The sequence below is a fragment of the Lathyrus oleraceus genome, chromosome 5 (genome assembly GCF_024323335.1).
Source record: "Lathyrus oleraceus cultivar Zhongwan6 chromosome 5, CAAS_Psat_ZW6_1.0, whole genome shotgun sequence".
Lineage (NCBI taxonomy): Eukaryota > Viridiplantae > Streptophyta > Magnoliopsida > Fabales > Fabaceae > Lathyrus > Lathyrus oleraceus.
The window spans coordinates 608,129,634-608,201,722 of record NC_066583.1 but is presented as its reverse complement, the minus strand read 5'-3'; the positions used below and the strand labels follow the sequence as shown (position 1 = coordinate 608,201,722).

The following is a 72,089-nucleotide window of genomic DNA, read 5'->3' as shown; positions in this document are numbered from 1 at the left end:
ATCGGGGGCTTGGACAGATACTCTTTGATACTGTCAAAGGCCTTTTGGCAATCCTCGGTCCAATCATGACGTTGATCTTTTCGGAGGAGCTTGAATATTGGTGCACATTTGGCAGTCATGCGTGATATAAATCTGGAAATATAATTCAAGCGGCCAAGAAAGCCTCGGACTTGCTTCTCAGTTTTGGGCGCAGGCATCTCTTGTATTGTTTTGACCTTGGCGGGATCAACCTCAATACCTCTCTCACTGACAATAAAGCCCAATAACTTGCCAGAACGGACTCCAAATGTACACTTGTTAGGATTCAGACAAAGCTTATACTTCCTCAAACGCTGAAAAAGCTTCAACAAATGCTCTACATGTTCAACTTCCGTTCTCGACTTTGCAATCATAACATCAACATACACCTCAATTTCCTTGTGCATCATATCATGAAACAAGGTAGTCATAGCTCGTTGATACGTGGCTCCGGCGTTCTTCAAACCGAAGGGCATCACTCGATAACAGAATGTTCCCCAAGGTATGATGAATTTTGTCTTCTCCATATCCTCGGGTGCCATCTTAATCTGATTATATCCGGAAAATCCGTCCATAAATGAGAAGACATTGAATTTAGCTGTATTATCTACCAACATATCAATGTGTGGTAGAGGGAAATCATCTTTCGGACTAGCTTTATTCAAGTCTCTATAGTCCACACACATTCGGACTTTTCCATCCTTCTTAGGCACGGGCACAATATTGGCCACCCATTGAGGATATGTAGAAGTCACCAGAAACCCCGCATCAATTTGCTTCTGAACTTCCTCTTTGATCTTCATTGCCATATCGGGATGAGTTCTTCTGAGCTTCTGCTTCACAGGCACACACTCAGGCTTCAAAGGCAGGAAATGTTGCACGATATCGGTATCCAGACCAGGCATGTCTTCATATGACCAGGCAAAGACGTCGACGTATTCTCGTAGCAACTCAATCAACCCCTTCTTAACAGACTCTTCCAGGAGTGCCCTAATCTTCACTTTGCGAACACAATCCTCAGACCCCAAGTTGACTGTTTCTAGATTCTCAAGATGCGACTGAATGATCTTTTCTTCGTGCTCAAGTAGACGGGTAATCTCGTCAGGAATCTCTTCAACATCATCTTCTTCGGCCTCAAATACAGGGAACTCAAAGTTGGGAGATGGTGTTAGATCATTATGTTCAATGGGTTTGATAAACCTGCATAATGATTTTGGATATAAAGAGATTTTAGAATTCAAACAAGGTAAATCATTATGCAGATGAAAAGATTGATTTTATTCTCTTTTATAAGGTTTTATGTGATCACCAATTTCATGCAAAAAAGCAAAAAGTGAAAATAATTTGAAAAAACAAACATTTAACATGAATTTATTGAATGAAAATATCATTGTATTTATGAGCCAACAATGTCATCACTCCTCCTTTTGGCATGGGAGAAGAGTTTTTTAAACAAAATGAACATTACATTGACTTATGGACAACTGTCGGAACATCAACAGCGACCCAGTTATTGCAGACCCCTTCAGGGATGACAAAGTTGCCAGAATCTTCCTCTGCATCCTCTTCCACAATAGCAGCAGCTTCCTCGTCTTCAACCGCGTGGATGAACCCACCACTCTAAAACAGCCCAAACTTGTTGAAGGTGCCTGAAGAATACCCTATGCCAGCCCGGGATTTGTTGTCTTCCATCTTGATCATTTGTCCTAAACCGGTAGTTGTGCCATGCTCAATGGCCAACTTAGCATCATTATAGGACGCAAATGAAGAAGTTCCTTTCTTAGTAGGCTCAACAATAGATAAAGCTTGGAACGGAGTTCCAACTTCATCCTCAACATCTATGTAAGAAAAGGAAGACAGATGGCTAACTAGGAGAGCCTTCTCTCCCCTACCACCACCAGCTTTTTGTTCTTGACAAATTCAATTTCTGGTGTAGGGTGGATGTCACGGCGCCTGCCTCGTGAATCCATGGTCTGCCCAACAGACAGCTATATGATGGGTGGATATCCATGACATGAAAAGTGATCTGGAAATCACTTGGTCCAATCTTGACTGGGAGTTCAACCTCTCCAATCACCATTTTACGGGATCCATCAAAAGCTTTAACGACCACTCCACTCTGCCTCATGGGAGGCCCCTGATATGATAATCTAGCCAAAGTGGACTTTGGCAACACATTCAGTGATGATCCAGTGTCTACCAGCACATTAGACATGGCATCATCCTTGCAGCTCATAGATATGTGAAGCGCCAAATTATGGTCTCTTCCCTCCTCAGGGAGATCAGCATCACAAAAACTCAAATTGTTACAAGCGGTGATGTTTGCAACAATATTATCAAATTGTTCTATTGTGACATCATGGTCTACATACACCACATCCAACACCTTCTGCAGAGCTTCATGGTGTGGTTCCGAGTTCATAAGCAAAGATAGCGCCGAGATCTTTGACGGTGTTTGTAGAAGCTGATCTACAACGTTGTATTCACTGATTTTAATGAGCCTCGGCATCTCATCACAGTCCTCTTTCATGGTGTCATTCTGGCCAGCAGAGACAAAGTTCTTACAACGGTGGCAGGTTTATTAGCAACAAGTGCCAGATTCGGAGCAATAACAGCATTCCCAATCGGGCGCACAGCATAATCAGCAACATCAGCCCTTCAGACGTCAGCCTGGTGTTTCAGCGGAGCCGAGAAAACACGACCGCTGCGGGTCAGGCCGCTGACATCGACAATATTAACAACAGAAGTAGAGGGCAGGGGCACCTCCTTCCCATCCTCTAATGCCACAACATTGTAGTGATAGGGGACATCTTTATCAGAAGAATATGGCACATGGCCAGCTGGTTTAATTATCAAAGAGGGAGAAGCCTTCTGTTTGCTGCCATCATATCGGATGACAACATGCTCTGGGATCCGAAATATCGGAGATATCACATTGACTTTATCATCAGCATTGCGATTCTGAAGTATTTCAATTACACCTTCATCCAGCATTTCTTGGATGTCTTTACGGACTTGGCGATATCCCCTCTGATTGACAGTGCAAACTCGGTATCTGTCATGGTCGTGCTCATAGTGATTGTATTCACACAACACTATGTGCATCTCGACCAAGGATTGTCGAATATGGCTGACATATTTGACCTTATATTTACCAGGGCAACCCTGGACCATGTTGACAGAGGATTTCCCATGCTCGGGCAATGGGTTCTTCTTCACATTGGGACCTACGTCCTCGAAACATAAGATACCACTTCTCACAAGGTCTTGAACCTTGGTCTTCAGCGGGTAACAGTTTTCCACGTCATGTCCGGGGGCACCGGAATGATAAACACAATGTAGCTCGGGCTTATACCACCACTGAGGGTTGGTAGGTATAGCCGGTGGGTCGCGTGGAGTAATAAGCTTCCTCTCTATCAAAGAGGGATATAGCTCTGCATAGGTCATATGAATAGGATCAAAGGTGACCCTCTTCCTCTCATAGCTCGTACTAGTCTGATTGTTGTTTCGAGGCTGGTAGGCCTACTGTTGAGGACGGTGTTGTTGCTGTTGATATTGTTGATGTTGATGGTGCTGATTTTCTCTGAAAATAGGTGTTATGTGAGCCACCTGATGTTGATTACCGGCAGGACACATGGTCTTCCTCCTTACTGAGGGTCTTCTAGGTTTAGCATGGGAGGTCACAGCATGTGCCTCACTATCTTTCTTCTTTCCAAATGCCCCATATCGTTTGGCAGAAGAGCCTTCTTCTCTAGTCAGACGCCCTTCCCTGACTCCTTCCTCCAAACGCATCCCCATGTTCACCATTTCGGTGAAGTCAGAAGGAGCGCTGGCAATCATCCGCTCATAATAAAATGAGCTCAAGGTATTTAGGAAGATCTTGGTCATTTCTTTCTCCTCCAGCGGAGGCACAATCTGTGCTGCTAGTTCTCGCCACCTCTGGGCGTACTCTTTGAAAGTTTCCTTATCCTTCTGTGACATGGCTCTCAATTGATCCCTATCGAGAGCCATATCCATATTATACTTGTATTGCTTGACGAAAGCTTCGCCAAGGTCATTGAAGGATCAGATGTTCGCGCTGTCCAAGCCCATATACCATCTTAGGGCAGCACCAGACAAACTGTCTTGGAAATAGTGAATAAGAAGTTGATCTTTGTCGATCTGAGTCGACATCTTCCTTGCATACATAACCAGGTGGCTGAGAGGGCAAATATTTCCCTTGTACTTTTCAAAGTCAGGCACTTTGAATTTTACAGGGATTTTAACATTTGGAACTAGGCAGAGTTCAGCAACAGACTTGCCAAAGAGGTCCTTTTATCTGAGAGTTTTGAGTTCCTTGCGGAGCTCAAGAAACTGATCGTTCATTGCATCCATCTTTTCATAAACATCTGGGCCCTCAGATGACTTAGAGTGGTAGATGGTGTCGTCTACTCTTGGCATAGTATGCACGATAGGAGGTGGAACGGCGAGGACCGGGCTAGATGCCGACAGAGAAGCAAACATGGGGGCAAGACCCTCAAGAACAAAGTTTGCGGGCACCCCCCAGGGAAACCCGGCTGGCATAGAAGTTGGTGCAAAGTGGGCGCTGGCCGCAGACACTATTGAAGAGGCAATCTCAGAGATGATTGTCCTCTGGGGAGGAGTTGAAGGCGTCGGAGACGACTGGCTCTGGGCGGCCATGAAAGACTCCATCAGGGCAGTCAATCTGACCACTTCCTCCTTGAGTTCACGGTTCTCTTGCTCTAGGTGATCCATCAGTCTTGAAGTGTTGGCTCGAGTGTAGTACCGGTGAGTCAGCTTGTCTTCAAAATAAATGAAGATTACAGAGTTAGACCATTGAACAAGAAGCCTGGAGCAAAACCTGCTTATACACATGATGCATGCAATGCTTGTGCATATGATTTATTTTATTTATCAGAGGAACTTTAGAGCTCTATTTGCAAAATATTGAAAATATTAATTATTTAGACATATATGGAAATATCATATCAATCATATTTGGAAAATATTTTTACACCAAAGAAGTACAGTCTTGGTAACCAAATACAATACAAGAAAGAAGGAAAATGAACATCCTATGGAACCCTAGAAACAATCATCTAAAGCTCTGGAGACTGGAAGATAAGCTGCACGAAGCCTCTTCACCTCCTTCTCATAGGCTGCCTCCATATCTGCCTTCTCTTTGGCGAGTCGATCGTACTTCCTCTTCCAGAACTTGGAGGACTGAGGAAGAAGAGAAGTCACCACATCATTAGGCTCATCAATAACCTGGTGCTCAAGAAACTTTATCGAAGCATCCTTCTCTCTAAGCTGCTGAAGTAGCTCTTCTCGTTCACGGATCCAGGCACGTGAACGGTCTTCGTCTCTCAACTCCTCTACTCCTTGGTCAGGGAGGGTTGAAGACCTAGCCACAACCAAAGGTGTAGGTCTCGGATACTCATAAGGCATAAGGTACTCGGAAGCTCTCCTCCTAACCCACGAGATATAGGGTTCCAAAGCAATACAGTTCTTCGGACCAAGCTCTCTCCTTCCCTTCCTATGGATCTTGCTCCAAGCGCGAACCGTCCTTCCCTTCAAGCCTTGGGGATCTTTACCCTCCTGAAAGAACACACCTTATAATATAATGTTATTAGGTTTATCCTTTAAGGGGAACCCAAGCTGACGACGTGCCAAAATAGGGTTGTAGTTAATCCCACCACATGTACCAAGAAGAGGCACATTGGAGAATTCACCACAAGAGTCAATAATCTGCACACCATCATATACACGGTTGTACCAAAAGATATCATCATTAGTGAGAGACATGAGTCTCGTGGACCACCGTAGACATCCTTTGTTCTCCTTGAAGGCGACCGTCTGCGGCAAGTGCGAAATAAACTAATTGTACAGCAGAGGCAAACAACACACAATGGTACCTCCACCCTTTGCATTTCTCATATGCAAAGAGAATTAAGTGTCACCCAACAAAGTCGGAACGGGATTAAGAGTAGAGAAAATCCTAATAGCATTCACATCCACAAACGTGTCGATGTTTGGGAATAACATTAGCCCATAAATGAGAAGTACAAATATGGCTTCAAAGGCGTCCTCACTCATGGCCTTCCCATACATAGTAGCTTGAGCAATGAGGAAATCAGAAGGGAGACCTTGAATTCCACCTTTGGTAGTCATATGAGTACCAACCAGAGATTCATCTATATGCAACATATCAACAATCTCTTGAGAAGTAGGAACCCTCTCTAAGCCACTGAACGACAACTGGTCTAGGATAGGTATACCCACAAGATAGGCATACTCCTCAAGCGTAGGCAAAAGCTGGAAATCCGGAAATGTGAAGCAACGGTACAAGGGATCATAGAACTGCACCAATACACTAATCAAACCTTCGCCCACTTGAGTAGCCAGAATAGATAGAAGCTTCCCATGACGAGCCTTGAAGCCCAAGGGATCTAATGCATAGGATGTCAAATTCCTTAGCTCTTTCAAGTCGGGTTGTCTGAAACTGTACTTCTTCATATTCCTACTTTGTTTATCCATGTCTGAAAATTTGCAAATAGACCTCTTAAGTTTCCTTGAAAATTTTCTCATTATTTGATGATATGGATGCAAATGGGTGCATGAATGCATGGATGCAACAATCACACTCAAGGATCAAGCAAAGCACACCACACAAAGGTCATGGGAGGGATCAATTCATCCTTAATATCAATCATCAATTTTGGTGGATTATGGTTTACACCTTATCAACACCCAAGTTCCATTGATATTAAGGATACAAGAACAGATCAACCATGAATCAAGGGTTTGTTGCGAGTCACGAGCATGGAGTCTCGGTTAAGAACCACCCAAAGGGAGTGTACTAGGGTTTAAACCTGTCAAACATGTTCTACAAGAGGTTCCCATAGTCATCATCCCATCTTTCAGATATTATCGGATAAACGACTACTTGTATTCCAAAAATATTCTCAAGAGAGACTCTTATTAGTGTAGTATCGCGTAACATTCGTATCAAATCTTACACTTGAACGACTTTCGCACTACGTCCTAGAAATACGCCAAGTTGGGCTTGGTAAACTAAGGTCCTTGGCTTCTAAGGTCTATATTGGAAAGAGTAATGCCTAACCACGACTACTCGTGTGACATTATTGATCCCGACATGACCCCCACCAAGTGAATGGGCTTGCAAGTCAACTTGCTAAGGAATAACTCCACACAAGTCAACAAGACTATGCCATTCTCCTATCCTAAGTGCACTCGAGTTCGGGTATAGAACTCATCTCACAAAGATCACCAAGCATACAAGCAATTAATATATCAAGCAATTCAATCATTACATACAATACAATAATCCCAAATTGCACAAAAAATATGTCACAAAATAATATACAATACAATACAACAAATATGAAAAGTAGGCAAAACCCACTAGGAAAATGTTTCCCCAGCAGAGTCGCCACTTTTCTGTAGCGGAGTATTCGTTACCTTTAGATTTATCGACTAAATCAAAAGTAAACCATACAAGTCGAGTCGCCACCGCACTTCTATTTATCCAAAGGAAAGGTTAGAAAGTGAACAAAAACCGAGAAGTTTTATCGAATCAAAAACTAATAAAAATGTCAGAGATCAGGGTAAGGGGGTTGGTTATGCAATGGGAAAGTGTTAAGCACCCAAAACCTCATAGGTACTCCTAGGGAGCCCTTTTCACACTTGTTGTAAGGTTGGTGTTTTTGTGAAAATTTGTTTGTGCAAACATGATTGGAGAGATGAGAAGAGAATATACAAGTTATTTACAATTTTGTGTTTGAATGGATAAACCCATTGCCTTCGTACCATCTTAAAAAAGATTAGGATCAAAACCTCGTAGTTCGGGGTAAAAATCTCAAAATAAGTTGGTGATTTGATTGGTCCAAAAGCTTTAAAGTCTTTTGTTATCCAAGGGATAAAACTCAACCTAAAACCACAAATCCACCATGTGAGGATAGCTTCAACATGCTAGTGAGGGGTTAACCCTATAATAAGCATGGAAGACTCATTGTCCATCACTAAGGATATAGGTGAGCATTATATCTACCTCAAGGATAACTCAAACCTAATAGCTAAAGGTTATGAAAAAGTTTTTGATAAGAGGTGGCCATTGAAACCACAAAAAAAGCATTTGAATGGGTTATATTTACCAATGAAAAGTATTTACAAAATATGGTCAAAGTTGACTTAAAGGTTCAATTCCAAATAAGTATTATGAAAAGAAAGTTTGAAAATCAAAAGCATAATGCTTAGGTTTCTAATGTTTGAAAAGAAGTGTAAATGTTTGCACAAAAGTTTTGACTTGGGTTAGAGTGAAGGGAAGAAGAAGAATGGCTAAGTCCTAATCATACAAGAGATGAAGGAGAAGAAATAAGACCACAAATGGAGTTCCCTTCTTGAGATCATATTGATGATCCAAGTAGCTCTCATCCTTTGGAATAAGCAAGCAAATAAGTGTATACTCAAGCAATCAATCAAGCAAGCAAGCTCTTAGAAGATCCTCCAATGGCTCTTAGATCTCTCTCTTTAGAAGCTCATGATAATGGTTCTTCACTTAGGTTCAATGTTGGAATCCCTAGCACAAGAACACACACATCAAAAAGTTCTATAAAGCAAACAAAGAATGGACAAGAAGGAGTTTAGAAATTGGTCCTTTCAAAGTTCTCTTCAACATTAAGCATTCTAAAGGCAGGAGGCTTAGTTGCTCTTTGACTTTTATAGCACTCTAAAGGCCTAAAGCCTAGTTGCTCTTTGACTCCATTTTTGCATAGGGGATGTCCTAAAGTCTAAGTCATTTTGTCCATTTTGTAATTGGTTCACAACAATCAAAACAAAACACAAGCACAATAGTATATCACAATTATGTGCTCAAGTGAGCAAAAGGAAAATTGCATTAACATAAACATGTGCTCAAGTGAGCAAAGGAAAAAGCAAATGAATAATATGTACAAGAATAGTAAATTGCACAAATGTAAATTGCAAGAATTAAATGTTAATGGTTAATGGTTAGTATTAGTGTGCCATAAGGCAATTTAGCGCTATGTTAAGCAATCGTAATTGGACTTATGTAGAAGTCACAACTATCTGAGGCCGATCAATAATAATGTAGGCAACAACACAAGTTAGAGATCTTGATTAGGTAATCAAGCTCCTACAACTTTCCATGCCAAAAGAAGAAGAGAAATGATCTTGGATTGATTTAGGTTCTTTGCTTGATTAGGAAGCAACTTATCCTTAATGCAAAGCCATTCACTTGATCCATGATCAAGATGAATTAGATTTGAATCAAGGAAGGTTAAACCTCCCATACATCAAGGCTAACCACCAATCTTTAACTCGTTGATCAAAAAAGAAAAAGAAGAAGAAGAAGAAGATGAATAATAAAGTGCATTAATGGAGATGAATGAGGTAATCAACAAGCATTGACCAAAGATAGAGAAGATCAAGGTTAAACAATAGTAAACATAAGCAAAATGAAGATTAGAAGTCAAGAAACAAATAAAATATTTTTGGTATTTTTCAAAATTAAAATAATACTTGAATTAAAATAATAAAGAAAGGTCAAACTTCAAATTCACTTCAAGTCAACTTTGAAAAGTCCAAGTGAATTATCCTAAGTTCAACAAGGTCAAACAAAGTTTGACAAAAAAATTCAGCATTTTTAGAAGTCAGAAACTATTTTTAATCAATTAAAATGCATAAAAAATAACCTAATTGAATTAAAATTTCAAATAAATCTCAAATCAATTAGTAAATTGATGAGAATATTTTTCATAGATCTATCATCATTCAAAGAGGTTGGAAAAATACTTTTGTATTTTTTGAATATCAAAAACTATTTAAAATGAATTAAAAATAAGCAGAAAAGAGAAAATTCATAAAAAATATCAAATGATAAAATAAAAAATATTAAAAATCATTTTTAGAAACTAGAAATTAAAAGAAGAAAAATGCAATTGGTCTCACATTTTTTGGACCAATAATGAAGGAGATATGAATTTTTTAAATGAAATGGAATTAAAAGAGATAAAAGAAAATGAAATCAGAAAATAAAAAAATACGAAAAAATGAGAAGCGTTGGATGGAAAGCTCATTAATTGAGCTGGAAAATCGCTTGGTCCACACATGAGCGCCTACCAAACGCTTCAGTCAATGCATCACACATAGCCATTAAATAAGTCATAACCTGGGACGGCTATGATTAAAATGGAAAAACAAAATGCATGGCCAAGATTTAATCTGGAGACCAGACGGTGGTGTACACCACCGTCTTCTCCGGCCAACTTCCGGCGACGGTCAAAATTTGCAGAGATAAAAAACTCCACCAAAAGACACGATCCAGTTATCAAATGAAAGCTGGGGTGATGTACATCACCCCTGTACCAACCAAATTCGCTCTAGGTTTCCATAGAAGGAGGAATCAGAGCTTGAATTTTGTGGTGTTCAACTGGAACTTGTTGGATTTCAACATTTCAAAGCTCAAAATGATTGCCTCTATGTAAAGGACTTCAGACAACCCAACAACAACAAGAAATATGCAATATATAAGTAGATTCGAAGAAAACAAATTCAGAAGTAAACCTCTGCAATGGAGAGCTTGAGAGCACAATCTCTTGATGCTAATGCTTGCAGTATCTTCTATGGATCAAGGTGAGCAAGGCTTAAGAACTGTAGATCTAAAAATCAATCAAGGAAATTGAAGTTTAGATCTGAAATTTTTTGAAAGAAAATGGTGAGTTCCTTTGAGTATGGTTGAGGAATAATTCGTGCAGCATGTAAGGCGCCCTTAGGTTGTGTAAATGAGAAGCATGAGGCACTTATTTATAGCAAGGGAATGGCTGATATGCATGAACAAAGCATTGCATGGATGGAAAGGGCCTCCATGCATGGGCCTGTACAGGCGCATGGAGGGCCCAATTCCACTTGGATTTGCAAGCTTATCATCAGCAGATATAATTTGGACGTGCAGGTGGTGTGTAATCAACTCATTCAATGCAATTTCAATTGATTTCCAAAAATGCACCAATATGTTCATCTCTTCGAAAATGGCAATTCCGTAACTAAAACATAGCCTTATGGGTAATGGTTGGAAAGCTTTTTGCATGAGGATCATTTGTTATGTTGACCAAAACTTCATTTGAAACTTGGAAATTGGTGAAAATTGATCATGAAGTGTAGGGTGCAAAACATGTACATGTGAAAATTTCAAAAATGGCCAAACTTCAAGCCCTTCTATTTCAATGATTCAAGATCCAAATGTCAAACCCTTAAACATTAAAGTTATAGGTATTTTTAAGACAATAAATTTGGACTTAAATTTTGAATCACTTGGATTTTTGATGAAGAAGTTACGGGCACTTGAAGTTGGACTTTTTCATATTTCAATGCTTTTGGTCCAAAGTGACCTATAATGTTTTGCATTATCACATGTATTTATTTTAGGATTTTGAAATTTTTCTCAACATAAAAATTGAAGTAGACACCTTAAACCTTCCAATTAATTTGATCCCACCTCAAAATCATGAAAAATGTATGTTCTTGGGAAGTTGACCCAAAATTAGGGTTTCAGTCAAAATGACCTATAATGTCTTGAAATGGATGATGACCTTCCAAGCTTCAAATAAATTTTTGATGAACATGAAAGTTGTTCATAAGGTTCTTAAGAACATTTGTTCTCTTGGGGTTATCTCCATTTGACAAACACATTAAAAGTTAGGTCTCAGTGTACTTCAAAATAGTCAGATGAATTGACTGATCAACTTCTCAAGTCCAAACCTCATATCTTGATGAATTAATGATTGAGGACACTCAAATATACTCAAATATTCATGAAATGATGAATGGAAGAACTTCCCTTGATTGTATTTGATCATGAGTTGAGGTTGCTTCATGAGCAAGGCATAGTTGACGAGCAGATGAATTAGGGTTTCCTTGGGAAACAAGCCTCAAACCCTTTGGTTTGCTTTGATCAAAATGATGAATTGAGATACTTGGGAGGCATATTTGATGGATGATAACTTTGGAAACCATTGTCATGCTTGCTTTCATCTTCACCTAGCCATATCAATGATCATAGGACTTCTATGAGCCTTGAATCTTGTGACTGCTCATGCTACAAACAAAAGATGTTAGTGACATATTTTTGTGCTTTTGGTTAGTAAATAAAATGAGAAAAGCAATAATATACAATTCAAGCATGCTTGGTGATCTCAGACCAACTCACAAGAGATCCCACCTAAAGGTAAGGAGTCAAGATGCTATGATCCTTGAGGCAAGATGCAAATGCAATGTTATGATGCCATGAGGGATCTTAGGGTCAAAATTAGGGTCCTACACATGGTACTCTGCTAATTTCTGAAATCGTCCCAAGGTTGTCTCTATCAGGTTCAAGGGGAGCGGTATCTATCTTAGCTACTAGTTTGTCATAGGTGAAGTCATCATTTATAGGTAAATGATCTGGCTTTAAATGCTCTAATCTGGAAAGATGGTCAGCAACTACGTTTTCTGTTCCTTTTTTGTCTCTAATGTCTAAGTCGAATTCTTTTAGCAAAAGGATCCACCTGAGTAATCTAGGTTTTGTATCCTTTTTGCTCAGAAGGTAACGGATAGTTGCATGGTCTGTATAGACTATAATCTTAGATCCTACAAGATAAGACCTAAATTTATCGATTGTGAAAACTACAGCTAGGAGTTCCTTCTCTGTTGTTGTATAATTTAATTGAGCGGCATCTAGGGTTCTACTAGCGTAATATATTACGTGTAGTTTCTTATCTTTTCTTTGCCCTAAAACAACTCCTATAGCAAAATCGCTAGCATCACATATTATTTCGAAGGGTTTAGTCCAATCCGGGGTTTGTAGAATGGGTGCTGAAATTAATGCTTGTTTTAAACGGTTAAAGGCTTCGATGCATTTTTCATCGAAAATGAATTCGATGTCTTTCATCAGAAGGTCGGTCAGGGGTTTTGTTATTTTAGAGAAGTCTTTTATGAAGCGTCGGTAGAAACCGGCGTGTCCAAGGAAACTACGGACTTCTCTAACTGTCTAAGGAGGGTTAAGGTTTTCTATAACTTCTATTTTTGCTTTATCGGCCTCAATGCCTCTTTCAGATATTATATGTCCTAACACTATGCCTTCTTTAACCATAAAGTGGAACTTCTCCCAGTTTAACACAAGGTTAACTTCTACGCATCTCTCTAGGATTTTCTCAAGGTTAATAAGGCAGTCTTCAAAGTCTAATCCACACACCGAGAAGTCGTCCATAAATACTTCCATGATTTCGTTGAGATAATCTGCGAAGCTTGACATCATACAACATTGGAAAGTAGTTGGCGCATTACAAAGTCCAAACGGCATTCGTCTGTAAGCAAACATTCCGTAAGGACAGGTAAAGGTCGTTTTCTCTTGATCCTCGGGGTGAATGGGTATTTGGAAAAATCCAGAATATCCATCAAGATAACAAAAGTAAGAGTGTATGGCAAGACGCTCCAGCATTTGATCTATGAATGGAAGGGGGAAATAGTCTTTCCTAGTTGCCTTATTGAGCTTCCTATAATATATGCACATACGCCATCCGCCTTCTATGCGTTTAGAGACATGCTCTCCCTTTTCGTTCTGCACGACTTTGATGCCTCCCTTCTTGAGTACTACATGTACAGGACTTACCCACTTACTATCAGAAATCTGATAGATTATACCAGCTTCCAGTAGTTTAAGGACTTCCTTCTTCACTACCTCGCTCATCACAGGGTTGATCCTTCTCTGATGTTCTCTAGAAGGTTTTGAATCCTCCTCTAGTGAGATCCTATGCATACACACGGATGGGCTTATACCTTTTAGATCAGAGATGTTGTACCCTAGGGCAGATGGGTATCTTCTTAAAACGTTCAAGAGTCGATTCGTTTCTTCTTTGTTTAAGGTGGCACTAACTATTACTGGGCGGTCCATCTCTTCATCTAAGAACTCATATCTTAGGTTTTTGGGTAGTTCCTTAAGTTCTTGGGCTGGTTTTTGACAATTAGGTGAAGGGTCTGGAGTAAGATCCAAACATTCGTTAGTGCGAGGTTCCGTTTCCTCTAACTCGTCATCCTTTTCATTCGGGCTTGAAAATGGTTCGATCTTAGGTTCTCCCTGATCAAATTCTCTTATGCACTCATCTATGATATCAATCGCATAACATGCGTCTCCTAGAATTAGTGCCATCAGGAATTTCGAAAGAACGAAGTCGATCTTTTCATCCCCTACTTCGAAGGTTAATTTCCCTCTTTTGACATCTATTATAGCTCCAACTATTGATAAGAATGGTCTACCTAAAAGAATAGGGATATCTTCGCCTTCTTTGATATCCATGACCACAAAGTCTGTTGGGATATAAAGTTGACCGATCCTAACTGGGATGTCTTCTAAAATGCCTACAGGATACTTAATAGACCTATCGGCTAATTGAAGGGACATCTTAGTTGGTTGCAATTCTCCTAGGTTTAACCTTTTACATACAGCTAAGGGCATTAAACTTACACTAGAGCCTAAGTCTAGGAAAGCTTTATCGATCACATGACTTCCTAAAATGCAAGGTATAGAAAAACTACCAGGGTCTTTCTCCTTCTTAGCAAGTTTATCCTCAGAAATAAAGTTGCATTCCAAGGGTTTTGGATCATCGAGCCTACGCTTGTTAGTTAAGATGTCTTTGAGAAATTTGGTGTAAGACGGAATTTGGGTGATAGCTTTGGTGAAAGGAATCTCTAAATGAAGCTTTTCTATCACTTTTATAAATTTTTGGTATTGGTTATTGACTTTGGTTTGTTTAAGTTTTTACAGATATGGGATTGGTGGTTTTTACGAGGGTGGTGGTTTGTAAGTTTTATCCTTGGCTTCACCTTCTTGGTTGGTTTGTTTCTCAGGTTCCTCTGGTTCCTCTTCTTGGTTGGTAGGCATATTTTCTTTAGAATTTTTGGACTCGCTCATTGCTGGGTTCTGAGGCCCTTCGTAAGCGGTCCCACTTCTTAATGAGATAGCGTTAGCTTGCCCTCGAGGGTTTGGTTGAGGTTGTCCAGGAAATTGGCCTCCAAGTGAAGTTTGTGGGGCTTGGTTTTGTGTTACCTGTGAGATATGGGTTTCAAGCATCTTGTTGTGAGTGATTATCTGATCAACCTTGGTTCCTAATTGCGTTATAAGTTCGTTTACGTGAATGTTCTGGTTTAGGAATTCTTTATTTTGCTGAGTCTGGCCCGATATAAAGCTCTCCATGATCTTCTCAAGGTTAGACTTCTGGGGCACAACTTGCATAGGTTGGTTTCGTTTTTGGGCTTGATAACCTTGCGGTCTCTGAGGTGCATGATTTTGGATAGGGTTCTGGTTTTTATAGGAGAAATTCGGATGATTCTTCCATCCAGGGTTGTAAGTGTTTGAAAATGGGTTACCTTGGGCGTAATTCACTTGGTCAATATTCAATTCGTTCAAAAGGTTACACTCTGCCGATTCGTGTCCTTTAGATCCACAAAGTTCGCACTCTGTGTGGACTACTGCTACGGTGTTAGTGTTTGTAGACATATGTTCGATCCTAAGGGCTAAAGCGTCCATTTTCGCCTGCATCATGTCTAGAGAGCTTACCTCATGTATTCTACCTTGGGTCTCGTTTTTCTCTATTGATGCTCGTTCAGTTCCCCATTGGTAATGGTTTTGGGCCATATCCTCAATTAGGTCATAAGCTTCTGGATAAGGTTTGTTCATCAGCGCGCCACCTGCGGCAGCGTCGATGCTCATCTTGGTGTTATAATGGAGTCCATTGTAGAAGGTATGAACGATCAGCCATTGTTCTAGGCCATGGTGTGGGCAGACTCTTAATAGATCTTTATATCTATCCCAAGCTTCGAAAAGCGATTCTCCTTGGTTTTGAGCAAATCTAGTTATTTGGTTTCGAAGAACAACAGTCTTACTAGGGGGAAATATCTAGCAAGGAATACTCTCCTAAGGTCTTCCCAGGTAGTTATTGAATTAGCTGGAAGTGAATCTAACCATGAACGTGCTCTATCCCTGAGGGAGAAAGGAAATAATCTTAAACAGATCGCATCGGGTGAAGCGCCGTTAGATTTAAAGGTGTCGGCTAGTTAGATAAAAACTTTTAAATGTTGATTCGGGTTCTCAGTAGCGAGACCCACGTATTGGTTTTGTTGCACTAATTGCAACAAAGACGGTTTTAGTTCAAAATTGTTAGCAGGTATAAGGGGGTTTACTATACTCGAACTAGGTTCCTCATCAGGGGTTGGGCAAATTTCTTAAGAGGTCTCCTATCGCGATTCTCGGCCATAGCTTTCTTAATTCAGATGAGTAAGAGGCGTGTACGAGTATAACGTTCGGGTTCCGCTAAAGGATCTACTAAATTTCCGGTACTACGGGTTCTTCGCATTTACCGGCTAATAATGCCTTAGTCTATACGGTGTAACAACAAGGTACGAAATTTGACGAAGTTGGTCCCCGATAACGACGCCAAAAACTTGGTCGTGTTGATTCGCAAGTGCATGAATTACGTCAAAGTAATATAAAAGAATATTGATCCCACAGAGACCAATCGTCAATCTATCGATTACTATCGTTACGATGTTTATCTAAGGTGGTATAAAAGAGATATTGGGTTTGCAAAATAACGGTAAATAATAAATGCAGGTAAAGACAGGTTGAATGTAATTCACGTCAGTTAAGTGATGTTTCGATTGTCTAAATAGAACTACTTATGAGGCAATATTTTCTACTCTTGAAAAGAATCCATTTAACAGGAACTGTCGCTTTCGCGTATTCAGAACCGAGTTTACCCTTAAATTAAGGCCTTTTATTGTCACTTATAAAAGGTGCACAGAACGCTAAAGTAGTAAACTTATTTTTTAAGAAATGAGACTCGTAAACTTAGTTGAAAAGTGATTTTGATTTGGAAAGTTTACCCAAGGAGTTTCCTGATTTTAAATCTATCAACGCGTCAGTTTCAAAAATAGTTTTTCCTTAAAGTGATAAAAATTCCTAGTTACAAAGCCAGGGTGCTTTCGCACTCCTCGAATAATTAAAACTAACCAAGTTTGTTTTAGAAAACTCAAGTTAAAAATCAAAACATCCTTGAAGTATTTCTACAGATTCAATATGTGAAACATTACTTTAACCGCGATCCTTACATTCTAACCTTTAAAAGATTTAACCAGACATGGTAACACAAACCAACACAACGGCGCTAATCATGATGAAAAGCTTGTTTTAAAATGTGAGGCGTGGAGAGCGAGTAAAGTGCGTAAAGTAAATAAAGTAAAGCGAGTGCGGAAAATAAATAAAGTAAAGCGAGTGCGGAAAATAAATAAAGTAAAACGAGTGCGGAAAATAAATAAAGTAAAGCGAGTGCAGGAAATAGATAAAATAAAGGCGTAGACAGAAAGTAAATAAAATAAAAGCGATGCGGGAAATAAATAAATAAATTGATAAATGAGAACCTACTCCAAATGGAGGGTTTTAAATCTGGTACAAAAATAAACCTCCGACTCTTGAAGCTAAAGACGACAGCAACTCGAAGTGACCTAACTCAATCTCACAAAGGTGCGATAACCCCTCGATGTGACGGATTACCGCTATTACAAATGATAAATATATGCTTAGTGTTGTAAAACTAAGTTGGATGATTAGAAAACGAAATGGAATGAACTATTTATAGAGGATTTCAGCAGCTTGCAAAGACCATGGTGCCCTCCAACTTCCCCTTAGTGGGAACGTGACTTCCAAAGGTGGCGCCTGCCATCCCTTTATGGCGCCCGCCATGTGTGTAAATGGGGTGGATCATGGGAACATGGATGTTACCTCCTAGTTGAGGGCTGATGACTCAGGGTTTCCCCTATAGCAGCCGCCATGTGCAACGCCATGTGTGTAATTTCACCGAAAAACCCTAATTTTAGGTCTTTTTGCTTCGTTTCTTCCAAAAGAGTCCGAGAGTGCTAAATATCTGAAAACAAGAGAAAAGAGAGCATAATACAAACAAAATTATAATAAAGTCCTAATAAACATGTGAAATCCGAGTCAAAAACACGGTGTAATTCGGTGTGATCAATGTTGCTTTGAACAATGAAGTTCTAGACAAATTTGGTTTGGAAAGAATGTCAAGTATGATCATTTGAGATTATTTGGTTGTAAGGATTTTGTGTATATTCCAAATGATGAAAGATCCAAGTTGGATGCAAAGTAAGAAACATGTATCTTCATCAGCTATGGGCAAGATGAGTTTGGTTACGGGTTGTATGATCCTGTAGGGAAGAAGCTTATTCAAATCCGTGCTGTGGTATTTATGAAAGACCAAACTATTGAAGATATTGATAAGGTAGAGAATGCTACACCCAAGAAAGATATCAGTTTGTCTAATGTTGATCAAGTTCGGTTACCTAGTCATAATCTGGATGCTATTGGTGGTGATGATCATGATGGTGAGCCATATGATTATATTGATGATCAACAACTTGGAGATGAGGTAAATATTCCAACTAATTATGGTGAAGGGGAGAGTGATGTATCACAAGATGAGAATCTTAGTGAAGCTCTAGAATCATCTCAAGTTCAACTTAGGAGGTCTAACAAGCAGAGATGACCTTCTACAAGGTATAATTCTGATGAGTATGTGAATTGACTGATGGGGGTGAACTCAAGTGTTTTCAAGAGGCCATAGAAAGTGATGAAAATCAAAAGTGGATGGATGCAATGCATGGTGAGATGAAATCATTGCATGATAATCACACTTATGATTTAGTAAAGTTGCCTAAACGCATAAGGGATTTGGAAAACAGATGGACTTATAGAGTTAAACATGAGAGCAACTCTAAGTCTCTAAGATATAAAGCCAGATTAGTAGTGAAAGGTTTTTTCAAAGAAAAGGTGTTGGTTTTAATGATATTTTCTCACCTGCTGTAAAGATGTCATCAGTTAGAATTGTGTTAAGTTTGGTTGCTACTCTTGATTTAGAGGTTGAGCAAATGGATGTGAAAATGATTTTCCTTCACGTTGATTTGGAGGAAGAGATCTACATGAAACAACCAAATGGTTTTAAAGTTAAAGTTATAGAGGATCATGTGTGTAGATTGAGAAAGAGTTTATATGGGTTAGAGCAAGTTCCAAGGCAGTGGTACAAGAAGTTTGAGTCTATTATGTGTGAACGAGGATACTGAAAGACTACTTTAGATCATTGCGTATCTGTTAGCAAATTTTCTAACGACGACTTCATTATTCAGTTGTTATATGTTGATGATATGCTTATTGTAGGGAAAAGTATTTCTAACATTAACATGTCAAAGAAGCAATTGAGTGATGAAAGACATGGGAGCATCTAAATAGATTACTGGCATTAGAATCACGCGTGATATAAAAGAGAAGAAACTTTGGATGTCACAAGAACACTATATTGAAAGAGTGCTACAAAGATTCAAAATGAAAAGTTCTAAGGCGATAAACACTCCTCTTGCTACTCATTTCAAGTTGAGTTCTAATCAAATTCCTTCAAGTGAAGATGAAGCGTTTGATATGAAATGTGTTCCTTATGCGTTTGTTGTGGGTAGTTTGATGTATGCAATGGTATGTACAAGACCAGATATAACACACACTATTAGTACAGTTAGTAGATTTTTATCAAATCTAGGTAGAGAGAATTGGAATGTTGAAAATTGGATTTTAAGGTATCTTCGCGGTACTATTTCAGCGAGACTTTGTTTTAGAGGAGATAAGCCAACTCTTGTGGGGTACTCTAACTTTGATATGACTAGAGACGTTGATTCCATAAATTCCATTTTAGGCTACATGATTAAATTTGTAGGGGGAGATATGGCTTGGCAGTCCATATTGAAAAAATGTATAGCACTATCTACTATAGAGGATGAGTTCATTGCAATTACCAAAGCATGCGAAAAGTTACTATGGTTGAAGAAATTTTTGCAGGAGCTTGGTTTTGTTCAAGACAAATATGTGTTATTTGTTGATAGTTAAAGTGCTATTCATCTTGGTAAAAATACGACTTTTCATAATAGTTCCAAACACATTGATGTGAGATATCATTGGATACATGATGTTTTGGATGCTAAGTTGTTGGAATTAGATAAAGTTCATACAAATGATAATGGTTCTGATATGATGACTAAAGCATTACCAAGAGGGAAATTTTAAGCTTGTTGTGATATCGCCAGTTTGTCGATTTCCTCCACATAGTTGTGATTGGGAGATTTGTTGGGTTTGGGCTTCCTTCCTATGTGGAGAAATGCCCAAATATTATTAGCCCATTTGTATCACTTATTTAAGTGGAATGGATCTGTAGGTGTTTAATTGGCTGCATTATATGGTAAAACACTAATGTCTTGACTGATGTCATAACATGTATGTGTGACTACATTGTAGTTACTGCAGGACTAGCTAACACAGGATTTATTGAATGTAAAACTGGATGTTGTGACACTCATACCTGTTAACAGATACTAAGGAATAGAACAGCAGGAGTTCTGTTAGAACTTAGTATTTACTTGCAGTCTGGTTATCAAGGAAGAACCAGACCTGGCATAAGGCCTACTGACTGAATGTCAAACTGGATGTTATGACATTCATCATTGAAAGCAGCTGCTGAAGATTAGACAGAGTGGTGTTCTGTTATACTTCAGCATGTAACTTAGTTTGTTCTTCAAGAGAATAACAGAACTAACTTAAGGCCAAATGTGTAAATGTTAAGTTGGACACTTTGACATTTATTAATGTAAGCTGTTACTGTAGTATGGTCATATTGATCATGTACAGGTCAGCAAAATTGTACAGTCTGTTTTCTGGAAAAACAGACTCAGCATATGGACCTTGATGTCAAGCTGAATGTCGTGACATTCATGCCTGACAGCATATGCTAAATTGTAGGTTGTTCAGTTTTCTGTTTCAGCTTTTTCTCAGGCTATTCTTCAGGGATTCAACAGCTGAGAGAAAATCCAGGAAATCAACAACCAAGCTACATTCAATGAACCTAACAAATAGCCTATTTGTTAGTAACCTAAATGTTGAATTTATGGGAACTTGAGTGACCTTAAATTCAGGAGAATACAGGTGCAAAAGCCCAGGTGCTGCAATATAAAAAGGAAGGCATTCCTTCATTCAGTTTCGGGGATTTTGAGGCGTGAAGATTTTGTGTGTCCATCATACTTCACTGTTGTATTTTTGTGAGTCTAGTATTAGACGTATCTTGTAAGCCAAGCCATTATCAAGTAGATGATAGCTTTGGCATAGGGTGTTCATTGAGTTGTAAGTGTTGTGTCACTCAAAGCTTTTAAGCGTGAGTGCTGTGTATCTTGATTTAAGCTGTGAAGCATAATCAAGAGTTGTGTTTGAAGTTTGACTTCAAAGTGTCTTTAATATCACTGAGGTGATTGAGGGAGAGTGAGTAGGAACTCTGATCTTAGGTTAAGATTGAAATTGCATTGGGTAGGGATTAAGTGATAAGTTGTAAACGGGTGAGTTTAGCTTTGAATTGATACTACTAATAGTGGATTTCCTCCCTGGCTTGGTAGCCCCCAGATGTAGGTCATGTTGGACTGAACTGGGTGAACAATTACTTGTGTTATTTACTGCACTTACTGTATTGGATGTCATAACAACCAGTGTGACATCCAAAGTCTGATAACTAGCATTTCAATTGGCATCAGAGCAGGCACCCTGCCTGTGAATTTCTGGGTGAGATCTAGGGAAGTTACTTTCTAGTACCATGGACAAGGATTTAGGACACTCAAACAGACCACCCATGTTGGATGAATCTAATTTTGATGACTCGAAGCCTCGTATGATAGCCTTCTTAAGGTCTCTAGACAGCAAAGTCTGGAGAGCTGTCAACAAAGGATGGGAACATCCAATGAGGACAGGTGAAGATGGAGTCAGTGTGCAGATTCCTGAAGAAGAGTGGGACAAGGAGCAAGAGGCGTTAGCTCTTGGAAATTCCAAGGCCTTGAATGCATTGTTCAATGGAATCAGCAAGAACATCTTCAGGCTGGTACACCACTGTGGACTAGCTAAGGAAGTTTGGGATACCCTCAAGGTAACTCATGAAGGTACCTCCAAGGTGAAGATGTCCAAACTTCAGATGCTGACCACCAAGTTTGAAAATCTGAGGATGAAAGAGGATGAGACTATTCATGACTTTCACATGAATATTCTTGAAATTGCAAACACCTCTGGTGGACTAGGTGAGAAAATGGCTGAAGAGAAACTTGTAAGAAAGATTCTCAGGTCCTTGCCTAAGAGATTTGCTATGAAGGTCACAGCCATAGAGGAGGCGCAGGACATATGCAACATGAAGGTGGATGAGCTCATTGGTTCCCTCCAAACCTTTGAAATGGGCTTAGGTGAGTATGCTTTTGTATCTAACGCTGAAGAGGAGTCAGAAGCAGGATGTACTAGAGGTGATGAAAGTTTATCAGAAGCCTTAGCCATGCTTGGGAGACAGTTCAACAAGCTCATAAAGAAATTTGATCAACAGGGTAGAACTAATGTCAAGAACGTCCCGTCTGACATAAATAAAAGATCAACTTATGAAGAAAAGGCCAACCAAGGCAAGGGAATCCAGTGCCATGGATGTGAAGGATATGGTCATACTAAGGCTGATTGCCCTACCCTTCTCATGAGGCAAAGGAAAGGGCTATCTGTCACCTGGTCAGAAGAAGACACTGAGAGTGAATCTGAAGGAGAATCAGCTAAACATGTCACTGCTCTGACCAGTGTTTGTTCCTCAGAGGATAACTCAAGTGGAGATGAACTCACCTTGGATGAGCTTGCTGTCTCATATAAAGAATTATGTGTTAAAAGTGCAGAAGTTTGCATCCAAGGAGAAAAGCATAAGAAACTCATCAAAGAGCTAGAAGCTGAGAAACTCGAGCAGCTGAAAGTCATAGAGGGTCTGAAGGGTGAGATTTCTTTGCTGATCTCTAAGCTAGACCAAATGACCAAATCCATTAAAATGTTGAATAAGGGATCTGACACCTTGGAAGAAATCCTGAAGACAGGACAGAAGTCTGGAACCACATCTGGTTTAGGCTTTCGGAAAAGATCCTCAGCTGAACGCAAACGCCCAAAGGCTAAAGTTCAGAAATCCAAAGGGAAGTCACATCCAAAGTCACAACATCGAGGAACCAGAATGAACAATCATCAGAAGAAGAAATTCAAGAGATGGAAATGTCATTACTGTGGTAGATTCGGTCACATAAAACCATTCTGCTATAGGCTGCATGGTTACCCAAACCAGACCCCTCAAGGTAGGCCTAAGAAAAAGGTGTCCACGCATAATGTCCCCATTAAGAAACTAACATAGGCGGCTAAGCAGACACCTCAGGTCAATCCTAAGCAGCTGGCATCTAAGATTCACTTCTCGCCTGAGAATCAACAGTGTGTTGCTAACCTTGCTCACACTTCTCCAAGGGGACATATCAGACAAGATTGGTACCTTGATAGTGGCTGCTCAAGGCATATGACTGGGATGAACAACCTAGTGGTGAATCTACATCCCTCTAACACCAAGTCTGTGACATTAGGTGATGGAACTAAAAGAGAAGTCATGGGTGTTGGGAAGCTGGATTGTCCAGAAACTCCAAAATTGAGTGATGTATTGTTAGTAAAAGGACTAACTGTGAACCTCATAAGCATAAGCCAGCTGTGTGACCAAGGATACAAGGTGGAATTTACCAAGGGAGGATGTGTGGTGTTGAATGGGTGCAATCAAGAAGTGATGAGAGGAGATAAATCCAAAGATAATTGCTATCTATGGAAATCTAAAGACTCTATCAACATTCCCAACTGTCCTTTGGCCAAGGGAGATCGGGAAGGGAAGCTGGGACATGGAAGACTTGATCCCCTTCAGGTAAAAGGAGTGAAGAAGAGCATTTCCAAGGGAGCTATGAGAAGAGTCTCATATCTGTCTTTAGATAAAAAGACAGACTATGGAAAGTGTCTGCTCAAAAGTAATGAGCCCGTGGTTCCCATTGGTCATCATACAACTGAGATGACAGCAAGGGATAGACAGAGGTGTGTGTTATTGACGTCGGCAGAAACTCAGTACCTAGCTTGTGGTGGCAAGTGGTCATCTCTAGTTTGGAGGAACCTGGTGCAGACAGAGTACAATGTCACCCGGAATGTCATGACATTGTACACTACTATGTGTGAAAATAGTAAGGGCAAAAAGGGAATGCGTGCGTCTGAAAAGTTATAGCAACTAATGAAGTTAGTTAGCTACTGTTTAATAAGTCAAATTATTAAACAAATAGTGAGCGCTGAGTGGTCAAAATCTAATAGACCTTACTCTTGCATAAAGCGTTTCACATTCAGTCGTTTCATTCTCCACTCGTGCAAACCCTCGTCCAAAGAAACGATTCATCTTCCCTCTCAGATTTTCAGCATGGCTCGTCAATCCGATACCTCCTCGTACACCACCATGTCTGATTCTCTCAGCACCGAGTCTTACCACCCTACCCGGGAGGATCCAGTTGTTGACGCAGCAACTTCGTCCCATGCAAGAAGACCTAAGGAAACGGTCACCGGGTTTTCATCAGAAATCGCTCTTGATGAACACACAAGGGAAGGGTCAAGGTATGTACATAACTCCATTGCAACTATCGTCACTCAGATACTATCTGGCAATAGAAATGTTCCTGGGGTTTCTGTTCCCTTGAACACAATCATTCCTGATATTGCTGCATGTCAAGATAAAGCTGTAGTGTTGAGAAAAAATGTCACTGACAATGTTGAGCAACCAGATGCTCATGAGGGATCAAAGATTGAAAAACCCTTAGGCAAAGTGAGAGGTGAGAAGGCCAATGTTACTCAAGGTGTTGAGGACAACCCTAGGGCTGAAACGATTAACGTGGAAGAGCTCTCAGACAATGAACTTCTGGCTACCGTTGTCCCTAGGATAGCCAAGAGAGTTAGGTCTAGAAGGGAGAAAAAGGTTGTGGAGCAGAAGTACCCCTCCAAGGAAGTTGGTGAAACAAATCCTCATAGACAACCAAGGACAGAGAGTACTCGCAAAAGGAAAGGCTATGGACCTGCCAAATCTTGGAGCAAAGAGGTGCCCAAGAAGTTGAAGACCAAGGCAGTGGTGGTAGAGTCAGAATCTGATGTCCCATGTGATGTCACAACTTCCATGTCCAGGAAGAAGCCCTCTTCAAGCAAGTTGGCTGCTAGTGTCCCAGAAGTCCCGATTGACAATGTGTCCTTCCACTTTCCCTCCAGTGTTAACAGATGGAAGTATGTCTACCACAAGAGGCTGGCCCTGGAGAGAGAACTGGCACAGAATACACTGGACTGTAAGGAGATTGTGGATCTCATCAAAGAGGCAGGATTGATGAGAACTGTGTCTCAACTCCCTAAGTGCTATGAGACCTTAGTGAAAGAGTTCATTGTAAATCTGTCAGAGGAGTGTGCTGATGGTAAATCCACAGAGTTTAGAAAGGTCTATGTGCGTGGGAAGTGTGTGACCTTTTCCCCTTCTGTGATAAATCAGTATCTGGGAAGAGCGGATGAAGAGCAACCAGAGCTTGAAGTGACTGACAATACAGTCTGTCAAGTCATCACAGCCAAGCAAGTCCGAAAATGGCCTCTCAAAGGGAAGCTGGTGGCCAGCCAACTAAGTGTAAAGTATGCAATGCTACACAAAGTGGGAGCAGCAAACTGGATACCCACTAATCACAAGTCAACTGTGTCTGTGGCGTTAGGGTAGTTCATCTATGCAGTGGGAACCAAGACAAAGGTGGACTATGGTTCTTACATATTTGATCAGACAATGAAACATGCAGGGAGCTTTAGCGTGAAGGGACCCATTGCCTTTCCATCTATCATATGTGGAATTGTGCTGAACCAATTTCCACACATCCTGACAGAACATGACTTCGTGAAAAGAAGAGAGAGTCCATTGGCTTTCAGCTACAAACTGTTCCTGGGCAAGCATGTCCCTGACATTGTCTTGACATCGGGAGAAACATCCAAAGCTGGCAACCAACCAGACAAGGCTGATGTTATTGCAGTTCTCAAAGAGACCTGCAAAGAGCTGGAGGCTAGAAAGCATGCACTGGAAAAGCTCATCTTGCAACTAGAGACTGCTGTTGAAGACACAGATGGACCTGACAGGCAAAGCTCTGAGGAGGAGGAGGAGGCCAACTCTGAAGAGGAGGCTGATGATGAGGCTCAGGATTAAATATTTCTTTTGTGTTTTCTGTCTTTTGTGTAATTCTTATTACTAATTGTGGATCTGTAACTTAAAGTGTTGCTTTGGCAACATTTTTGACAAAAAGGGGGAGTGACAAGTTGATACCCCAGGACAACAGAAGTTTACTTTGTTAAACTTTGTTAAAACAGGTTCTCATTCATGACAGATTGAAGTTTTCCTCTACTGCAGCTGATGTGTGATGAAGTGTGCATTTACCTTCTGTGTGTATGTTGTTGTGTGCCTCTGTATGCATGATGTCATATGTGTGAAGTTTTTATTTAACTTCCCTCCCCTGCAGCAGCTGTGTGTTGAAGTTTATATTTAACTTCTGTTTTTGTGCTGCTATATGAAGTTTTTATTTAACTTCCATGTGTGTGAGTGTGCTGCCACTATGAGTGTATTAGCTAGTATTTTTTCCTGCTAGGTGTGTGATTCCGCTGCTATGAACTCTGTTATGGGGATCAAAGTGTTTTAGCCAAAAATTTGCCAAAGGGGGAGTTTGTAGGTGTTTAATTGGCTGCATTATATGGTAAAACACTAATGTCTTTACTGATGTCATAACATGTATGTGTGACTACATTGTAGTTACTGCAGGACTAGCTAACACAGGATTTATTGAATGTCAAACTGGATGTTGTGACACTCATACCTGTTAACAGATACTAAGGAATAGAACAGCAGGAGTTCTGTTAGAACTTAGTATTTACTTGCAGTCTGGTTATCAAGGAAGAACCAGACCTGGCATAAGGCCTACTGACTGAATGTCAAACTGGATGTTATGACATTCATCATTGAAAGCAGCTGCTGAAGATTAGACAGAGTGGTGTTCTATTATACTTCAGCATGTAACTTAGTTTGTTCTTCAAGAGAATAACAGAACTAACTTAAGGCCAAATGTGTAAATGTTAAGTTGGACACTTTGACATTTATTAATGTAAGCTGTTACTGTAGTATGGTCATATTGATCATGTACAGGTCAGCAAAATTGTACAGTCTGTTTTCTGGAAAAACAGACTCAGCATATGGACCTTGATGTCAAGCTGAATGTCGTGACATTCATGCCTGACAGCATATGCTAAATTGTAGGTTGTTCAGTTTTCTGTTTCAGCTTTTTCTCAGGCTATTCTTCAGGGATTCAACAGCTGAGAGAAAATCCAGGAAATCAACAACCAAGCTACATTCAATGAACCTAACAAATAGCCTATTTGTTAGTAACCTAAATGTTGAATTTATGGGAACTTGAGTGACCTTAAATTCAGGAGAATACAGGTGCAAAAGCCCAGGTGCTGCAATATAAAAAGGAAGGCGTTCCTTCATTCAGTTTCGGGGATTTTGAGGCGTGAAGATTTTGTGTGTCCATCATACTTCACTGCTGTATTTTTGTGAGTCTAGTATTAGACGTATCTTGTAAGCCAAGCCATTATCAAGTAGATGATAGCTTTGGCATAGGGTGTTCATTGAGTTGTAAGTGTTGTGTCACTCAAAGCTTTTAAGCGTGAGTGCTGTGTATCTTGATTTAAGCTGTGAAGCATAATCAAGAGTTGTGTTTGAAGTGTGACTTCAAAGTGTCTTTAATATCACTGAGGTGATTGAGGGGGGGTGAGTAGGAACTCTGATCTTAGGTTAAGATTGAAATTGCATTGGGTAGGGATTAAGTGATAAGTTGTAAACGGGTGAGTTTAGCTTTGAATTGATACTACTAATAGTGGATTTCCTCCCTGGCTTGGTAGCCCCCAGATGTAGGTCATGTTGGACTGAACTGGGTGAACAATTACTTGTGTTATTTACTGCACTTACTGTTAAGTTTTGTATAATCCCTGTCTGTGCAGAATTGGATGTCATAACAACCAGTGTGACATCCAAAGTCTGATAACTAGAATTTCAGGATCAATTTAGGGTTGAGAGAGATAAAGTGAAAATATGGATTCAAAAGAGGTAAAAGAGGAGAGAAACTCATTACCGTTTTTCTGCAACCAGACTCACTAAATCAATAATTCCCAACTAGTTAACCATTAGAGCAAGCTCAAATTTGGAGGGTAGGTGCATATCACATATATCTAACTTTTTACTGTTCATAATTTCAAAACAACATCTGAGGTGAGAGTTATTTTCTTCACACTGAAGCTACGGATTTGAGAAATCTTTCAGCTTTTTGATTCTTATTTGTAAGATAGTTTTATTTGTGATTTACGGTTGGTAACACTAGTTTGTGAATCACTCAAAGACTCACTTGTACCCTTAATTAATTATAGTGGAGTTATTTCTTTGGTCTGGACGACTCGTAATATTTACTCTCATATTGAGGGGTTTTCCACGTTAAACATATCAGTGTTCTTTTGTATCTTTATTTGTTCTATTTGCCAGCTTATATTTGTTGTTGAACCTCAAGGTTCCTACAAGTCTAGGGAATTTTATATCCGCTGCATATTGGTCTATTATCGTGTCTTAATTTCCCATCATAAATTGACTCGAATCATGAATTTAACTTGACTCGAATCACAACACCTTGTGACTCGAATTATGGTTTCTTCTTGACTCGGATCATCGCTCACAAATCCAATTTTCCATCTTAGATTTAAATAGTTTATTTCTTGTGTGAAACTATATGGGTGAAACTCATAGAGAAAAAATATCAATTTATCTTCTCTTCTTTAGCTTGTCTATTCCTAGGACCTTCACCCTTTTTATTTTTTTCTAGAACAACTTCTTGAATGTTAATTCATGTCAAATTCACTTATTTGTGTTGCACATTGTTCTTGTGTAATTTATCGTTGAAGAAATTAGAGAATGTGAGTTGATCAATCTTGTAGTGATTTCATGGTTGATTAAGCTCATGATATACATCAAGATCCAAGACCTATTTACCCAAAAATTTGAGAGAACCTTATGTGTGTGTTCTTCATTCACCTATATCTAATTACTTCACTAACACCTTGTAGATTAGAGTGTTTGTGAGATTCCTTTCGCATTGTTCATCATCTTCATCCTTAGTATTTTTCCATTGTTGTGGGCCTTCATCTCTAAAGATTGAGTGTTAAGGAAGACTAGTGGTACATTAGGGTATCTAATGTTTTTTGTGTGAAATTTTCTATTTATAATAGGTGGGTATCATTTATTGAATGCAATTTGGACCTTATTGGTATCTATCAAGAAGAGAGTTTCATTATGCTCCATGGAAGAATTTGGCGAAGCCTAATACTGATTGTTATAAGGATGCGTTGGAATACGTCCAACTTTAATGATATGGACCTATGTGCTTGCAGGTGATGAAGATCCACATCTGAAGTTTTGATGATGATAATGCATATCAATATCTTTCAACCTTAATTATGATAGTATAACCGAAGAAAGTATCTTATGAATCATCATCAAAGGGACTCATGATCAAAGTGTCCGTACAAATATAAACTATATATCAAAAGTATTGAAGTTGTTTGGAGAAAGGTGTGAAAGCTCGCCAGGTCATGTTTGTCGGTTTGTCTGAGTGAATTGAGTATTGTAAAAGTAAAGTAGTAGATTAAGATTACTAAGAAAAATCACACACACTGAAAATGATTTTCTAAGCCGAAACTAAATGATTAAAAAGTTGTCCAAAGTTTTTTGTCAAAGTATTTTTAACTATATAATCGATTGGAAAGATGTGTCAATTGTTTGGCAAAACTTTTCTAACCAGCCAATCAATTGGAGCACTTTGATAATCTATTAGAAGAGTGTCAATCGATTACAAAATTAATAAGGACAATACATTAATAACTTGTAAGGACTCTATATCGCAACCTTACTATTTGAGAATGTCAATTGACTATATTTGAGTTGTCTAATTGATTGGAATGTTTTGCCAATCAATTAGATATTTAAGAGAGGCACACCCACACTTCAAACCATGCCACTTTCTAATTTTTTCATTTTTCTTTAAAATTTATCTCTCTCCATATCTTTAGAAAATATTTATATTCACTTTAAATTACCTTAGTGCTACTAAGTGAAACTCTACTTGTGAGAAAGATTTTTTTTGTAAGTGGTCGTGTTGGTCGTTTATATTCTTAAGGTTGCGATACCTTTATGAGAATGAGTTTGATTCTTAAGATAAACCTGTTATAAAATCTCCACCATTGGTTTATTAAGCTTTATTGAAAAAAGTTTTATTTTGGTTATTGAGATTAGTCATAAATTCGTAAATGGTTCCATAGTTTAATGTAACACCCTAAACTTTTTATTAAAATAATTGGAATTTTATTAGAATTTTAATTGAATTTTTAATGTGCCTTGTGATTTAATTTGTGTTATTATTAAGGGTTTAATTTAATAAAGTATAAGTATATTATTAAAATAAAAAAATAGAAATAAGGAGAAATTTAATTATTTAGAGATATTGTGCTAAATAACTAGAATGAAGAAAATAAGGGAATTAGTGTGAATAATTAAAAATAAAATAAAGAACTAATTTTATTAAAGGGTGAGGGAAGGTTAGAACGTATAAGTAGAGCAAAAACAAGGAGAAAGTTTGAGAAAACCATAGGAGATGAATTCTCAAGAACTTGCATCACCAAGAGCTTGAAGATTTCGGCTTAATTTGGTAGATTATTTCATAATGGTGTTAAGCTTAAGGGATAAGCGGGGAACCCCTTCCAACAACTCCTTTATTTTATAATGGTGTTAAGCTTAAGGGATAGCGGGGAAATTATGCTTTGATGAAGAAAGCATTAAAATTGATGTGATATATGTTACATCAGTGTTCTTGATGTGATAAATTGTTGTTGATTTATATAAATCAAATTCTGGTGTTTAATCTGATGAAGAATTGAAGAAAATCGAGTTTTGGATGCTATTTCCATGGCCGGAATGTAGAAAATGCAATTCTGCAGCGTTGATGGGCATCATCCTAGATGACAGTCAGACAGTCATTGTGTTGGGGAAGAAGATGCACCATCTCTTGATGACGGTCGTCAACGAGCCCGACGGTCAGACCGTAAGCGCTAGGCACCAAGCACCACTCCCTTATGGCGAGTGTCAGCGAAGAAGGGATGGCCTTTCAAGGGTAATTTCCGTCAAGGGTTATTGGACTTCAGTATAATGTTGAAGATCACTCAGTAAAATAACTCTGATATCCAGGGCTTTGGTCCAGTATCGTAGGACTTTGGCCAAATGTCGTAGGATTGTACCACATGCAGGGGAGTAGAAGAATTATGCATTACATAATGATTTTGTATATCGTAAATCTGTGTTGACCGAATATGTTTGATATTAACTATCCTTGCTGTTTATACACTATTTAAATTGTGGAATATATTCTCACCCCTTTCTTGTCTTTATGTTTATAATTCTGTACCTTATACAGGTGATTCTCAGGTTGAGACTAAGGAGTGATAAGTATGTGTTTGCAGAGGATGACGTAATTGGCCTCTTTAGTAGTTTTATTTCTACTTAATGTCATTGTACCTTTTGTCAGCTTTGTAGTATTCATTCCATTTTTGCTCTAATATTGTAACTGTTAGACGATAGCACCAATCTAGAAGGGGGGTTGAATAGATCAGTATTTAAAATTTAGCGCTTTTTAAAAATGTTTTCAAAGGTTGCGAAAGCTCCCTAGACCACAATCATCTAAACGATCCGTTAATGGAAAGATCAGATATGTGTGAAACCAAATGGAATAACTAAGATAGAGATAATCAACCACTATCTAAATCAATCAATTAATTACTCTAATCCTTGATATAGTTACCACTAATGATGAGTTAGCACAATAAGAGAACAAGTAAAATATTGATAGACTTGTGTGAGGTTAATTTTATCAAACACTTGGTGTGCACTTCACACCAAGTCTCAATTTCACTCAAATTGAATGTGCAGAATTTTACTTAGTTGCAATCAAAGTGATTGCACCAATTTATCAAACAACTTCTATGCACAACAATTAAGCGAGATTAATTATACTATTAAATTCACACAAGACTCAATTAATGCAGAATTTAAAGAGTTAAGAGAAAGAGAGAACAACGCCATATTTTTTTAGGCAGTTCCCCTTTCGTCCTCACTTAGGGTACGTCTACCCCCAATTCCAAAACTAGAATTGAGATATTTATTATCAAGTTGCAAAGTTAATACAAGAGAAGAAATGATCACCACCAACCAACCCCAAGTGTTGTTACAGATCCTATTCATTCTCTCCCCTTGATTCGAGTTGAACCAAGTCCTTCAAGTGTTTTGAACAAACCTCCGGTTGTAGCTACCTTATTGCAAGAACTCCATGTTCTCCAAAACTCTAGCTCGGCTTATTTCGATCGAATCTGCGTGAAACCTCCGGTTGTAGCTACCTTATTGCAAGAACTCCACGCTCTCCGAAATTCTAGCTTGGATGACTTCAATCGCAAGACGCTTGAACCCTAACCTTCCTTCACAATCCTCTGGTTACCGTTACTTGTTTGAACGAACCCACCGTTCTTCAAACCTTTCACTCGGCTGAATCTATGAAGCAAAGATTAGTGAAAAAACCCCAATTCTTGGAGGACAAAACCCCAATGGTTTTATTCAATAAAAACCCACTCAAAGCCTCTACCCAAACTAAGATTACACAATCCTATTTGGACGTTATCACCATAATAATGCACAATGATCAACAAACATTGTTATGTGTAGTTGTTGAGAAATGCAATGAAGAATGAAGATGAAGAGCACTTTAGTGTATATCTTTCACTTTTCTTGTTATTTGTTGAAGAAGATACTCTAGAATATTTATATGATGCATGGAAAAAGTAACATACATAACAGAATAATTTTGCAAAAATATACAACAGAAAATTGAGTACCAACAGCGATCACTCGACCTGTTCACACATGTCATTCGACCTGTTCAGACCCGAGGCAAAACTACTCAAGTGAAACAGGTGATGAGTTGAATCAAACATGGGATGAGTCGACTCAAACAGGGTTTTTCCAGAGTTAAGTCGACCTATGACTCGACCTGTTCAGATCCGTGACAACATGGTTCAAATGAAACAGGAAATGAGTCGACTCAAACAGGGGATGAGTCGACTCAAACAGGTTTTTCCAGAGTTGAGTCGACCTATGACTCGACCTGTTCAAACCCGAGAGTTAGCTCCAAGTCATGAGTCGACTCACAGACTCGACCTGTTCAGACCCGAAAGCTATGCTCCATGTCATGAGTCGACTCACAATTCTACCGCTCCAAGTCATGAGTCAACTCAAAGTTCTTAAGCTGTCAAAAATGAGTTTTTGAGATGTATTTTGATCATTTGAAACCATTCTTTTATGAACATAAGGTACTAACAATGATCAAGTTCATTATTCAAGTCAATGAGATGCTCCTATATGCATGGACACATTTCACTTGTACTTTGAGCATGTTGGAGAATGAATGCATTTTATGATATGATGACACCATTCAAAGCATACGTTATGAGCAACTAGAAAGGTTTGACATCATTAAAATAAGGACTAGGAATCTTTGCCCTCACATACTCCCCCTTTTTGATGATGGCAAATTATGGCACAATCACGTACTTTGATAGATATCCTCCCCCTGATTTTATGCATGCCTTCAAACATTCTGCTATTATATACTGCTATGCCTTCAAACATTCTGCTATTATAAATCTGCTATTGTGTTTCCATTTCTTCTCCCCCTTTGACAACATAAAAAAGAAACAATGATACGGTCAACGGGAAACAAAGATATTCATAAGCACTTAGTCAACTACTTTGCAACAGATAAACATTAACAACCATGCACATAACATGAAGTCAATGTAAGAATTATAGGCATAAATATTGCACGGAGCAAAATAAAATAAGTAAATAACACTGTCACATTTGTTTAGCATAAAATTTAAGACAAATAACTAAATACAGTAACATGCATGTTAAATTTGATACCTAAGCAAGTTCAAGTATAATTCAAACATAGAAATGGATCAAACTTAGATCAAACCATAAAAAGAACATCAAGTATTACATTACATAGAACACACACACACACACACACACACACACACACACACACACACACACATATATATATATATATATATATATATATATATATATATATATATATATATATATATATATATATATATATATATATAATTGATCAGGATAGCTCAAATAGATAGGAACGATATTACCTCCAATGATGATAGACAATGAGTGTCCTCACATACCCCACACTTATAAATCAAGGAATAGACATGCATAGATATAGAGCAAGCTTTATATATAAATTTAAAAGCGGTCAGAGATATCGAAAACACCAAGTTCCCTACGAATATGGAAGAAAAGCTCTATCGCAAGTGGTTTTGTGAAAATATCGACAAATTGATTTTTGCTATCAACGTGCTCGGAGATAACATCACATTTCTCGACATGGTCCCTAAGGAAGTGATGCCGAATTTCAATATGTTTAGTGCGTGAATGTTGTATAAGATTTTTGGTTAAATTGATGGCACTTGTGTTGTCACAAAAAATGGGAACACGTTCAAGTTGAACATTGAAGTCGAGTAATTGTTGTTTGAGCCACAAAATTTGAGCACAACAATTACCGGCTGCAACGTATTCCGCCTCGCCCGTTGACAAAGTAACTGAAACTTGCTTTTTACTGTGCCAACTCACTAAGGAATTTGAATGAAAATGACAAGTGCCACTAGTGCTTTTCCTATCCGATTTGCAACCGGCAGAGTCGAAATTAGAGTAGCCAACCAAAGAGAAATTACTTCCCTTAGAAAACCAAAGCCCATACTTTGAAGTACCACAGAGGTATCTAAATATGCGCTTGACGACCTTTAAATGTGATTCTTTGGGACATGATTGATACCTAGCACACATACATACACTAAACATAATATCTGTTCGAGATGCGGTAAGATAGAGGAGGGAACCGATCATACCTCTATACTTTTTTTATCTCTACGGCCTTACCATTTTCATCCCGATCCATATTAACCACAGTAGGCATTGGAGTGTCGATTACTTTGGAGTTTGCCATATCGAAGCGCTTGAGTAACTCATTGCAATACTTCGTTTGGCTCATAAAAGTTCCTTCTTCAAGTTGTTTGATTTGAAGTCTGAGGAAGTAATTTAGCTCCCCCATCATGCTCATTTCAAATTCTCCCTACATCAACTTAGAGAATTCCTTGACCAAATTTATATTCGTAGATCCAAAAATAGTGTCATATACATAGACTTGAACTAAAATAGAGTGTTTCCCTTGATGCTTAATAAAAAGGGTTGTTTCAACCTTCCCTTTTGAGAATCCTTGTTCTAGTAGAAATTTGCTAAGACGCTCATACCATGCCTTAGAGACTTGTTTGAGACCGTACAAAGCACGTTTAAGGTTATAAACATAGTTAGGATGCTCATAGTTTTCAAAACCGGGAGGTTGAGATACATAGACCTCTTCATTAATGTAACTGTTTAGGAAAGCTCTCTTAACATCCATTTGAAAAAATTTGAAATTTTGAGAACAAGAATAGGCAAGCAAAAGGCGTATAGCCTCGAGTCGGGCGACTGAAGCATAAGTTTCCTCATAGTCAATGCCTTCCTCTTGGTTATACCCTTGAGCAACAAGGCGAGCCTTGTTGCGAGTTATAACTCCGTTTTCGTCTAACTTGTTCCTAAACACTCATTTAGTACCGATTACTAGATGGTCTCATGGAGGGGGAACAAGATCCAACACCTTATTTCTTTTGAACTGATTAAGTTCCTCTTGCATTGCTAAAAACCAATGTTCATCGAGTAATGCGTCTTTGGAGTTTTTAGGCTCAATTTGAGAGAAGAAAGCGAAATGATAACAAAAGTTACTTACCTTTGACCGTGTGGTAACTCCCTTTGAGATATCTCCTAGAATATTATCGATGGGATGATCCTTAGAAGATTTCCATTCCAAAGGAAGATCATAGTTATTAATCGAATGATCCTCCTCTTTCTTTTCAGATATGTGATCCGGCTCCTCCTCAGCTTTTTTTGGATGAGGTTCAACACTCTTTTCTTCTTGATCTTTATTTATGTCTTCCGAAGGAACACTTGCACCATCAATAATAATACCTTCTCCGACAATTTTAGGATAAGGTTCATCAAAGGAAACATGCATGGATTCTTTAATGATAAGTATCCTTTTGTTGTATACACTATATGCTTTACTAGATTGAGAGTATCCGAGAAAGATACCTTCGTCGGCTTTTGAGTCAAATTTACCAAGGTTTTCTTTACCATTATTTAATACAAAGCATTTACATCCGAAGACATGAAGATGTGAAACATTAGGCTTCGTTCCCTTTAGAAATTCATAAGGAGTTTTGTTTAGAATAGGACAAATGAGTATCCTATTCAATACATAACCAGCTGTATTTATGGCATCGACCCAAAAATATTTAGGAAGGCCATTTTCTTTGATCATAGTCCTCCCAAGCTCTTCTAAAACTCGGGTTTTACGTTCCACTACTCCATTTTGTTATGGAGTTCTTGGAGCAGAAAAATTATGATCAATTCCGTTTGTTTCACAAAATTCCTCAAAGAGGTGGTTTTCAAATTCGCCTCCATGATTACTTCGGATAGTAACTATGCTAGTGTTCAATTTGTTTTGAGAAATCTTGGCAAACTTTTCAAAAGCTGAAAAAGTGTTACGTTTACTTGCTAAGAAGATGGTCCAACAAAATCTAGAGTAGTCATCTACTATAACAAAACATAGTAGTTTCCACCTAGACTTTTAATTCTAGATGGCCCAAAAAGGTCCATATGGAGAAGTTCAAGGGGTCTCGTTGTGGAAATAATATTTTTAGATTTAAAAGAGATCCTTGTTTGCTTTCCCATTTGGCATGCATCACATAAGTGATTTTTTTGAAAATTTGATTTTGGGAAGACCAACTACTAGATCTTTTGCAATAACTTTATTTAGCAAGTCAAAGTTGACATGCGCTAATCGCCTATGCCAAAGCCACGAGTCTCCACTCATGGAGACAAGACATTTAGCGCTAGTCAAAGATACTTCATTCAAGTCAAGCATGTATACATTATTTACCCTCAAGCCCTTAAGCGCATCATTCTTTTTATCATTATGTTCAATCATGTAGCAATATTTTGAAACGATACTTTATATCCTTTGTCACATAATCGGTTAATATTAATGAGATTGTGCTTAAGGCCTTCAACTAAAAGGATGTCTGAGATAGTAGTAGATGAGGCATTACCTACACTACCTTTTCCAAGTATAGCTCTCTTGTTATTATCACCGTAGGTTACAAACCCTTTCTTCTTAGCCACAAAGTCAAAAGATAAGGAAATGTCACCCATCATGTATCTTGAGCATCCACTATCGAGAACCCATGTTCTCTCCGTATCCTCAAGACATTCCACCTACAATTTAAACAAGGGAATGAGGTACCCAATTTTCATTGGGTCCTAGAGTGTGAGTGAAACTTTGGTTGCATTTGGGCAACCATTGAAAAATGCCTTTAGGAACCAAAAATCTCTTAAATCGGCATTTAGCAATATTTTGTCCCCTCTTGTAACAATATAGACAATTTAAGTTTGGATGAGAGTTGCTTTTGCTAACTTGATCCTTTACCATATAAGTGTAATTTTGATAAGGATTATTCATGTTACTTCTAAAATATGATTGATCAATAGAAAAGGTAACTTTAGGTTGTAAAGCCTTGTCTAATTTAGCTTGAAGAGTTCTAACCTCTCTTTGCCAAATGTGACAAGTTTCATATCCAGACCATTTAAACCAAAATCCCTTATCATCTTTAGTTTTGCCTTTAATAGCCTCTATCATGGATTTCTTAAGAGTTTCTAATTCCTTTTCGGAATCAGAAATCTTCTTTTCTAAATAACATAATTTTTTTTATTTGAGGCTAAGCGTTTAAAAGCTTCGTTGACCTCATTGTGTAAAGTACTAAAGGCTTTTTGCAAATCAATATAAGACATTTTATCAACATAATCATACTTAGAATGACTTACATTCTTTTTCTTCTTTTTATGAGCCGTAAGACAAATATTGACATTTTCTTCTTCATCACTTGAGTTATCATCGCTTGAGGACTCACTATCGCTCTCCCGTGTAATGTATGCTCTTCTAGCTTTGCTCGATTTCTTGTGACGTTTGTCTCTTCCGTTGTCTTTCTTCAACAAGGGACAATCCGACTTATAGTGATCGACCTTTCCGTAATTATAGCATGATCCTTTTGACTTAGTTGTCTTACCTTCCTCTTGATTCAGTAATTTTGATTGTCTTCTATAGTTGACAAGATTTTTATCCAAATGTTGAACTCCATTCTTTCTAAGGTATCGGTTATACCTCCTTACGAACAACTCCGTGTCTTCATTCGAATCTTTATCATCATCACTTGATTCACTCTCATACGTATCATTTGTGGATGACTTGGATCTTGAAGCCTTTGAAGCGAAAAACTTCCTTTCAGTGTCCTTAGTTTTCTCCTTCTTTCCCTTCTTTTGACTCTTCTCATGTTTCTCAAAGTTCATGAGCTCTTGCTCATGCTCTTGAAGCTTACCAAATAATTTTGTTATGTCCAATGTTCTTAGATCATTGGCTTCCTTAATTGCGGTGACCTTTGGTAGCCAATCCCTGTTAAGACATCTTAAGATTTCGTTAGTAGCAACATCATTAGGGGTAGTTCTATCAAGACCATTTAACCGATTGATTAGATGAGAAAATCTCTTTTGCATATCGGCAATGGTTTCACCATCCTTCAGATGAAAAATGTCAAATTCTTGAGTTAAAGTGTTGATTCTAGCTAGTTTGACATCATTGGTTCCCTCATGGGTAATTTGCAATGCGTCCCACATAGCTTTAGCACTAGTACAATGGGAAACCCTATAATACTCATCAACACCTAAGGCGGCGATGAGCATATTTCTGGCTTTCCAATCATAGATATACTTTTTCTCATCTTCTTCATTCCATTGTGCTTCAGGTTTAGGTATAACAACACCATCCATATTGGTCATGGTTATTTCCATAGAACCATCTTGGATGACTTTCTGTACCTTCCTATCAATAGAGTTGATATGGATACGTATACAATCTTTCCAATAACTGTAGTTTTCATTGGTAAAAATAGGCGCTCTATTGTCTGCCCCTTTAGGATCGTTACTCATTTTCTAAAAAGTTATATGCGAAGCACTAGATAAATCGGCACTCTGATACCACTTGTTAGACGATAGTACCTATCTAGAAGGGGGGTTGAATAGATAAGTATTTAAAATTTAGCGCCTTTTAAAAATGTTTTCAAAGGTTGCGAAAGCTCCCTAGACCACAATCGTCTAAACGATCCGTTAATGGAAAATCGGATATGCGTGAAACCAAATGGAATAACTAAGATATAGATAATCAACCACTATCTAAATCAATAAATTAATTACTCCAATCCTTGATATAGTTACCACTAATGATGAGTTAACACAATAAAAGAACAAGAAAAGTATTGATAGACTTGTGTGAGGTTAATTTTATCAAACACTTGGTGTGCACTTCACACCAAGTCTCAATTTTACTCAAATTGAATGCGCAAAATTTTACTTAGTTGCAATCAAAGTGATTGCACCAATTTATCGAACAACTTCTATGCACAACAATTAAGCGAGATTAATTTTACTATTAAATTTACACAAGACTCAATTAATGCATAATTTAAAGAGTTAAGAGAAAGAGAGAACAACACCAGATTTGTTTAGGCAGTTCTCTTTTTGTCCTCGCTTAGGGTACGTCTGCCCCCAATTCCAAAACTAGAATTGAGATATTTATTATCAAGTTGCAAAGTTAATACAAGAGAAGAAATGATCACCACCAACCAACCCCAAGTGTTGTTGCAGATCCTATTCACTTATCTCCCCTTGATTCGAGTTGAACCAAGTCCTTCAAGTGTTCCGAACAAACCTCCGGTTGTAGCTACCTTATTGCAAGAACTCCATGTTCTTCAAAACTCTAGCTCGACTAATTTCGATCGGATTTGCATGAAACCTCCAGTCATAACTACCTTATTGCAAGAACTCCATGTTCTCCAAAATCTAGCTCGGATGACTTCAATCGCAAGATGCCTGAACCCTAACCTTCCTTCACAATCATCCGGTTACAGTTACTTGTTTGAACGAACCCACCGTTCTTCAAACATTTCACTCGGCTGAATCTATGAAGCAAAGATTAGTGCAAACCCCCCCCCCCCCCCCCAATTCTTGGAGGACAAAACCCCAATGGTTTTATTCAAGAAAACCCACTCAAATCCTCTACCCAAACTAAGATTACACAATCCTATTTGGACGTTATCACCACAACAATGCACAATGATCAACAAAAATTGTTATGCGTAGTTGTTGAGAAATGCAATGAAGAATGAAGATGAAGAGCCCTTTAGTGTATATCTTTCACTTTTCTTGTTATTTGTTGAAGAAGAGACTCTAGAATATTTATATGATGCATGGACAAAGTAACAGACATAACAAAATAATTTTGCAAAAATACACAGCAGAAAATTGAGTACTAACAACGACCACTCGACATGTTCACACAGGTCACTCGACCTGTTCAGATCCGAGGCAAAACTACTCAAGTGAAGCAGACGATGAGTCGACTAAAACAGGGGATGAGTCGACTCAAATAGGGTTTTCCAGAGTTGAGTCGACCTATGACTCGACCTATTCAGACCCGTGGCAACATGCTTCAAATGAAACAGGCAATGAGTGGACTCAAACAGGGGATGAGTTGACTCAAACGGGTTTTTCCAGAGTTGAGTCGACCTATGACTCGACCTGTTCAGACTCGATAATTATGCTTCAAGTCATGAGTCAACTCAAAGACTCGACCTGTTCAGACCCGAGTGTTACGCTCGAAGTCATGAGTCGACTTACAGTTCTACCGCTCTAAGTCATGAGTCAACTCAAAGTTCTTAAACTGTCAAAAATGAGTTTTTTAGATGTATTTTGATCATTTGGAACCATTCTTTTATGAACCTAAGGTACTAACGATGATCAAGTGCATTATTCAAGTCAATGAGATGCTCCTATATGCATGGACACATTTCACTTGTACTTTGAGCATGTTGGAGGATGAATGCATTTTATGATATGATGACACCTTCGAAAGCACACGTTATGAGCAACTAGAAAGGTTTGACATCATTAAAATAAGGGCTAGGAATCTTTTCCCTCACAGTAACATCGGAATGTGATACTTTTTCTACGTCTTTGAGTTTCTTTTTGAACTGATTACTTGCGTTTTGAACTAAATTTTAAATTGGAATATGAAAGATAAAGTTGTCAATGTAACACCCATGTTGTTTATCTTCATATTTTCCGCAACACTATATAAATTATATTTGGGGTTTAGGGTGTTAGATAGTTGGTATATCAAAGTTGGGTGTCCATTTGACCTTAGGCGTTGAGAACTTATTGTACCCTTGTGCACGACATGTGTGTTAACCCTGTTGGTGTTGTTTTCCCTGTAACCATTATTTGCTTTAATATTGCATCTGGTTAACTTGTTTATGGCTAGTTATGCAAGAAGAAATGTATGACAGAAATGATCGTACAATTTGTGATGCTCTCGAGGCAGTGGCTCATGTGATGGCTCAAGTTAATGAAGCTTTACATGCTAATTAGAATCAGAATGGAGAAGTTAATGAGTTTCATGGGTTGGGAATATTCTAGAAGAATAACCCACCTACATTCAAGGGAAGGTATAATCCTGAAGGTGCCCAGACTTGGATTCAGAAGATTGAGAAGATATTCAGAGTCATGGCATCTACAAATGCTTATAAGGTGTTGTTTGAACCTCATATGTTGTATGAGGAAACTAAGTACTAGAGTGATCATACCCGCCTAAGATTGGAAGCTGTTGGCACTGCTATTACTTGGAATAATTTAAAGAGTGAGTTTTTGGACAAGTATTTTCCAGCTGATGTTCGTAGCCATAAGGAGATCGAGTTCTTGGAGCTGAAGCAGAGCAACATTTATGTGATTGACTATGCATCCAAGTTCGAGGAGCTACCCAAATATTGTCTGCACTATAATGGTGTAAATGTTGAAGGTTCCAAGTCTGTGAAGTTTGAGAATGCGTTGCATCAGAAGATCAAACAGTTTATTGATTACTAAGAGATTCGTCGCTTCTTAGTGCTGGTCAACAAGTGGAGGATTTATGATGAAGTCATCAGATAAAGATCTACTCACTATAAGAGTGAGAATGAGAAAAAGTTTTCTAATCAAAATCGTGGTAATCCGTATGCAAACCCAGGTGCTAAAGGAATTCAGAAAGATGCAACCGAGAATGGAATTAGTGAGGGAGGTGTTCCATTTCCTCCGATATGTTTTAGGCATGGAAAGCCAGGTCATTGTGTCTCTGAGTGCAAGAGTACCGCTCTAACTTGTTTCAAATGTAGAGAGTAGGGTCACATCAACATCTATTTTCAGAAACCAAAGAGAGAACCAGGTGTAGGTTAGAATGATCAAACCAAGGGGAAAGTATTTTCTCTTAGTGGTGTTGAAGTCTCAAGATCAAATAAATTGATTCGAGGTATGTGCTTCATAAATGGTGTCTCTTTGATTGCTATCATCGATATCAGTGCGACATTTTCATTCATATCACATGACTGCATTATCAAGAAAAATCTAGTAGTGTTTTCTATTAAGGGTAATATGGTCATTGATACTACAACCAACGGTTCAGTGACCACTTCATTGGTTTGTATAAATTGTCCTATATCCATTTATGGTAAAAAATTTGGAGTTGACTTAATTTGCTTACCCCTAAGTCAACTAGATGTTATTCCGGGAATGAACTGGTTAGAGTTCAATAATGTTCACATACATTGTTTTGATAAGACCGTGTTGTTTCCTGAGCTAGAGGAGAGAAAATATTTGAGGTTTATATCTGTAACACCCTATTTCCCCAACACAAAAATATAATTAAATCAGATTTTTTTAACGATATTCACACATAGGATGTTACACATCTCGAAACACACACCTACTGATCTTGTAACACTTAATTTAAATAAACATGCAACACCTGTGATTGAATGCTCACCTTCACTTAGAGTATCATCGAAGCAAAAATACTCAATTAAAACATACCAATTTAAATATAATAACAAATCCCATATCATATTAAAATCATCAACTTGTAAGTCTTCTCCAAATGCTTATCACACCAAACCATAAAATAAGAGAACATGCGCTAATTCTCAGAAATCGCAACATAAAATAAAGAAATTGCTCCCCAATGTTACATATCAGAGCATAACCAAATCTAAAATAAAGGAATTAAAGGAAAACGCTCCAAGAACAAGCTTCCACTCACAACAACGACTCCACTCTCGAGTATCTGCACGATGCCCATGCAAAGACAACATTGAAACATAAGGCGTGAGAAATCACATTCAATAATAACAGACATATACTACAAGGTAGGATATCCACACATAACATAATATACACAATCTCAAATCACACTATATCAATTACATTCTCACACCAACTCATAAATCACAACTCATTCACATACAAATCACACACCAATTACACACAACATAAATATCATATGCATTTATTGAAGGAGAATAACGATTCAAAACGTAGCGGAATTTAAAATTTTCTCCTTTAGTGATCCTTACGAATGGGCATGATCAGTGATAGAAATAATTACCTCTTGTGGCAATTGAAACCTTTGATGCAGATCTACGGAGTGATCACGAATGTTGAATGGTGACAACACCTCTACTGAGTCCACATGAACGGATTCCTTTAGTCTCAGTGCTAGGTGCTACGAATGAAGGCTTTAAGTGAGAGAGAGAGAGAGAGAAACAAAATTTTCATCTGAACAAATGCTTTTAAATAAGGGTTCTATTTATAGAACCACTTGTGTGAGCTATAAGCTAAAAAGCCAACTTAAGTGTATGTGGCTCATATATTATGATATACCAAAATCACATAAGTGCGTGGTACCTTACCATATTTCATATTCTACTTAAGTGCACCGTACCTTACGATGCTCTACAATTCACTTAAGTGCACTGTACCTTACGGTGTTCCTTATTTACTTTATCTCTCATCAATCCGTCCTTTTGTGTGTGACCCTGTAGGTTTTTGCGACATTGACAATTATACTAAATCACGTATTTAACATAATAAATAGTAAGCGGTATCTAGCAACACATCACTTCTACCCAAGACACGAAAATTTCATGTGATCTGACAAATCCTTTTGTGATAATACTTGTGTGTACAATTACCCTTTTACCCTTTTACCCTTTTGTCTAGTATCTAGCAACACATCACTTCTACCCAAGACACGAAAATTTCATGTGATCTGACAAATCCTTTTGTGATAATACTTGTGTGTACAATTACCCTTTTACCCTTTTACCCTTTTGTCTATATTGAACACAAGACATATACTGTGTCGTCCTTGTCAAGTTTAATATTGGGCCCTTAGACATTTATCCTGTTACGCAGGATGGGAAAATTCCATCTAGGTCACTCATGTCCCTCAGCATGCTTCATGTTGTACCCATCAACTATCTTAATGGTCATCCAGTTACGGACAATGTTTGATCAGCAATAAGGCACTCGACTCTACATCTAGGGTCCATAGTGGTTTCAGATCGAATGGTGGTATACACCATTATCACCATGAGAATAAGTTATGACACTTTACATAACATTATATATAGTATTCTCATAGCGGGTCAATCCAGTATAAATATTACTCTTAATATTCATACTTATGTTTAAGACTTGATAACTCCTTATCCATGATCCATGAGATGTGATCATCAGTCTATATACATACTAGTCTTAATGCTTTAATGATATCCCACTTCACAACAAAGCTCGATCCTACCAAATGCCATACTATCTGGTGGCATCCGTATCACCTAATTCGTATCAGCAATGCAATATTAACAACATTATGCTCCTCAACGACCTATTGCTTCACAACAGCAGAACTACTATCAGCATGGTAGACAGGGACCAAGGAGGCCTCCCAGAAGGTTTGATCCAGTTCCTATTCCATTTAATCATCTGCTAGCTTATCTGCTCAAGAATTTATTGGTTCAACTAAGAGAAGCTAAGGCTCCTCCAGTACCTCTCCCGCCCGGGTATGACATGAACGTTAGTTGTGAGTATCACTCTGGGACGCCAGGGCACTCGATCGAGAATTGCAATGTCTTCAAACAGAAAGTGCAAGACTTGATTGACTCGAAAGCTATATCATTCGCGCCAGCTATTCCAAATGTCATGAACAACCCCGCACAAGCCAGTACATATGAAATGCCGTAGTCAAAGCAGTGGTAGATCTGAAGAAGTTGTATATGTATGATTACTCCATCAACTTCTGCCAGAACCAAGACCTGAAGTTGTGGGAGGAATAAGGCTAATCACTCCAACAATCATTTGTTTGTTCAATCATTTTTCATGTGTAATTTTTCTTGTTTGTCATTTGTAACATTCGCTTGTAATAAACTCATTTGTTTTGGAATAATAATAACATTGAAATAAATAGGCATGTAGTCTAATAAATCCATTCGTTTCCACTCATATTTTCCATCGATATCAAACTTTTGTTAAGCAAAATCAAAAGGAGAATGACGAAATTGAAAACACAATATCACTGCACGTACACTTTTGAATAGAACCTTACTGATGATGTAGGCCTTTGTTTCAAATCCTAAACACCGGAGTTATAAGGAAGATAATCCATAGTTAACCCCTTCGAGCCAAGGAGTATAAGTTTCTTTCTGAATATAAGACCCTTAATCTCAACCCGGGGCATGGTAGTCGTCAGTTAGCTTGACCAAGCATTCAAACTTCAAAGGAGGAGTTCCTATCTGAGGATCAACCATATCTTATCCCTCACAAGAGGTCGGAATCAACAAATCCACATTGGTTATCCCTCACCCACAGAGGCACGAGGCAGTCACAACCCATTCCAATCAATCGAACAAATGTCATACGATTTGTTCAAAAAAAAATCAAAAAAATCAAAAAAATCAAAATCAAAAGAAAGAAAGCCCGCTAAGTCGAAAACTTGAGAACAAGTGACTTGGGCAAAAAAAATTAGGGCATCCCTGTGGATCGCAAATCAGAGTCAATCCAGCAAAAGTAGGGAAATGAAAGAATGAATCAAACAAAGAGGAGTCATGAGAAAACCCTCAGCGAGAACAAATCGTGTGGCTACAAACCAAACAGGAGGTGCATGACTGCCACTCTAAAAACCTCATGGAATTCTTCTCATCCCAAATCCCTTTTGGAAGAAGAACGCTTGTTCCGAACTAGCTAGACGTAGGACTGGAGAACATCAGGGAGAATGGGTGGGTTAGAATAGGTTTCGAGCCTCAAACCCTTTCTTTCTGAAAACTGTGAACCAGGCCACGTTACAACCCTCAAATGACCTAATTGAAGCAGGGTTTAGTTCGAAAGCGTACCTTAGTTAGTAAAATCGTGTTTAAACTGACTCCTTAATGATTTTCTTATCATTCGTTTTGGTATCGATATGACATTCTCATTAGTGATCTATTCACTATATGTCATAATTCCAGTGAACATAATGGGATTTCAAAACTAGCATAAACATGACATTAGCATTATCATTTCCAAAATGAGCTTGTCTTACTCGTGAGTAAGCATCTGACATCCAGAAATCTTCCACAATGAACATGAATTGAGGAACTTAATGAATAAAAAGTTCAGAATGCCTGAGACCTCCATTGAGTAGGGGAAAGTCACTTCATTTTATCACACCAGAGCAAAATGTTTAAAGACTCTGTTGAGCGAAAAGACAAGACTGATTCAAGATTCAATCAATCAGAGGCAGTCACGTCAAGTAATCTCTACAATATCCAGTCGATCAGAAACAATCACGTCGAGAAATCTCTATAAGATCCCGTCTATCAAAAGTAGTCACGTCGAGATTCGATCAATCTCTCTAAAGACTAGTTAGTCAAGGGCACTCCCTTAAAGATCAGTCAGCTGGAGGCAAGGTTACTTCAAGGCTCACACTAGGGCAGGTCACCCCAAGAGCACAAGAAGTCAACCTCCGCTGAGATGGTTAATCAGAGGAATGCAGTTCCAAGACATTGGGGAACTTCGGATTTAGATGATCCACGACAAGGTCGCTTCATAACTATTTACTGGGGAAATCCGTGCAGATACTCAATAGACTGGGGCAAAACGAGCCCAAAGAGAGGAAGGTTCTCTCCCTGCCTGAGAAAGCTTTGCATACCCATCCTGGGGCATCAGAAGGTCCATGTCATATCCTTCCTCCAACAATATCGAGAAGTTAGGTGTCGGGAAGTCATGCGAGACGCAACCCATACCCTATAAATCAGAAGCCTTGCAACCTAAGCTAATTTTTCTCAGCATTCATTACACTGTATCCAAGATTGAGGCATTCGTAAACCCCCATATCATTGTATAAACCTGAGATGCATAATTCATATCATTCCATTCATGCATATCATCTGACATAGCACGAATCTCTCTAACAAGAAAGAAGCAAATCCAAAACTCCCCTGGCACTATTCAACAACTCATTTCCGTCACGAATCTTTCTAACAAGAAAGAAGCAAATCATGAATCTCTCTAACAAGAAAGAAGCAAATCCAAAACTCCCCTGGCACTATTCAACAGCTCATTTCCGTTGGCATCTTTCTATAATCCACCCCGTTGGCATTGATATCCCTTTTCTCCAACCGTAGAGTTGTAGATAATCACATTTTTTCAGTTTCAAATGTTATGATGTTGTTACCTCTAACCCCAGAGTTGAGAGACCATTCTATACTCAGCCTCAGAGTTGATGTTAGTTCCCACTCCAACCTCAGAGTTGTCTCCCCTTCCTTATTTCCAGCCTCAGAGTTGTTGTCTATTTTTCTTATTTCCAACCTCAGAGTTGTTGCCTTTCCCTTATATTTGACCTCAGAGTCGTATGTTTCTCATTCCCAACCCCAGAGTTGATGATAACTTTTCTTATTTGCAACCTCAGAGTTGTTGCCCCTTTTCCAACCTCAGTATTGATGCCCCTTCTCCAGCCTCAGAGTTGTTGTTTACCGTTTACCTTCCAACCTCAAAGTTGAATATCTGTTTGTTTCCAACTTCGAAGTTGACGTTTACCATTTTTTGGTCCCAGCCTCAGAGTTGAGCAGCTAAATTTTTTCAACTTCAGAGTTGATGTATCTCCTTTTCTAGCCTCAGAGTTGAGTACCTACCTTTTCCCAACCTCAGAGTTTCCTCTTATCCTTCTATACCCCTAGTCTCAGAGTTGAAGGTCTATCTTTTTTTCAGCTTCAGAGTTGAACGTCTACCTTTTTCCAACCGTGGAGTTGATGAACCTTTTATCCCCAACCTCAGAGTTGAACGTCTACCTTTTTCCCAACTTTCGAGTTGTTGAATCCTTTCTTATCACCCGGCCTCGAAGCTGATGTATACAAATCCAACCTCAGAGTTGACGCATACCTTTGTTCCCGGCCTTAGAGTCGATGTTCATCCTATTATAGCCAACCCCAGAGTTGATGTTTTTCCCTTTTCCAGCCTCAGAGACGATGTTGATCATAATTTGTTTCCAACCACAGAGTTGAGAATATCCAGTTTTACCCCAGTCGCAGTATTGAGGCCAAAATATTTCAATCCCCAGCAATCGATGTTGGTCATGTTCTTGTCCCCAACCTCAGAGTTGACGACCAACTATCTACTTTCAAATTCCCATATTTTCTTTCCCTGAGGAGTCATCTTTCACCCTTTTCTCCCCAATGGAAAATTGTCCTCAGCGCTTGCCAGGGAGTTTTGAAAAAACAAAAATAGAAAGAAAAGCTTGTTAATAAAAAATAGAGAGCTTGTTGAAAAAAAAGAGATCAATTATATTGGATTAGCATATTGCATGCGTCATACATATCTAACTATCCATAGCTATCCATTTGATCAGATAAAATTTAAATCCCCTACAGCTGCCTTGCGCAAAAGATACTTTGTTCATCCTATACCTCAGTGGAGAATTTCTTTATGACCTATCTTCACATTTCATTTGTTCTTGGTGGGCAAATTTTCTGATTTTTTAGTATTTAATCCCCTCCTACCTTGAATGTCTGGAAGTTGTTACTATCCATACATTCAGGTTCGAGAATATTAAATAAGGGCAGTTGTCATACCCCAAAATTCACCCTACCTTTCACAAGTTCATCTAGGTCACTAACCCTAAGCATTTGCATATCCTGATAAGCATTCATCTCATCTACATATTCATTGTATCATAACACATTCCACTTGCATTCAAAAAACATAAAATCATGGGTTCAAGGGTAATCACCAGGGAGCATAGTGCAAACCCTAATCTAGGGAGGTTGCATCTGATTCGTTTGGTTCATCATAAATGATTGGTTCATTGGCTTAAGTAATATTCATTGGCTTGGTTGGTGTTCTTTGGTTCGATATCAGTCAATAGCATGACATATCTCGTTTGGTTCAAAGGCATTGTGGTCCACATCCATTTATCCATAAGAAAATATACATTTTTACCTAAGTTGACTTTTGGTCAACTGTTCACTTTTTGGTCAACCAGTTGACCAAAGTCAACCATCTCACCAAAATCCATTTTTAATCATCTTCATATTTTTTTAATCCACTTTCAATCATCTTCATATCTTTAAATCCACTTTTAATCATCTTCACATTTTAAAACCATTCTTAATCATTTTAATAAACCCCTTTTAACTCAAAGTCATCTTTCACCTTTTAAATCATGTTCATGTTAACCGATTTTGACCATTTTCCATTTTCCATTTACAAACTCATTTAATCATTCAATCAATTCCAATCACATTAATCTCCATTATTTCATTACGAACATAAGCCAAATTCATGTATACTATTCTAATAGCATTTAACCATTTCTTACCAACTTCCAGTTACATCTCCAATCCATTCTGTCGCACCTCGAAAAAATGGGGATACGACTTTAAAGCGAAGCGCGATCGCACGCTCGCAATGATGGACTGAACAGAGTCGCCACTGAACTTTATTTATCCCTAAAAAGGAAAGGGGAAATATCGATAAAACCCAAGAAAGAACGACAATGATTATGGTCGTCGCAACCAATATCAGGGTTCGGGAGTCGGTTACACAAGGGAAAGGTATTAGCACCCCTCACGTCCGTTGTATTCAACGGGAACCGTTTAGTTAGTTTCGTTTTGAATGTTAGCTTATGTTAGTCTTCTCAAGTTATAATGAGGGAGAGAAAGAATAGAAGAGAGAAGAAATGTTTTTGGATTTTTAACGAAGGACTAAACCTAAGTTTTTTATTAATGGGCCTGACAAGATTTACAAATCCTGCTCCTACGTATCTCAAAAGAGAAATCAAGGCTTACGTAGTTCTGGGTAGAAAAATGTTTGTTTGTTGGTCCATTTTAGCGAAAGCTATACTGTATTAACCGATGAAAACATTGTTTTACCCAAAACAGATGAGGAGTGGACGCATACCACACATCGAACGAATTTATAAATCTACATTCGGAAAAGCGTCACTTATCTCGACTCAACAATCGTGGCCGAAACATTGTTTTACATCACCTTAAGAGAATATATTTATCGTTTATGAAAAAGGTTCTTTGATTAGTCGCACGGCGGCGAGAAAAGAGTTTGATTGGTTTGATGTATTTTAAGTGATGGCGAGAACTTGGATGAGCGAGATATACATCTCGAATCCTAGCCTCAGGAGTGCACGGTATACACCATGTTCCATTTCCATCTTTATTGAAAGAGGTTAAGATAGGAATTAAGTATTTTGGAATTTGATTGAGAAAGGGTTTGAAGAGACCGCATTGACAATTTTAGACGATGGCGAGAGCCAAGATAGGCGAGGCATACGTCTCGAATCTTAATCTCAGGAGTGCACGGTATACACCATGTTCCATTTCCACCTTTATTGAAAAAGTGTTAAATAAGAATTAGGTATTTTGGAGTTTTGTTGTGAAAATGACCTGACCCTAGATCAAGTATTGATGGACGTTCAAGAGAAATTTGAATGAGTGTTTGAGAGAAAACAAAGTGGATAAATTTGGATGATGGCGAGAGCTAAGATAGGCGAGGCATACGTCTCGAATCTTAATCTCAGGAGTGCACGGTATACACCACGTTCCACTTCCATCTTATTGAAAAGGTCTTAACTATGAATTAATATTTTTTGAATTTTTATTAAGAAAATTGGCTTGACGTTGAATCAAGCGTTTGATGAAAGTTTGAAAGAAATGGAATAGAATAGGAGGGAGAAATGAATTGATTTATTTATTGAGAAAATACTCGACGTTGGATCGAGTCATTATTTTTGATCTTTTGGAAATGGTTGATTTTATTCTTGTGTTAGTATCTAACTAAACAGTCAAACAAATAAAGAAATAAAATAGTACAAAATTATTACACATCGGGGGAGTGGGGTACATTTTGTCAAATGGGGATTCAAAATCATGAAATAATTAAATCGGGCTCAAACAACAAATAATGCAATGTATGAGTGTAAGTGCAAGAGAACTGGCTCATTGTAAGAAAGCCCAAGAGTAAGCTATGTGAGGTTGATGGCGATGCTTAAAAAGCAGTCGACTTACAAGGGTATGGAAATGGGTAATAATAACCTAAAATTAAAATAAATAGCAAGGTACTATATAGAAAAAGAAATTAAATAAAATAATAAACATAACAAATATAAACACAAAAATTGGCTATCTCCAAGTACCGAACCCGCTCCACTAAAGACCATGAAACCACCCTCTCTCCACTAGGCCACTCATGGTTAGTTATTATTTTAAATAACAACTTGGGTATATAAGTCAGAAAAGATTGGAACAAAAAATTAAAAAAATTAAAAACTAAAATAATAATAAAAAAAGATTTGTTGGATTACCCAAAAAAACCCAGCCGCCTGGTTGTTGGGTTCTAGAGGTTAATGAATTGGGAATACCAAAAATGATATGTTAATGTACAGTATTAACTAAAAACACCATTAACTAAGCATGGGAAGATTAAACGTAAAAGTTTTAAAGGTTTCAATGTTTATTTTATTAACAAATATAAAGAAACAAATAAAAAGAAAAAAATGGGAACAGAAACTATTCATCGTCTTTGAGCTCTCTCCATCTCACTCAATCGCTCTCTCCTTCTCACCACTCTCGACCGCTCTCCAACTCGCCTTTCTCTCAAACTTCACTATTCACTCTCAGTTGTCCCTCACAATCTCTCCCTCTCAATCGCGTCCTTAACCTTCCTCAAACTTCACTCTACATGCAAACAGAGACAAAGGTGTTAACGAGATTTAAACAGGATAAAACTCACCTTCGACGAGGATTCCTGCGGTGGCGGTGAGCTTGCAAGCTTCTGATTTTTCGTCTCTCTTCTGGGTTTTTGATTTTGGGATTAGGGTTTCTTCTTCTCTTGAAATCGCGGCCGCCTCCGAATTTTAGGGTCCTTTTCCGTCTTTCCTTCGCCTCTATTTATCTCCACGGCTTTAGGGTTTCGGATGGGTATCCAGAGATTCAAAAAAGGAACTTCCTGGAAGTGCTTTTAGGTGCTCAGAATTGGATTGCCTTCTTTGATGCTTGGACTTGGAAAAGGTAATCTGAACCTATGTTTTCCCTTTGAATTTTGTCTCCATGCCATTTTGGGATTTTTTGAAATTTTAACTGACTTGGTAATTACTCGTGTTTTACTGCAGTGAAATTTGGAGCATTCATGAGAAACTCTCAGTTCTTTCAACGGCGATTTCGGCTTCAACGGTATCGAGTTTCAAAAAACCCTTTCTTTCACGAACTGATTCCAGCATTGACATCCCCCTTTCTGGACCGCACCACCACTTACTGGTCTGGCCATGACGATACACCTTCCGGCTCATCTACTGTTGAGTTGCTCATTGGCGATGAATCAGAACACAAGCATTACTTGAATGTTTAGAAATGCAGAAGATATGAATTGCCACTCTGTTTTTTCTTTCTGCACGTTCTTACAGATTCCATTCACAGTGCAGGTTTGATATTGGCATCCTGGTTATTGTCCATCGGGGTTGAGAATGCAGAAGTGTCGTGTTTGGGGCTCGTTTCCGTTGCAGCTTCCTTTGTAGCTATGGGATTAAACAAACTCCTGGTTATTAAATAATGGCCATTGCTTCTTCGGTGTTACCGGTTCATTTTTTATTAGCATTCTCTTTTTAATAACTGAATTTCACTTAGCAATGCTTCTTTGTCAAAAGTCTGAGAAAACATATCGCACAAAGTTTCTGGCTTGATTGTTGTGGTTTGATTTGATTTTTGCAGGACATATTTGCATATCAGTATCCTTGAAGCAGTCTACAAACTTCTATTGGATAATTAAAAGACTGTTTTTTTTGTGCAAATTCCTGAGTCAGTGTAGTCTTAGGTGAAGCATCCTTAAAGTCGCATTTGATGGCCTCGCTTGTGCGTTTGCAAAGTGTGCTTGTTTCTTGCTCTCATCTCTAAGAGCAGTCAAAGCAGGTATGTCTTCAAACCCCTTGTCATTTGCCTTCAACATTGTGTCTAAACCAATGAGTTGCTTATAAATAAAATCACCCTGAGAAATAATGAATTCCTTTAGTGATGCAGTTCCAGAAAAGTACTTGCTACCACTCATTGACCGTGCCATGCCAGCAAGTAACTCATCATTACCGGCATATCCACGTTTACCTTTTCATGAAAATCCCTGATGTCTTTTGGTCCGGAACAATGGAGAGGAATTTATTATGCAAATAGGCTGAAAAAATTGGGTCCACTAACATATCAGCCACTGTTTAGGCTTGTTTGTTGCAGGTTGTGCCTTGCCCTTTATTGTTTGTTGCAGGTTGTGGACGAGGTTGCAAGCATGTTGATTGCAGGTTGCACTGGTTTATTGCAGCAAGATTATTGATGTTGCATGTTGCAAGGTCTGTTGTGGCATTGATGATGGTCCAATGCAGGATAGTTTTATGGGGAACTTCCATACAGATTGAGCAGGTAACAACTTTCTAGTCTTTCTTTTCGTCCTTCTTTAGAAAAGCACTTAACATTTTTCATATTTCCTCTTGCACCAAATGAAAGATATTGGGTTTCCCTGTGACCTCGAGTCCGGGACTTGCACCGCATCTTACCAACTTAGCTGTTTTAAAATTGAACCTGGAACTTCTCTAGAGCAACGAATTTGATGGTCCTCATTGCGCTCTCGATTTAGAATTCTTGCAGAATTTGGTATCTTGTGAAGTATATCATGATATGCTGCCCTCATTCTATACCAACAAGAGCCATTCACATTAAATGTTGATACGGTTTTGCGGTCTTCTGCTACCAAAAGTCCAAGCAAGAACAAGAATCATGCTTAAAGTGATGAAAGCGATGGCGGTCCCTCACGACAATCTCATGATCAAAGGCTTTGGAGATTAGCTTTACTACGGTATGACAATAATTACATATATGCAAATTCCTTATTATTCTGAATCTTCCTCTGCTGATTCTTTGGTAATCGGAACTTCAATTTCTTCCTCTCCGAAGAGAGTTTCCGAATCAACAGTTACAATCCCATGAAGATTCAAACAAATTTTCACTTTAATCTTTTCTTTTCCACCATTTTCAGGTTTTTTACTTGGAATGTGAGTTTGACAATTTCTCATGGCAAGCTGTACGTGAGGCAGGTATCTGTCATGCTGGTGTTATTTATTCTTGTCATGTGGTTCGATATCCCGTGGTAATCTTGTAGGTATACTCACAATTCTTGCTCCGGTTTTGCAGGGTGCGCACATGGCTGGAGAATGGTGAGCCAAAATTTTCCTTTGCTGACTGCATGATGTATGGTTTGTTGTTGATTTCTGAATGCCATGGAAGTTTGAGTAGGTTTGATGGTGATTATGGTTCATTGGTGGCTTACTGTAATATCATTTTGCAGGTTGTTGATGCCAATAAGCTCAACACTTTCTACTCCAAGAATACGGTCAAATTCCCTCTCGTCGTGTGTAACACCTCAAAATTTGCCCTCCTCTCTTGGGACTAGCATAACATATTGCATATCATTTGTAGGTCTTTAGGCATTGCATATTGCATATCATGTGGTTACATTGTGCAAGTTATCCTCCCAAGTCTTGATCAGGAGATGAAGAGGTTATGTGCAAGTTAGGGTTTCATTGGACTGGATCACTGACTGTCTGAGGGTGGTTCAAATTAGGGTTTCATGGTTCTCAAGGAGATTGGTCTACATCTTGATTGAAATAATACATCATCATCATCATGGTCTTGATATTATCCAAGAGGTGCAAGAGATTGATCATATACCTTGAGATTAGGGTTTTGACCACTGGTCAACCCTAATGAGTTGCATTGGGCCAATCAGGGTTTGTGCAGGAGATGGGGTCTATGATGGATATGGGGATCATTTCATGATTGTATTGAGCTTATGGAGGCTAGGGTTTCACCATTGAGCCATTTCATCAGAAGATTGGGGCTCAGATTGATCAGTGCATTGCCAAATTCATCTATCAGTTGAAAAAGTCAATTGTGGTCAACTGTGCTTGATTTTATGGATTTGGGGGTGGGAGAGAGTTGGATACACTTCATTCATGTTGAATAAGTTTCATTTGACATTTAAAACATCAAGAAGGAAGAAAATAAAGTCAGGACAAAAATTGCCAAAAATAGAAAGTGACTTGTAGTGGAAGTTTCCAAAAATGGAAAGTTTTTCACCATAAAATTAAATGTCCAAAAAAGCTTCAAATGAAAATTTGTTCAACATGAAAGTTGTAGATCTTGTTCTCACCTTTCCAAAAAGTCCAAGAACTTAAAATTCCCAAGTATGGTTGACAAGTTATGGTCCATTCATTTTCCAAAAATGCCTATAATCAAAGTGGCATAACTTTCACATGGAATGTCCAAAATGAGTGATATTTTTATGAGAAAACTCCATTTCACATGTACTTTCATGGTGCATAATCAAAATTCATCAAAAATGGTCAATGCAAAAGGTCAATTTTCAAGTGCAACAATTAAAATCCAAGGGCAAAATGGTCCAATTTGAGAAATACATGGAATTTTGGAATGGGACTTTTTGCAACACTCTCCAAATGCAAAATGTTACTTGTTCCAACTGTCATGAGCTGTCATGGTGCAATATTTGGCAAGGCTATTTTTGACCTTTCACTTAAAGTGCATTAACATTAATCCAACTCATTTTTGTTAATTTGAGATTAAGAAGTGATTAAGGCATTGGTATAAATGATTAATTGTAACAGAATGCTAAACACAATTGCACATTCCAAGAGCTGTAACCACTTTTCCCTCCATTTTCTCTCAATTTCTCAAGAACTTCATCAAGCTTTTTTGATCCAAACTCCATCAGATCTCAATCAATTTGCACGATTCTTTGTGGATTCATCTTCTACAAGCTTCAATCTCCAACTGTTTTGACAAATCAAGGCCAAGAACCTCAAGATCAAGGACTGTCCAAAGCTTATGCATTAATGGAGTTTTGAGATTTCTTCCGCTTGGAGCAACATTGAGCTTAGCTAGGCATTGCGTTCATCTTCCTCAACCTTGATCTCAATCTGTTTTGGAAAATTACATCCAGAAACATCGAATTCAACAGCTGCTTCTTTCTTAAGGTGCAAATTTGAATCTCACTATAGTGTAAATTATCATATGCGTTTGAAAGTTCTTTGAATGTATAACATCATGATATGATTAGTTTGTGAATTGATTGAGTGAGGTGAGAGAAATCTGGATTTGAACCTTTGATGAGCAAACTTATTTCGTTCGATTCTTGCTGTACATGAATTTCTGGACAATTTCGTTTGCATATCTGGAATGTACATGCTTAGACCTTTCTATCCATATAAGATTTGTGCATTTTGGTGGAGAATTGATCGAAACCGAATTGGGAGGTGATGAACTCATGAGCGCGAGGAAGAACGTGATTTTCTGGAAACTTACTGCGTTTGATCCGCTGCAGCGCCTTGCCAATTCGAAAAGCTGTTTCCCGCTTGGATCGTCCAATCAGAACGCGCCATCACATTAAGTGATGCGCTGCGTTTTGGACCAGGGATGCGCTAATTACAGCAATGCCATTGCCTATTTAATTAATTATATTACTTCATTTGTTTTTTCATTTCAATTTCATTTTTGTTACATGATCTTTAGAAAATCATAGAGACTTCATTTTTTATCCAATTTTGGTGAGATTTTTTGCACCATGCTCATGATGATGTGAAGAATTTAATGATGATTTTTGTGAAATTTTTGCATGTGTGGAAAATTAATTGACCTAGGGTTGGTTTCAATGTATGCATTTTATGTATGTTTTGCCAAATCCTTCATGAAATGATGATACTTTTAAAGAAATTCATGGAAAGTTTTGTGCTTGTTCTGGACTCATTGCTGGTGATTTTAATGTAGAGTTTGTGATTTTTGGATACCTGGTTGATTAGATATGATTTTTTGAATCTAGGTGTGACAATTTGTGTCACACCTAGCTAGGTCAACTTTCTGATTTTATTTGCCTGGCTTAGGGATGTTTGATTGAGCTGAAATTTTGTGTGGATGAACATTGATATGTCAAGATTACATGTGATTTTTGCTGGAATTTTTGGTGGAGTTTTCTAATTGATTGATAATTTTCTTCCCTGTGTGCTCATTTGGTAACCTTGTGTGACACATGTTGGTAATTCATTTGTGAAATGCTCATATTATATTGGATGAAGATGAAATTTGACATGTGCATTGTAGACACATTATAGGACATTGTGGTTTTGATCCCATGCATTTCTTAATTGTTGTCACTGTTTTATGATTTATGGAAGTTAATGCTTGTGTTGGCTTGTTTGAATGTGTCTGGACTTCTTGATTTTCATTGACCTACTTTCTTTTGTCCAATTGAGCTGAAAATTGACATGCTATACATTGAATGTGTCCTGTTTAGAGGTGAATTTTTGTGGAATTAATTGAATTGTTTTGGTATGCTTTTGATTGATATAGTTCTGTTTGGTCATTTGAAGTTGCAAATTGCATGTTTGATACTAAATTGTGCATGAAATGATAATGGTGATTGATATGAGCATGGGACCAATTGAATTTGCTTCTAATTTGTTTGAATGTGATTTTGGATAAATTTCACTTGTTGTTTTGATTTTTTCATTCCCTTTGGACCCTAGGCTTGGCCTAGTGGTCTAGTTTCTCACATTTGGTTTGGATTTTCAGGTTGAAATGCAAAAGGCTTAAGGGAAAAAGTGCAAGTTGATTAAATTGAGTTTTGTTTGATGTTGTAAACTAACATTGATTTTGTGATGTAGGGTTTGATGCTTGAGCTTGAGCTCATGGCTTGCACTTGTGTGCATTAACTTGTGTTGTCTGTATAGATTGACTTTTGCTGTTTATTGTTGGTTTGTCTGAGTACTGATGATACTTGATTGATTTCAGGTACATTTAGTCGCTTACATTTCTTTAAGAACTTACTTGCTGCTGCTTGGTTTTTAAACCAGTTGAGGTAGACTCTCTTGTCTTCATGTAGTCTGGAAGACCTGGCCTGCTACTTGGCCAGGCAACTGTCTGAAGTCCTCCTTAAGAGGCGATGTTTGTGATTGTTTACTTTTGTGCCAAGCAGGTAAAGACCTCTATGAGGCAATTGGTGGAACCCAAGGGATATGAAATCTATCCCCCGCTATTCTGTTGAGTCGTCCCTCTGCTCGCACCACTGTGTTGACGCATTGGGACACAAACCCAAGATCTTGTACTTTGTACAGTTGTGTCAGAGTCTTGAGCGTAGAAGGGTCCCTCCATTCTGGACCCACGCTCCTTTGTCTGAAGCTCTCCCTGGACAGGGATAAGAGTTGTGAAGTCTAATCTTCACTCACCTCTCATCAGCTTCACCTTAGCCTCTCAATGGCAAGGTTAAGAGCTAACTCTACCTTGTACAGATGACTTGCCTCGGCAGTCCACCCTTGTTTGAGCCTCACTTCTGACTGGATATAGTGTGTGCTTTGTGAATATTTGTTTGAAATGTTTGTTTTGTTTGTTGATGCTTGCATGCTTGCTTTCTTCCTGGATAGGATTAGCTTGCTGTTGTGCAAGTAGGTAGAAACCACAACATAGGGCAATGATGCATGATAACACTAGGCTCGAGTACATCTCCCTGGTAGTGTGTCTCCCTTTGGTTTCTGGCTAGAATTTCTTTCCCTTTGAGAGGAACTACATCGCCCTGATCCTCGTTCCAGACGAGGTATGTAGGCAGGAGATCGTGCGAGGTCTCTCCGGGCACTTTTTTTCTTTTTGTGTGTGTCTGCTTGTTATCTTCTTGTGTGTCAGGATATGGATGTAAGCCCAGCGATTGGCTGTCCGTATCCTGATTGTGCGTTTGGTTCGGATGCCGATGTAAGTCCAGTGATTGGCGGTCGGGCTCCACGTTTGCCCTTTTGTGTGTGTTTTGGTTCGGATGCTGATGTAAGTCCAGTGATTGGCATTCAGGCTCCCAGTTTGCCTGTGTTGGTGTTTGATTGTTTGGCGTGCGTGAGCCGAACTACGGCAGCTCTGATTCTCGTTCCAGACGAGATACGTAGGCATAGGATGCGATGTCCTAGCGAGCCCTCTTCCTCTTAACCCCACCTGTGTTGTCTTCGGTGCGTGTGTGTGTGTGATGTTTTTAGCAACCTATTCTTTCTTTTAGAGCGTGGATCCCGTCGAGTACGATGGACGTGAGGGGTGCTAATACCTTCCCCTTGCGTAACCGACTCCCTTACCCTTTCTCTTTGGTCGCGAGACCATGCTTTTTCCAGGTTTCTCTGAGCGTTTCCTTTCCCTATCTTGGGATAAATAACGCGCAGTGGCGGCTCTGTGTTGTTTTTGTTTCAGCCCGCCGGTTGTTTTTCGCGGATGCGACATCGTGCATCTCAACAAGGGCGGCCAATCCAAGTAATTTGCATATTTTAACCATGTTCTTGATGTTAAGATCAGGTAAAACATCGGCAATTAGAAGGACTGCATCTGCTCCTTTAGATTGATCATAGTAGAGTTGCCAAGCATCTATGATGAACTCTTTGCACAACAAAGGGCACTTTACTCCAGCATTTCTTATTAACTCAAGATTTTCAAAGCTCCTTGAAGTATTTTTCATCTGTCAAAACACTTAGACATGCTGCTCCACCTTAGGATGTTTCATTGTTGGAGTGGTTTTTTGTAAAATGGTTAGATTATATGTAATTGAAAGTGAGTGAAAATTTGAATGGTTTATGTAATATGGTATGGAATCAAATTACAGGAAATTTAGGAAAAATGAGATTGAATGGACAAAGAGCTCCATGAATTTGAATGGTTTATGTAATATGTGTGAAATTGTTTGTAACTTTGGAATTGAGCAGTGGTTTTGAACATGTGAATTGAAATGGTTTATGTAATAGGATCCCACATGTAACTGTGACTTGGGATTATGTAATGAATGTTCATTGAATTGTATTGAATGGAATTGGATATATTGAATGAAGGTTTGAAAGTTTGAATGAATGGTAAGGTTATGGTTATAGTTTGAACTTGATTGAAGTGATTGTAAAGAATAAGAATGGTGAGACCTTGGTTTATGAAATGGGTGTTTTGGTTATAAAATGGATTTGGATTTTTTTAGAAATAATCCAAGACCAATCTAAATGTCAATTAAAAATCAAAAAAACAATAAAAACCAATTAAAATCAAATTAATCTATAATTTGTTAAAACTACTTTGATGTCAAATTCTAACATTTATTTGGAAATTAAAAATCAATTAGAATTTGAATCATTAGTAAAAACACAATTAAGATTAAATTGAAATTTGGAATTTAGGCTTAATTTGAAATTAAATTGAAAATAAAAAGTCAAATATTTAGAATCCATTTTATAATAAAAAAAACACCATGATCAAGAAACTAGATAATGACCAATGTTTATAAAAAAAATATGGATTTGGGAATGGATGGTTGCCTTTGGTCATGAATGTATGCAAATGAACTTTTGGCCAAGTGCCAAATAAAAATGAAAAAATGGAAACAATTCAGGACCAAAATCGGGGTATGACAGTTGCCCCTATTTAAGCGTCTTCAACTAGAGAATATGAAGCAGGACACTCTTCATATGATCATAGTGTGAGATGGTTAAATACTAAGAAGACCCGGATTTTGATCCTGAATCTTTATGACATGATATGATATGATATGATATGATATGATATGATATGATATGATATGATATGATATGATATGACATGATATGATATGCATGGATGCATGATTCTTTTTTGTAATTTTTATCTGCTAGGGATATGGTGGACCCTTAACAGGAGATGCCACTAGACAGACCAATCTGTGGGGAATGCTGATGACCCACAGGGAGACAGACAAATGGTAAAAAAAAACAACTTTGCTGGGGAAAACAGTCCTGCTGGAGAATCAGACACACACTGGGGAGTACTCAAAGTGAAATTTGATAAACGATACTTAGAATACAAGGGATTTCGGTAGTAAGTTCACATATGACTTACTAAACCCGAATAAAGGAAAAAATGCTACAACAGGTTCATATATGACCTGACAATACTGGCATAAAGCACAACAATAGGTTCATATATGACCTGACAATGCCGGGGAATATCAAGAAGTTCTGACAGCAGGTTCAGATATGACCTAACAAACTCAGCAAAATACAAGAAGAGTGTATCAACAGGTTCATATATGACCTGACACTGGAATAAGGTTCAACAACAGGTTCATATATGACCTGAATAGTATTGAACAACATAGGGAAAAACTCTTCAGAACAGGTTCATATATAACCTGACACTGGAATAAGGTTCAACAACAGATTCATATATGACCTGACACTAGAATAAGGTTCAACAACAGGTTCATATATGACCTGAATAGTATTGAACAAACAGGGAAAAACTCTTCAGAACAGGTTCAAGTATGACCTGACACTGGAATAAGGTTCAACAACAGGTTCATATATGACCTGAATAGTATTGAACAAACAGGGAAAAACTCTTTAGAACAGGTTCATATATGACCTGACACTGGAATAAGGTTCAACAACAGGTTCATATATGACCTGAATAGTATTGAACAAACAGGGAAAAACTCTTCAGAACAGGTTCAAATATGACCTGACACTGGAATAAGGTTCAACAACAGGTTCATATAAAACCTGAATAGTATTGAACAAACAGGTTCATATATGACCTGACAATGGAATAAAGCTCAACAACAGGTTCATATATGACCTGAATAGTATTGAACAACAGGTTCATATATGACCTGATGGTGGAATAAAGCTCAACAAACAGGTTCTCATATGACCTGAATGGTACTGAACAACAGGTTCATATATGACCTGATGATGGAATCAAGTTCAACAAACAGGTTCACATATGACCTGAATGGTACTGAACAACAGGTTCATATATGACCTGATGATGGAATCAAGTTCAACAACAATTGGACTTGAAAATGACTGCGAAAACCGGATGTTGGTTCAAGGATACCACAGACAAACTGGAATTAGAGGTCAAAAGACATAGGATCAACAACAAGACCTAGGTCAATGCACAATGAGCACGAAGTACATTTCGGCTATGCATGATTTGGATTTTTTTTATGCATGATATATGAATGATCATGATATGAAATGCTGACAATAGGCAGACCGGGAGTTTGTAGGGACTGTTTACAGAGATTCTGATTCCTCAACACCGAGAACTCAACCAAATATTTTATGATAGATGTTATCAAGGGAGAATTTTATCAAGCTTGACATCCACAACTTTGCCAAATGGATCCTTTTAGAGGATTAATGAATCATGCTAGCATAATTTTCAGGCACTCGTCTTAAATGATCGCGACTTTATGAGTCTATTGGGGTATTAACTGCAAGTGCACAGTCTAATCGCGTAGTAATAAAAGATATCGATCCCACAGGGACTTACGAATCGATATACCGTTTTCTAGGGTTACTTCGTAAAGCTAAGGCAGATTATACTTTGTTGATTAGGGAAAAAAAATAAAACTAAAATAAGATCAAAATTAAATATCAAATAAGCGGATATCGGTATGTAGTTCGTCGTAATTAGGGAATCAAATCTTCGTTGGTTTCTTGGTTTTAAAATAAATCTCTTCAGTAGACACTATTGATTAAAAGCCTTATCTCAAACTCTCGCTCTGTCGAATAGACTATGACTTTATATTAACGTAGCTGTCACTAATTAGTTAAGTCCAAAATCACATTTTGGAAACAATAGAATCTATAGAAACTCTTTTTATTAAAATAATAACCGTTTAAACACCCTCGTCTCAAACTCTCGCTCTGTTGACTTAGATTATATAATTAAACTTAAATGCTTAACTCTCGTCCTCACATTTAACCTTTAAAAATACTTTTTGAAAAAGATTAGAATTTAATTAACTCTAAAAATTGCTTTCGCCCTGATTTAGAATTAATGTCCAATTTACACTGTCCAGTTAAAAACTCAAACCGTCGTTCTATTGATTTTAACTTCTTTATGTCTTTTACTCTCGTACAAAAACTTTGGTATTAACCCTGTAAATTGAGACCATAAAAAGAGTGACTTTAGATTTAAATAAAATTGAACCAACTTAGTTTTGATTCCTTCATTCCGCTTACTTTACATACCGATATCTAAATTAATTAGCCGGACATGCTAAACAGGTCTAAACAATTATCATGCTTAAATAAAACCATATCAGGCAAACAATATAGATAAACAACAGTGCAGAGCATATATAAATTAAAACAATAAATTAAAGAACCTGTAAAATTGATAGGAATCTTGAACACTCCACCACAGACCGGTTGGATTTGTTCTTCACAATCTTCGATCAGACAGTAAAATAAAGGCGAAGGAATAAAATACTATGATCTAACGTAAGGTTAGACCCAGTAAAAATTACACAATAGTTTCCGGTGTAGAAACTATTGTGAGAAAATTAATTGAATGCTTGAAAGATTGACTGGAAAAGAAAAGAAATAAAAATTGCTAGGAAAGTAAAGTGCTGAAAGAATTAAAAAGGCAGTAAAATAAATGCAGTGCCGAAAACTGGAAAATTGAGAGAGACCGAGAGCTGCAGGGTTGGATCCTTGGCTCTATTTATATTACTCCAATTTGTAACCGTTTCCCACAAATTCCTTCAGTAAGTAACCTTCACGCTTCAACGAGTCAAACGGAAGAATATGCTCAACGTGCCTCTGTTGCGCGTCAAAAGCCAAAAATATAGGAGTGGAGTGTGACGTTCGTCACACCATGTGTAGCGCTCGTAGCACAAGGTATCAGGGCGTGACGCTCGTCACACCATGCGTGACGCTCGTCACAGCTTCAGCGCTTATGCAATCTTGGGCTGGGCTCTAGTGGAATTTCTTCTCATCCTCTTTTTGCACCCCCTTTTCTTCCTTTTTCACTTATGCTTCAAATATGTTACCTGAGATAAATAGAAGGGAAAATACCAAGTAATATCGAATAATATGAAATAAATCGAAACAAATAATAATATAATTTAATTAAATCGAGTCCAAAAATGTGATATTATTTCATGTTATCAAACTCCCCCATACTTAAACTTTTGCTTGTCCTCAAGCAAGATACAATATAGAAATCGTTTTAAAATATTAGCCAGATGAAATTTCTAAACACACATCAATTTGCACTAGGTTGCAAGTAAATCTCATTTAGAAATAGCTTGAGTTTAATCTTAACATCAACAACTACCGTTACAACCTCAGATAACCCCACCTTATGCAAACCAGTTTGAGTCACGCTATTATAGCTAGCCTAGTTCCTTTACTCTTATTTCACCCGTTTTCATTCTAGCGAAATCACATTAAGCCCTTTATCTTTTCGCGCACATAGTGGAGTAACCGGTTAGTGATTCTGATCCCCTTTTTAGCTTGAAGTTCTGGTACATAAGTTGGATAACTTCGTCATTTAGTCCATCGCAGATTGCGGGGGATCGGACCGTAGTCTGCCCTACCAAGTTCAGCACCAGAAACCGCTGAACCAACTCACAATGGATCGTTCATACAATGTTTTTGCAGGGTTCGCAACCTTTGGATTAAATGATCGGGTAAGGATCACCTAACTTAATTAGTGCATTTCCTGATTTCTTTTATATTCTTTTGGGAATCATTCACTTATATTCATCGGCTCTCCACGTAGTTTGCTATTAAGATGGTGCCGACTTCTCGTATAAACTACTCGGGGTTACTATAAACCTAAAAGTTCAAGGGATTGGTATAATAGGGACCTTTCTGATCTAACATGTTGAGGTTTTTAGAGCGTCGGGGCGGTAATAATTTTTGTCTTAATTTTACTCAAGTTTGATAAAATAGGCAACCTTTATACTTTTTGAGTGTGTTGAATTTTTGTTATGGCTCAAGAAAATTGAGGGGAATAGATAATAAGAATTTTTCACACTAGGGACTTAACTTTAAAATAAATATATATTATAAATCTTTTTTTTAAACATAAATGAAAGGGAAATAACAATGAAAAGGGAAATACATACTTGAAAAAAAAGAAATGTTGAAAGAGGAGTAATCATAAATGAAACAAAGTTTTTCCCCCCCATACTTAAATGAAACATTGTCCCCAATGTTTTTAGAGAAAAGCGAAAAGAAAGGAAATAAAAGGATAAATATGCTTAATTTTGCCGACGTCCTCTTGTTCTCGGCCACGGTGATCGTTGACGAACCTCTAAGTCATCAAACCTGCTGAGCAAATCGGTGAACCGCTGGTCGGTTATTGCATTCCTCACTTCCTGTTATTGTTGCATTTGACGCATCAGTTGCATCACTTCGGTATTCTGTGCATGCATGGCATCAATAGCATCCATGATGTCATCATTAGTTGCTGGCCTTCTTCTTCGACGACGTCGGGAGGATGGACCAGTTGCATTATCAGAATGGTTAAGCGGGACTGACTGTTGTTCAAGACCTTGATCACCTTGCTCCATTTCTTCAAACTCGTTCGGGGTTGGGTTTGCTTGTGTAGGCTCGGTAGCTTCGGGAGCATTAAGGTCGTAGATGAATCGGTCGGGGTTGGTGACATCTGTGAGGGCAATGTTGGGTAAAACAACGCTTGAGACTTCTTGGTTATTCACCATAAGATAATACCTTCCGCCTATCCTATTTTTGATTAAGCGGCTGGAGCGACAATAGCTTATAACCATAAATAGGGGTGGGAGAGCTTGTAAATTTTGAAGTCGGTCCCCTAGATTCAAACCAAGTGCTATGGAGGTTATTAATCCTCCAATCACGAAAGGTTGGCGGCCTCTAGCACATAGGGTGCGGATATGGTGAAATAAGAAAGAAGCGGCGTTTACCTTTGTATCCATTGCAAAGACGCAGTGGAGGAAGAATAATTCCTTGGCATTGACTTTGTTGTTGTTGGGTCGGCCGAAAATGGTGTTTTGCAGAATGCGGATAAAATACCGGATGGTTGGGTTGTGTATGTGGGAAGCAAGTAGTACATCCCAATTATCGGTTTCCACACCGGATATTTTTCTAAAGAGATCGAAGGCGTTTATGGGCCAATGTGAGTTCGGGGGGATTCTTGGGTGGACTTGGTCTCCTACAGGGAATTGTAGCATGGCACTCAACTGATCTTGGGATAGTGAGTACTCGGTGTTGAACATGCGGAAAGTTGCGGTACCAGTTAAGTACTCGTCTTCACCGGTAGGAGTGTTGTATGAATAAGAACTTAAAAATTCTAAGGTGAGTGACGGGTAGGTAGGTTGATTGTGTGTGCAAAGAAAGGTTAAATCAGCAAGGCGGCGCATCCATTGTATACCTTGAAGTAATCCTAATTCTTGTAAACAATTTAAATCAGGATACCTGGTAGATACGACACCTCGCTGTTGGAAACGCTCGAACTGCTCCCTTTGATAATTATCATCTTCGAATCGGAAGATAATATTTTCGAATTGTTGGTTGCCCGCCATACTGATAAGTGGGTTGAAAGAATTAAAAGGAATGAAAAAATGGATTTTTTTTATAGAATGGTTTGTGGTGTATGAAGAAAGGTATGGTAGGTATTTATAGGAGAAGTTTTGGAAGTTGGAAGGGGAGTGGGTGAGAGAAAAATAAATGTGGGTGAATGTGAGTAAATGGGTGAATGAATGGGGAAGGTAAATGGGTGAATGAATGGGGAAGGGGAGGGGCAAAGGAATCGACACGACGGTTCAGCTCGAGGAAGTGATTTGTCATAGTAGTCATGTATTGCACAATTTCATGTCCCATCATATTTAACTCTTCTCTCATGGACGCTTGTTCTGACATCAGGGCTTGAATAGCAATGTTATAATCAGTTCCGGGCAATTGATGTTTAGGATCAGGTATTGCATATTCTGCGGACGGGATAGGACGAGGTGGAGAGGCAACATCATTGTAACCAGATGGTGTCTGTGGGTCAGACTCAGCATAAGAAACCTGGTCGTCACAAATCTCATAGTCTTGGATGGATTCAGTAGATCTAACAGGGGAAGGTGTTCCATTCAGGTTGTAGAGCCAGTTATTTCGGTTATGAACACTCGTCATCGGGCTAGGCAAGGTGAATAGGCAAAGAACTTGGTTGTTAATTATCAACTCAAATTCTTCAGGTCCAAGATTTCTGATAAACAAAGTGTTGAAGAGGAAAGGTATACTCATGGGCTCAATGCCACAGAAAGGACTCAAGTCAAGCATGGGTTGGCGTAATCCGATAGCATTACCAATCATGGTTATCAATCCCCCTATTTGAATTGGTGCTCGGTCATCCTGAATAAGGTGGTCAAAATTCGCCAACATATAAGTGGCACCATTCACTGAACGGTTCTGGGAAGCACAAAATATTATGAAGAGCTCATCACGAGATACTGTGGTATTGTTTGATTTCTTCCCAAAAAGAGTGTGTGCCAGGATTTTGTGGAAATAACAAAATGATGGGTTATGAATGTTTCCAGAAAGAAACTCATGTTCCTCAGGGTCGTCATTACCCGTCAAACTTCCCCAAAAATGTTCAAGCTCTCTATATTCAAAAAGGTCTTCTTGGCTCATGGTGAATGTATCAAAAGAGGTAGGGAACCCTAAAAGGTTAGTAAAGTCTTGAATATTAAATTGATACTCCATATTGAACATCCTGAACTGGATGAAACCTCTGCTTATTCCTTTTCCATGGCTTGGTAGATAGATCAGGGAGCTAAGGAATTCTAGAGTTAGCCTCCGGTAAGTGACAAATTGTCTTCGAGTAGGAGTGGTTTCCCATCCTATTTGACTCAGCAGATACATGACACTCTCTCTTAGTCCAAGGGCAGTCATTGCCCAATCATCAGCATAGAAACTAGGTAGCATCTCTCTCTCTGCTAGTTCTTCAAACTTTTGTTTCTGAGCTTTCCCTCTGAATTTGATACCCATACGATCAATTTGTCCCATCAGGTTAGTGTTAACTAAAGAAAAGAAAAACAAGAGTTTTAGTCAGGATTTGGCCAAATGCCGAAAGAAAAGAAGAAATATTGAATTAAAATAAAGAATACGAAGAATGAGAACTAAATAAAATTTTAAAAGAATAATCAAAGAAGAAATAAAAATAAAAATTTGTGGGTTGCCTCCCACGAAGCGCTTTGTTTAATGTCGCAAGCTCGACATAAAAACTATTAAATATAATCTATAAATTCTGGAGGCATTACGTCTAAGCGCAGGACTTGCGAATCTTCATTGTTCTCAGCATGATGATAATGTTTTAGACGCTGCCCGTTTACGATAAATGGTTCAATAGATTTTCCTTTAATTTCCACAACTCCACTAGGAAAGACATTGGTGATTTGGAAAGGGCCTGACCATCTAGAGCGTAGTTTTCCTGGGAATAACTTAAGTCTAGAGTTGAACAGAAGGACTACATCGCCTTGTTTGAAGGTTTTTCTTGATATACGTTTATCATGCCATTTTTTCGTTCTTTCTTTGTAGATTTTGGCATTTTCGTAGGCGTCTTGTCGAAGTTCCTCTAATTCGTTTATGTCAAGGATTCGCTTTTCACCAGCGGCCTTATAGTTTAAATTTAGATTTTTAATAGCCCAATAGGCCTTATGTTCTAATTCTACCGGGAGGTGGCAAGATTTTCCATAAATTAGCTTAAATGGGGTTGTCCCTATGGGAGTTTTGTAAGCGGTTCGATAAGCCCATAAAGCTTCAGGTAATTTTGATGACCAGTCTTTTCTTGATGTAGCGACTGTCTTTTCCAATATTTGTTTAATTTCTCTATTGGACACTTCCACTTGTCCACTAGTTTGAGGATGGTAAGGTGTTGCTACTCTATGCTTTACACCATACTTAAACAATAATTTTTCGAATATTCTAGATATGAAATGTGATCCTCCGTCACTGACGACTATTCTTGGGACACCAAATCTTGGGAAAATTATATTCTTAAAGAGTTTAGTTACTACTCGTGTGTCGTTTGTTGGAGAAGTTATAGCTTCAATCCACTTTGATACGTAGTCAACCGCCACGAGTATGTACTTGTTACCAAAAGAAGGTGGAAAAGGTCCCATGAAATCTATTCCCCACACGTTGAAAATCTCTACTTCCAAAATGCCTTTTTGTGGCATTTCGTCACGTCTAGATATGTTTCCTGTGCGTTGACACCTATCGCATTTCTTGACAGCATGATGTACATCTTTCCACATGTTTGGCCAATAAAGACCGGCTTGTAGGATTTTAGAGCAGGTCTTGGATGTACTTGCGTGTCCACCATAGGGAGCGGAATGACAATGTTGGATTATACTTTCTACTTCTTCTTCAGGTATACAGCGATGGAAAATACCATCGGGGCCTCTTTTGAAAAGTAAAGGGTCGTCCAAATAATAATGTTTTATGTCATGGAAGAATCGTTTCTTTTGTTGGTAAGATAAATTAGGTGGAACTATTCCGGCAGCTAAATAATTGACGAAATCAGCGTACCATGGTGTAACACATATAGCTAAGGTGGTCTCTACCTGTTTATCAGCTCTATTTTCTTCCAAAGTAGCTATAAGTTTATCGTACGAGAAATCATCGTTGATCGATGTTCTTTCCGGTTCCAGGTTTTCAAGTCTAGAGAGGTGATCTGCTACTACGTTTTCAGTTCCTTTCTTATCTTTGATTTCCAAGTCAAATTCTTGTAGCAACAAAATCCACCTTAGGAGTCTAGGTTTAGCGTCCTTTTTTGTTAAGAGGTATCTAATGGCGGCGTGATCAGTGTAAAAGATTATTTTAGCTCCGACCAAGTAGGAACGAAATTTATCTAGCGCAAATACTACTGCTAAAAGTTCTTTCTCGGTCGTGGCGTAATTCATTTGTGCTTCATCCAGGGTTCTACTCGCATAATATATGACGTGAAGTTTTTTTATCTTTTCGTTGTCCTAAGACAGCGCCTACGGCGTAGTCACTTGCGTCACACATTATTTCGAATGGTTCATTCCAATCTGGGGTCTGCATTATGGGTGCGGAGATCAATGCTTGTTTAAGTGTTTGAAACGCTCCTAAGCATTTACTGTCGAATATGAATTCAGCATCTTTCATTAATAGTCCGGTTAAAGGTTTAGTTATTTTAGAGAAATCTTTAATGAATCGTCGGTAGAAACCGACATGTCCTAAAAAGCTTCGTACTTCCCTCACAGTTTTCGGAGGTTGAAGGTTTTCGATTACTTCTATTTTGGCTTTGTCTACTTCGTTTCCTTTATTTGATATGATGTGTCCTAAAATAATTCCTTCTTGTACCATAAAGTGACATTTTTCCCAATTAAGTACTAGGTTTACTTTTACACATCGTTCTAGAACTCTTTCTAGATTTTCAAGACATTCTTCAAAACTTTGTCCGCATACGGAAAAATCATCCATAAAGACTTCCATGATGTTTTCGAGAAAATCGGCGAATATTGCCATCATGCACCTTTGGAAGGTTGCAGGAGCATTGCACAAGCCAAACGGCATTCGTCGATAAGCGAAGGTACCAAAAGGACATGTGAACATTGTTTTTTCTTGGTCATCAGGATGAATTGGTATTTGAAAGAAGCCTGAGTAACCGTCTAGATAGCAGAAATGAGAATGCTTAGCTAATCGTTCTAACATCTGGTCTATGAATGGTAAAGGAAAATGATCTTTTCGGGTTGCTTTGTTTAGCTTTCTGTAATCAATGCACATTCTCCATCCCGATTCGATTCGTTTGGTTATAGTTTCTCCTTTTTCATTTTCGATAACTGTTATACCTCCTTTCTTTGGTACTACGTGTATAGGACTAACCCATTTGCTATCAGATATAGGATATATGATACCTACCTCTAATAACTTCGTTACCTCCTTCTTCACTACCTCACTCAGGATCGGGTTTAATCTCCTCTGATGTTCCCTAGAAGTTTTACAGTCTTCTTCTAGCATGATGCGATGCATACAAATAGAAGGACTTATCCCTTTAAGATTGGTGATGTTGTATCCTAGTGCGGTTGGATATTTTCTTAGGATATGTAGGAGTTTTTCGGTTTCGAGTTTTGAGTCTAGGAATTCATATCTCAGATTTTTGGGAAGTGTTTTCAGGTCGAAGGTTGGTTTCTTAAGGCATTGCGTAGGATCCGGTGTTATTGCTAAACAATGGTTCAGTCTGTCTTCTACACGATAGTCAGACGATTTGTCATTTTCTAATTCTGTTTCTTTTATGCATTCATCAATGATATCCATGAAGTAACATGTGTCATCTATTGCAGGTGCTTTCAAAAATTTGGAAAGAATGAACTCAATTTTCTCTTCTCCTACTTCGAAAGTGAGTCGTCCTCGTT

At 38.3% G+C, this 72,089-nt stretch overlaps 2 protein-coding genes and 1 non-coding gene across 3 annotated transcripts; all 3 read left to right on the top strand.

Annotated features, from left to right (window-relative positions):
- Positions 1-15,857: 15,857 nt before the first annotated feature.
- On the top strand, positions 15,858-15,964 carry LOC127088882 (small nucleolar RNA R71). The gene has a single exon (XR_007790693.1). It is a non-coding gene; the product is annotated as a small nucleolar RNA R71 (small nucleolar RNA).
- An 8,488-nt stretch (positions 15,965-24,452) lies between these two features.
- On the top strand, positions 24,453-31,686 carry LOC127082383 (uncharacterized). Its single transcript, XM_051022617.1, has 2 exons — positions 24,453-25,505; positions 31,597-31,686. The coding sequence occupies exons 1-2, from the start codon at positions 24,453-24,455 to the stop codon at positions 31,684-31,686; spliced, it is 1,143 nt and encodes a 380-aa protein (XP_050878574.1).
- A 10,106-nt stretch (positions 31,687-41,792) lies between these two features.
- On the top strand, positions 41,793-42,377 carry LOC127082382 (uncharacterized). The gene is made up of 3 exons (XM_051022616.1): positions 41,793-41,858; positions 41,934-42,044; positions 42,153-42,377. The coding sequence occupies exons 1-3, from the start codon at positions 41,793-41,795 to the stop codon at positions 42,375-42,377; spliced, it is 402 nt and encodes a 133-aa protein (XP_050878573.1).
- Positions 42,378-72,089: the final 29,712 nt, after the last annotated feature.

What these genes read in the sequence shown, in the direction of transcription:
- LOC127082383 (XM_051022617.1), top strand. Translation starts at nt 24,453, where the DNA reads ATGGCTCGTCAATCCGATACCTCCTCGTACACCACCATGTCTGATTCT. An exon ending in AATCCACAGAGTTTAGAAAG is followed by an intron (nt 25,506 to 31,596) that starts GTCTATGTGCGT and finishes TACCTTATACAG; the next exon opens with GTGATTCTCAGGTTGAGACT.
- LOC127082382 (XM_051022616.1), top strand. Translation starts at nt 41,793, where the DNA reads ATGTATGACAGAAATGATCGTACAATTTGTGATGCTCTCGAGGCAGTG. An exon ending in TGGCTCATGTGATGGCTCAA is followed by an intron (nt 41,859 to 41,933) that starts GTTAATGAAGCT and finishes GGAATATTCTAG; the next exon opens with AAGAATAACCCACCTACATT. An exon ending in CATCTACAAATGCTTATAAG is followed by an intron (nt 42,045 to 42,152) that starts GTGTTGTTTGAA and finishes AATAATTTAAAG; the next exon opens with AGTGAGTTTTTGGACAAGTA.